The sequence below is a fragment of the Dicentrarchus labrax genome, unplaced genomic scaffold (assembly GCF_905237075.1).
Source record: "Dicentrarchus labrax unplaced genomic scaffold, dlabrax2021, whole genome shotgun sequence".
Classification (NCBI taxonomy): domain Eukaryota; kingdom Metazoa; phylum Chordata; class Actinopteri; family Moronidae; genus Dicentrarchus; species Dicentrarchus labrax.
In genome coordinates, this window is record NW_026136714.1 from 2,074,300 (window position 1) to 2,139,441 (window position 65,142).

The following is a 65,142-nucleotide window of genomic DNA, read 5'->3' on the forward strand; positions in this document are numbered from 1 at the left end:
GATCATTATTTTTGCCAATAGATTCTCCTAAATATTACACTGGACCTTTAAAGCAATAGTTTGACATTTTTGGTAGTACACTTATCCACTAGATATTTGATACCATTATCATATCTGTCCAAAATAATGCTACAGCAAGGAACTTTCTTTGCTTAGCTAAGCATCAAGACTGGAAAAGGGGCTAAACAGCTAGCCTAGCCATGTCTGAAGGTAACAAATTCCACCTAGCAGCGCCTGAAGTCTGAAAACCTCCCAGTGAGGCCAAGATTTCACAAAGTTAATGCTCTTGGCCAGGAGATAGTCCAAACATAACCTTTATGCTAAGCTAACTAGCTGCTGGTGGTAGCCTTTTATTTGCCAAACGGATTCAAGAGTCGTATCAATCTTCTCATTTAACTCCTGGCACAAGAGCAAACAAGCGTATTTGTCCAACATGTCGAACTAGTCCTCATTAAATCATACAGGGATCTCTGTCGCGTATGAATCAAACACCACTGCCTGCTCTCAAAAAGAGACTATTTAACACAAAAAGCCACAGTATCGCAATATGATGAATTTGGCAACGTAAAGTATTTCATAACAGAGTTTTACTTATTCTATTTCAAGGCCCTGCTCAGTGGTTAGCGCTCAACGCCACGGAGCTGGTCACGTCTCGCTTGTCAGCAGAGGAAGTCAACAGAGAGCTTTCATTGAGGCGGGCACAGCGAGTCTGATGACATGTGTGAAGGTGGGGGTGAGGAACATGTGAACTCAGATACTGCCATACCATCTTGGGAGTCAGCCAGTCAGTGCCCCGAGGAAGCCCGAGCACGAGGACTTAAAGTTTCAGGAGCCTATTCAGACGCGCCGCAGCGGTGAAGGTCTGACTGCACCAAGCAGGAGCTCTGAGAAACCCGAGCCCGGCTGCAGAGACGCACACGCTGATATGCACAGCAGAGAGAAGTGCACCGGCTGGGGCGAGGGCAGGGCTGAGGCTGGGATTAAGCCAGATATTGCTCCTTTCAAAAACCACCACAGTATATGGCTGTGTTCTGCTCTGGTGGCTCCACTTAGCTGACTGACTGTAGTGTAATCAATATTTACTCATAACGGCCACACTGGGAGGTCACGACCTTTGGTGTTCGTGACTGGTTATAATCTTGAGTTAGAGCCTGTAATCTATTGAAGAGGGAAATAAATTACTCTCGCTAAACAATTACAGCGTTCAGTGACGATGCCACATATAACAATATATGCTGATAAAATATGTTGTAGCTTCAGTTAAATCAGTGAAAACATTTAGGATTTTTTTTTAAATCCTAAAGCATATTTGTCTGCTCAAACCATCAGCGTGTGTTCCTACTTGTGGCAACGCCTTAAAGGTCACGCTGTCTTTATTACACCCTACATTTCATCTCTAAATCCATCTTCATTAAACACGGCGGAAGGACAATGGCCTTCCTTGCACTTTCAACACTTAACCTCACCAGGCACAACAATATTGTAAAAGTGCAAATCTCTCTCCAAAATGGCCCCACAGTTAATAATTAAACCATGACATTTGGGAGCGACACCAAAAAATCCATATGGTGAAATTTACTAACCTTTTGAAAAGCTAGCGAGAATAGGCTGTTCATCTGTGGTTTTATTTGGGCTGTTTTAGTCCTTATAATAAAACTGTCAAAAGCACACCAAAAGGCCGGGCGGCGGCGCACAAAGGATGATTGTCTGCTGTTAACTGGAGGAGAGCACGAGGCTAATCAATGCACTCCAAATCAAAGCTCTATTAGAAGAGCTCTGTGGGGAGGAGGGCTTTGGACAGAAAGACACGACTGACAAATGATATTCATATGTAACATTATGGATTATTATTGTCATGATGAACTGATAATCATGTTGGTTCTTGCTATAATGAAAAAGGTCAGATCAGGGCAGAGGAGCGCCGACCTCTGTCTTCTGAAAATACTGATTATCAACTTAGAGCGGGTCATGCAGAAGGTCAAAGGTGACCCAGTGGTCATTAGATGATCTCTGTGCAATAGCCAGCGTAGCACTCTCTGGATGCTGATTTACAGTTTTATAAAGATCTTTGGGAATCACTAAATTGGATCGAATTTATATAAACAAACAAAAGGTATATAACAGACTTCTTTTATAACTTGCTACCTGAAGGACAGAGGTCAAGTGATATTTTCAGTGAAAATGTATGTCTTATAAGTTGTTGATGGGCTCCAGAAAGCCTCTCATTGGAGTCATTAGGGTATGTAATAAATAGGGCATACATGACAGGAAGTGTGCCAAATACAGAATTCCTAACAGTTTGGTTAAGCCCTCACTGGCTGTTGACTTTCAGATTTACTGTCCACGCTCAGCTCTGAGTGTACACTGCGAGTGATTTATCAGCCTCACAGGTGAGTTCTGTCGAAACATCCAAGGCTCACATACATACATACGGCTCAGGGCTCACCTTGTCCTGCGCCGTATCGCCACTTCCAGAGGCCATGTTTGCTGTGAACAGCAGCTCTGCCCAAAGTCACGAGCGAGCCAGAAGAGACTGCCATCTCCTCTTTAAGTTCATCCAGACAGGAAAGAAAAGGAGTTACTGTGAATTCAAACTTTAACAAGCTTTCAGATTACACTGATAAAACTTCTCTTTTATATGCAAACATGTTTTGGGAAGAGGAGTAACACACGTAAAAGGGGATCTTTATTGACACGATTAAATTGCTGAGTAACCTGAACTGCACTGCGCACTCTCTTCCAACTCTTGTGGTTAATATGATTGCAGCCTTTATCTGCCTCAGTGACAGATTGATTTCTCTGCTCCGGTTTGACAAATGCACATCCATGCAACACACAGACGAACAGGAGTTTGCTTAGTCAGTGCTGGTGTTGTCTGTTCGCCAGAAGGTAACTTAAGTCAAGGAATAATTATAAACAAGCAGGTATCAGTTGCTGTGCATGCCAAACATACTGATTACCAATCACTCTTCATAGGAGTAATTTGATTGATCCGTGTTGTCTCTGAGTCCTTAAAGGAGAATAGCAAAATTACATGTGTATGGGAGCATAAACTATCCTCTGCTAGAGTTAAAGGACAGAATGATGATTCCAATCTGCTGTATTACAGCCTGGAGCTGATAAACTGATTATAAAAGCTAAATTCACTTTGTGGACAATTAAAATGTTTGCTTGAACTTTAATGACTTTGAGGGCTTTATAATACCTAATATTACTTTGCTGCTGAAGTTCTGAACCAAGGCCTGATCCGCATCACCCCGACTACTTTTTTCAGGGTTTTTCAGGCCGCTAGCATTGTTAGCATGGCTCCAGGAATGATAATGTTGTCTGTTGGTTCCCCACTCTTGAGAACTATGGGATGGATTTCCATTACATTTTGTTTGACATTCACGGCCCTTAGAGGATGTGTGATGTTTCCTGTTTTACTTATCCTGTGAAATATCTCAACATCTACTTAAGGGATTAGCAAAAAAGTTTGTAGAGACATTGACAGTTCCCGTAGGATGTGTCCCTCGGTTTCTCCCCCAGCGCCACCATGAGGTTTACATTTGTGGTTTAGAGTAAAAAGTCTAGACAACTATGGGATGGATTTACATAAAATGTGGCACACGCATTCTTGCACCCCTCACAGTCAATCGTTAATCGTTGGTCTATGACCAAATACGTGCAGTTGTTCTTTATTTTTGGTGCTAATTAGCATTTTTAGCATGCTGAGCAACATTTTACTGATGATCATTGTGTATTTTATTTTATTAACATTTAACTGTTTCACTACAATCAATTGATTTTGTGCAGTATTTCTTATTTTGTATTGCTTATAGTATCTTTTATTATCTTTACTACTGATCAGTTAACATTTGGTTGTTTTGGTGTTTTGTCTCTAAATCATGTTTAACATCCTGTGTTTAGTCATTCCCTTGTAAAGCACTTTGAATTGCATTTGATTTGTTTGAAAGCTGCTATATAAATAAAGTTTATTTGTTTTATTGATTGATTATTCTTATTGCTCTTGCTATAAAGATGTGCAGTGTCACATGGTGCTGGGGTGCAAAACTGACCTATAAAACAATAACCCTATCAAAGATAAATGTAGTTGTGCCATAAATCAGAAAACTAATGCTTTCTTTCTTTTTTCCTGGAAATACATTGAAAGAACACAAGTGTGGTATTTCTATTATTGATTTGATTGTGAAACTATAAATGTTAAGATGGAGTTTTTTAGATCATACCAGAAAATCCAATGACTATGATTGTACCGAATTGCCAGATGAAATGGCAAATTGCGAAGTCCAGGGCGTCCGAGGTAGGAGAGAGTGCAGGACTTGGATTCCAACATCAAGGGAGAGGCTCCTGGAGGTTAGGAGTGCTGGCTTGTGTTAGACCTTAAGGTCATCATTCCTCCAACTAATGCCCCTGGCATCACCTTCCTCCTTGACTTCAAACACCCTGGCTACATTCCTAGACCATGTACCAATAAGCACTAATAATGCAGAAAAATGAAAACCAAAACAGATGGGCTCCAATAGTGGTGGGGATTACTGAGCCCTATCCAGGGCTCTATCTGCACCCCTGGGCACTGAGAGGTGAATCCTACACCATCTTTTTCTCAGCGCAGGAACAGAGGTAGGAGGTCAGAAAACAGTTGCAGCAATATGTTTACATGTCCCAGAAATGTCTACGGAGAGGTTCAAATGGTCATTTCTTTCATAGACATGAAGAATGAATGTAATGGATTGCACCTGAACCTTTCTTTGATTTGTGGTTTTCTTGTATTTTTATTCAATGTAAGATTTTGTGTATCACCAATGCTCCTCTATGAGTGTCCAAATGTCTGTATAGCATCACTTCTGGTATTTCAGTAAAATAGTTTCCTACTGTTGGATCGAGTAACAATAAACCAGTGTTGCTACATCTATGTTGGACCTGCAGCACACAAACAATGCCTCATACCATTTGTGTCGCTGACTGACACCATAAAGCAACGCACCGCTGTGAGGACGTGTTTGGGTATTTGGCTGTGACCCCACTCTTTGGTCAAAACCGCAGCATAGTCTGTCATTTGATTATGCGCAACCCCTCAAGGCTCAAAGAATATGTGTCAGACGTTGGTTAAAAGTCTCCCTTAACAATTAACCACACGCCATGGAAAATGCCCAACGAAAACACCCAAAAGCTCCCCCCTGCTCCCACTGGGGACTCGCTGTGAACTCCTGTGAACTCTGTGAAATCATGAGAAGAAATCTAGACTGTACTGAACCCACAAACGTCTGAGTGTCTTTGGCACTGCAGAGTGGCAATTAATTGGGCTTGGTTTGTTAAAAAAAAAATAAAAAGTTATATTGGTGTGTTGTTAATGTGATGTTGAGAAATGACAATTGGGAATGCCAATTACAAGTACAGTAAATTCAAAACAACGGCCATAACAAAATAAAAGCGTTGCATGCTTTGAATGACTCACTCCCTGGCTGATTTAGTGTGATGAAGTGATGGTGGGTTATGCAGCCTTGTTGCTTACTCCTCAGCTACTGTCTTACTGTAGGTCATGCTGTGCTTTTATGGGGCAGCTGGTGAGAATCTTGCTTTAAATTACCCTGAATAACAAATCAAGTGGCATATGTTTTTCATAGGCCGGGCAAGAGAAGCTAACAGCTAAGAGAGAAAATGAATCACAAACCTCCAATTGTGTCTCAGGTGGAAAATTTCAGGATTTTGGTTATCTAATGAAAATATTGTCACTAGACTCATTTCCTATGTGGTGCCAGAACGGCAGAAGAGTAAATGTGTGAACAGTTGACTGAAGGCCGACTCTTAGCTCTCCGTGTGTGTGTGTGTGTGTGTGTGTGTGTGTCTTCAGCTCAGGTTTCAGCGCGACTGTTTTCATATTGAGGCCACACTTACCTCAACCTCAAAGTGTCTTCTTTGGCCGATTCAGGTCCAGAGTGCCAGCAGAGAACAAGCAGTGACATAGGTTACATTCACTCACTGCCTCTTAGTGTTTGGCAGAGTGGAGGTTTGAACTGAAGAAAGTGGGGACAGGAAAAAAGCAGGAAGCCAGGGCACAAGGACGTTGAGTGTGGCGGTATAAATGGTCAATAAAATGCATCCTGGGCAAATTGTATTTTTGTTTTTAACCCTGTCTACTCCCTCTAACACAGCGCACCCAGAGCCAGCTGGAGTAAAAGCATGGATGTTTTTGGAAAAATGGAGAAACACTACTATGAAATTTGAATTATGAAATTAAGGAACAATTCAGAATTTTGGAAATTATGCTTACTGGCTTCCTTGCTGAGAGTTAGATCACTCCAGGCCTGTGCAATAAATATGAAGCTACAGCCAGCAGCCGGTTAGCTTAGCTTAGTATAAAGATAGGAAACTACCTCTGGATGGAAGAATAAGTGAAGAAGCATATTTACCAAAATATGATAAAAACAGTGTAGTGTTGTTTCTTACAAAAGTATTAGAGTTAGAGTTCATTATCAAAGTTAAGATCACTGTTAGGGTTAGTTTTAGGGGTTGCTATAAGATGCAGTTCAGCTAATGTTATTCATATTAGAGTCAGGAGTTCCATGGACCAGAATTAGGTGGAAACTTCCTTGGCTGAAAATGAGGAAGTGCCAAAAACTGCAATTCCTCAAACAGCCACTTGAGAAAGGTTGCAAAAGTGAGTCAATCTCCATAAACTCCCATATTTAAATGCCCAAATTTACAGCAGAAATAAACATGTTTACAGCATGGTTAAAAAACGATTTTGGTCTCTATAGGAAATTTCTCACAACTGTGCAGGGTTGAGTTACTCTGAGTGACAAGTGGGTGCTGTCACTGGTGTTTCAGGCTTCCTTCGTCCCACCTCAGCTCCACCAGCGGTCCACCTTTTTGGCAGTTTTTGGATTATCCGGGTGCCAGCGGAGTCAATGGTGATGGCCACACTGAGCTTCAGAAATGTTATACACTGCTGCAGTCTCTGGAACAGTGTTGCAGGATCCTTAAAGCAATTGAGTGAGGTTTTGGTAAAGAAATGGTTAATAAATAGTCAAACATAAACCAGTTTTGTCTGTTTGTGTTGTTTTTTCATCCGTTTCAACCTGTGTATCCTGACTTGTTGATCTTATGTGAGCCATAATGGAAATCAGCTTTAAGCTTTATTGTGTCTTTATCTTCAACAGTTTCAGTATATATCCGGACTGCATGGCTGCAGGGTTGAACAGAAATAAGTGCAAAGATATTTGTCAAAAAATATGTATGATAATTTATGGTTTTTGAGGGTTTACGCTCACATTTCCTGCACATTGTCAGCGGCATGACCTTCTGTCCTCATCTACACCTAGACACCTCTCTGTCAGCTCACCTGGCCTGCTATGAAAAGGGAGAGGTTCAAACATATTGTCTATCCTGTGCAAACACAATGTGTGCGGAGCAGCCCCATCCATGTTTACTGTAAATGTGAGCCTTTGTCACGTCTGTTTACTCGTCTTTCACACTTTACTCCACATGTATACTAGAAACCCGACGCAAACCTGTTCATTGTCCTCATAAGTCCTGCTTATTGTTACACATATGCACCACCCCCCCCCCTCCACCACCACCGCCTCCACACACACAGACAGGCGTTTGTTGTGAGTGTTCAACTTGGCATAGGTTTTTAATACTCACACAAAGCAACCTCAAGTAAGCAGGAATTAGATGACGAGTCAGTTGGATTTGTTCCATTTTTCATGTTTGCATTCTGAGACATATCTCAGCCAATCAGGATCCAGACACAGATGATGTCACTGCTCAGTGCTTCGTAGTGTGACAAGTGAAGATAAATGGCAGTGTAACCTTGCCAACAAGTCCAACACCTGGCTGTCAGATTGAAGGCTTGATAGTAAAGATATATACATATACCACACTGTGCTCATGCTCTAAATCCTCACAGATTTGACAATTTCATGTGCTCCTTCTGCTCAGGAGTAGCAGCAAAGATTATTAAACCCTGTCATGAGCATGAGCAGGAATATAGTAGCGCAGAAGATCATAAATGCAATGTTTGTCTGCGTGGTCATGTGACTCCTAAGACAGTGGGTGGAAGCTTGCCTGGCCACATTGAGGAGCTGTCAGAGAGATGAAGGAGCACCCAGATGGTACTTCCAAGCAGCCGCCCGACAAGCCCCGAGGTTATAGGTGGGGTTGCTCTCTAGTCATGCAGCTGTATTGGTATGTCACCTGAACTCTTCTCCGACCTCACCCTCAGTACACGTATGTTTCTGCCTCAGTGTCCCCGTAACATAATGTGCTCAGAATGTAGTTTTGTAGTTTTATAGGATTAATGGTGTGTTCACACAGAAGGCGACGCAAATTTTTGCTTTGCTTAACTCGCTTTCATTTTTCACATATTCACCCTTAGCCTGGCTCATTACAGCTGTATGAACCCAAAATGAGCAGTTTTTGCTGTGATTAAATTGCAATAAACAGATCAAAATGATGCCGATTTGTAAATAGCCTGAATTCATACTTTGTCAGGTCAGTCTGCAAGATGACGAGCAATTAACTTTTAAAATGCTTGTTTTCTAAATGGAGTTTGGAGTGATCAGGGCTAAACGCTAATTTGGTTCATTCTAAAGTAAAACCGATAGCTGGAATCAAATAACAGACACACGGCTACAAGTGCTCACAATGCAAATGTTAACATGTTGTTGTTCAGTGGGTATGTCTAGCATGTACGCCCTCTTAGTCTCATCTGCTAATTATCCCCGTACAAGACTTGTGAAAGCAGGTTATATTTGGGACTTGAAATGTTACCAATGATCACTGAATGGCATTTATTTTAATGTTATCAGGAGAAAGACATTGTTTATTCATCAAACCAGTCAACTTTGGTCAATTAGCAACTTTAACAATTTGAGAATGCACATATGACAATGACAACAAAAAGGTTTATGGTCTGTACGAAATAAATAGCAACATTGCTCATTTACAGCTTGGCTGAAGAAAAAACAAAACAAAAGGGTTAATCTTCATATTAAAAAGGCTTACAGATGAGTTGTGATACTCATGAACTCACTAATTGCTCAACAAAAAAAAAAACTCTCTCCTTTTTAAATAAAGCTTTTCAGTTTTAATATGCACCTTCAAGAGCCTGTTATAGTTAAATAAATAGAATGCTTTCCATTTTTAACATGCACATCCAATTTGCCTGGGAAGAGTATTTACACTTCACTGATCCTACTTGTCCACCGAATTCTCCACTTTTTTCTCCTCTAAACAATTCTTTCTCACCACAAACTCTCATACATACACAAATGTACAGTCACTCTTGCAGACATGCTGCACCTATTCACTATTAACACAATATCTAAACCTATTGAAAGTGATCAAAATGCTAACGGTGAACATGGAAATCCATGTAGTGTAAAGAAGAAACAGTCCAAACACCACATCTTAACCAGGGGGGGCTTACAAAAAGTTTTAGTTTACAATTGATCATGCACTGTATAAATTCACTGTGTTATTTGGTTTGAGAGTGTGTAATAAGTGGCTTCAATATCTACTTGTTTTCTTTAAGTGAACAAAGAAAAGATCTCCTGTGACAAATAAGCAATCCTACTGAATAATCTCTAACAATATTTAAGTCTTTTTCCCCAGGAATCTTCACTGTCCTACAACAAGTGGTTTTACTATCTTTGAGTAAGCTTCAGCACATAACCAGGAGCTACTGCAAGGAGGTGTTTCTTCTGTCGTGTCCGTGTTGGTGTAGAAACTCCTGGCCATCGCGCTTTCGGTTGAGATGGGCAGTTTATTCTGTGCTGATGTTCTTTTTTTCACTCTTCTCTTTCATGATGCGAAATAAGAGTTCTGCATGGAGTAGAGGCGGTCGATGGGGTTCCCCACGCGAGCCTGCATGGAGTTGACTTCCGACGATGCCATGAAGCAGTCACTGAGGCTGGTTAAAGACGTGTCGCTGTCTATGTCATGGAATGCAGAATCATTACCTGCGGGGAGACGATACAGAGATTAGCCTTCAGTATTCAGTGGCGGAGGCGTCATTCAAAAACACGCACCCCACTCTGAAATCAATGCAATCTTGTATTTGAGATTTATGGCAGCGTTGGGAAATTATAATTACTAATAGTCACTTTGAGAAATTGCTGTTGTGTGTCATCACAATTGGGAGAACTGTTTTGTTAGCTATCATCAAAGCTCACTTTTTGCTGCCCTCGCTGGGACAATTGCGGTCTATGAGGGAGCATGTAAACAAGGGGCATCCTCCTAAAAGATCTGGTTAATAGCAACTGTTTCCGCCTTTCATAAAACCTCAACATGTTATTTCTCTGGAGGGAATAGTTAACTTTATTACACTCTGGATCTTAATGATAGTGTTGCACAAAATGGGGACAGTGATTTGAGACACATCTTTTAATGCCTTGCCAATATTGTTCTTTTCCCCAAACCAAAGGAGAGTGATGAGACTGGGGATTTGGGTTCTTACTACCGAGAAGAACTAAATGGAGGCAAATTATAAGGAAGTTATGAACTTCAGGAAATGGTCCCTCTGGGGCTTGTTGAGGACATCACTAAGAAATGTGTTATTCCAGTTACATCCTGCGGACTAACACTTGATTGACTGATTTTCTTCCCCCCCTTCCTCCTTGTTTGCATTTTAATTCTTTCCTATATCACACAGAAATCAGAGACATGTTGTTTTCTCATTCTGATTCATTAGCTCACACAGCCCTCAATCATTGTTTAGACTGCACTTTATCTCGAGCTGTCCTCACTGACCACATGTTTTTACCACCATTGAAAAACATCACTAACAGGACATCTCTCAGAACTGGAGGCGGAGAGTTAAAATCATTTGAAACTTCAAAACCCAAAAGCTTATGAGTGTGCTTGTGTTATCTCATGTGGGAGGAGAAGTCGCTTGTACGTCTCTGTGAGCGGCTTAAATCAGGGGAGCTGTGGGCTGAACACATGTCCCACACTGGGGAGCTATGAGGTTGATCAAGGGACAGGCATGTGTGTGTGTTTAGAGCAGGACTGGGTGTGTGTTTTTCTTTTTTTGGTGGAGTCGGTGGATGCTCACCATATGGGTTCATGTGGTCCCCGGGCATCTGTGGGGGGGTGAGCCCCTGTTGGAACGGGTCTGTGCTGTAACCATTCTGATCCATGGCGACCAGCTGCTGCTGTGGCGGAGCCAGCGGCGTGAAGGAGTTCATCATCCCCTCCATGCGATTGGACATCACCTCTGCAAGGCGATGAGAGCAAACGGGGGAAAAACGTTACAGAAAATACAGAAAAAACTTGGGATGAGTCGGCAGAATGTGAAAGCAGCCACACACAATGGGTGCACACAGAACCGTGGGGCTGAACAGGGGAAACCCATGATGGGTAGAGCACTAACAGTACAGACATGTTTCCCACTCACACATGGTAATTTTAGATCTGAGTTTGCACTTTTGTTTTAGACTGCCAGAGAAAAAACAACTAATACTGATAAAAGTAAAGGGAGTCTGGTGCTTGTGTTGGAGTTGAAACAACCTCCAAGTACCTGGATTTCTTGCCTGTGTCTGTTAGTATTTCCATGGTAACCTCCAGTAGTCCTTCCTGTGGCTTCTCCCACAATTCCCTTCACAAACACTGCTCTTGGCTAACTGACTTGTGAGAGGGACACAAAACTCTTGTGGCTTCATCCCTGGAGCCCCTCCCCCCCGCACTTTCCTTTGCAGTGGCTTTGCAAAATGACGTCTGCCATTCATTTTGTTTGGCTTCCAGACCATATATCTATCATACTATTGAAGTGCTCTGTTTACACAGTGAGATGTTTGCAATCTGTCATTCCGTGTAATTATTGAATTTGTGAACTGGTTTCTCAGACAAACTCTCACAGCACATCTGACTACACCGCATCATGATGTAGAGAAGAGAGCTCACAGTTTCTGATCCACTGTGTTCCACTGTGCTGTTTCGCAGTCACCAAAAAGAACTCATGTACAGCTTCTAACTAGCTTGATGTCAACATATAAAACAATATGTTGCTATGACACGAAAAACGAAAAAAAGACGCCCTCCAGACATGTTTTATGACATGTAAAAATTATCTTTTTAATTTTATTATTAGTAGTTAAGAGTTAAGTTAAGAGTTTTGAACTGGTTATGAAACAATCTTAATTTAATACTGATGCCTCTATATGACCTACAAAAACAAACAAGATCAGCAGTGAGAAGATTGGCCAGTCGGATTGTTGTCCCAGGGGCCGCCAGAATCAACACAAAATTAAACTTCCTTTAAGTAAAAGCTCATTAAATTGTGTCTCCTCCTTCTCCCTCACTGAAAACATCCAGAACCGATGAATGCTGCATGTTTCCACATCACACTTGCTTGGGTTGCCCCCTTGACCATGATTGGCTTGTAGTTGTGATGTCACAAAATCATCCACGCACATGTTTACACGTGTTAGGTTCAGATTTAAGGTGAGCACAGCAGATGAATGTACAAACAGCCTCCTAGCGTCAGACTGTGCACAGTGAAGCTCATACAACCAAATGAAGTCACAACAAGCAAAGCACATTTTTGAGTGAAAGAGGGCTTTAAAATTTTGGAATTTTGAAAATTTCAATATATCTATTGAAAAAAAATCCCAGACAAAGAGCTTTGAGACAATGAGCCTCCATTGTGTGCGCAGGGTCTGTGCTGTCTCATACCTTGGCCAAGTCTCTGAGAATTCTGTTGTTCTTGTTGTTGCTGCTGTCTTCTTGCCAACTTCTTCATCTGAAACGAAGGAGTCAAAGTTGTGAGGAGCCCCCAAAACTAACATGCGCTCTTTAATTTAAAAAGGATGCTCCTCGCTGTTCACCCTCGAATGAACCGCACAAAATCTGTATCTGAGAGCACTTCATTGTCAAGTATCAAAGGTTTTCACAAGATAATAATCAGAAAAGAGGAGGGCGTAGACATTTAATGCAAGAGTGAGCTAGATTTGCAACTCCTTTGGCTTTTTTTTTTTTTTTCTACATTTGTGAAAGGAATGCGGTGATAAGTTTAACACACATAGTTGTGCTGATTTATTAGCCGGACTCTAAGATGGAACAAGGCTGTTGTATGCGGACACAAAATCAAATTTATCCCGTGTTAGCTGCTCTCACCTTAGCTCTCTGGTTCTGAAACCACACCTGCACCACCCGGACACTGAGTCCTGTCTCCGCAGCCAGCGTCTCCCTCACCTGGAACCACGAAGACAAAAGATTTGCAGCATTTAGCACAAGGAAACAAAGCACTTCACAGCACACTGAAATACTTACTCCTTAACATATCTTCCACATTTTCCAATAGGCACACTGCCTCTTTGATTTCAGTGAACACTGAATGAATGCAGTGGTCTTTTTGGACCCCTTGGTTATTGCTTCTTCAAAGCCTTGGCCCGGGTGCAGCGCCTGTTTTAGGGCCCGGGCTACGGAGGCTGTTCTCCTACTGTATCTCAGTATGACATTTGGTGCAGGCGGACTGCGTTACACCAGCCTGCCTCAGTTAACACAGAACAGAATGCTGCTCGCCACTTCAAAGCCCAGCTCTGAGGTGGGGGAGATTTTTTTAATTTGAGAATTTTATTTGTGAAACTACTGTAGGGCTCGTGGTCGGCATCTAAATATCCATTACACCAAATGCAGACCAGGGAATATTTAAAAAATAGCAGATTATTTAAGCCTGTCTTACCTTTCTGCAGGGTTTTGAGGACACCTCAAAGGAGGCCTTGAAGGCCCGCCTTTGTTGAGTGGTCAGGATGGTTCGTGGTCTTTTGGGCCTCCTGGGATCCTTCCCGTCGTCCCCTTTCCCCTGGCCTCCAATGCCTTTCTCCGGCTTGATGTCCAACTCCTCATCGTCACTTTTCTCTGCAGAAAGAGTCATTTTTCTGTATCGTCAGCACAAGCTTGAACTGACTACACCCTTCTAGTCAGTGACAGTCTGCTGATAAATATATTTTCGTTCTTCCCCATTCCGGGAGATTCACACACCACAAGTGCATAATCAAAGGAGACACATGTGTTTTTGATACTTTGTTATCAATTTATTACAAAAGGAAAAGGCCACATGTACGATCAGACTTATAGAAGTCTACAGCTCTTACTCTTGGAGAGCACAGTGAAATATGCACATTTGTCATTGAAGTGGACACTGCGTCACTTGTAATTTATTGCACTCAGCTTTGTCTGATTTACACTAAATCAATCTCTGATAAGAATACTACATCAAGTGCAACATGAAAAAGCAAACGGGGGGAATGCATCTCCCATGACACAGCAAGAAAGTCCAATTTTTAGCTCTATTTCAGAGCTTAAAATAATGACAACTTTCATATGGATTGCTAGATTTTTACTGTCAGCAGCAGGATATTACAGTTTTGGGTAGTAAAATCGGTGTAAGTTTTATGCTTCTATCCGGCAATGTGCCATTAAAACAAAATAATAACTCGGTTTTATTAGATTTCTATTGTTAAGGAAATGTCTGTTAGTTTATTTTTTTACATTAAAGTCGCTTGCTGTTTGCAGCTTTTACACATAATAACTACATATTCAATACTCTCCCAGAAAAAATCATTACCTAAGAGTAATTCTGAAATTAAATGCAATAATCATTCATTAGCTTGTACTGAAAACAGCACAAAAACACATGAAAATTGTTATATTAAAGTGTATCCTCTATTACATGTCAATTAATATGTTCATAAAAATCTTTTCTTATAATTTTAAATGAGTTTAAACTATTCTTTGGCTGAATAATCGTGGCATGACACATAGTATTAAATATGTGACTTAATTCAAAGCATTGGAGAAATTCTGTAATGACTCATGCATTTCAGTTTCATCTGCCACAAAGACCACAAAGCTATGTAAACATAACATGAAAAATAAATGAAATAATAAAAAAACATTAATTATCCTTCTGTGTGGGGTTGACAACGTGTGTTTGCAAATCAAAACCAGCCGTGTTGTTAATGAATCCTGATGATTCTGGGGCTGTAAGGAGAGGCACACATGATGCTTCAGTGTCTCCTGTTATCTGATACGCATCTACATTTCTCCACCGAAAAACCTACATTTCATCCGCCACATGCCAAGGTTAACCTCTGTTCATGTCGGCATTTTCTCCATCTTGAAACTTGGGAGACGCGCACACAAAAGACATGCCTGCGCGATACGCTGGGACGCAACCAAACGAGGGAGACGCAGAGCAAATATTCCCACAAGTTGACAAAAGTTGACACAGGCACAGATGTATTTGACAAATTCCCTGCTTTTGTGCATGTCTAAATGTGAGCCAGATGGTAGTGAACAGTGAGGCTTGGCGAGATGCCTCATTGTGTGTGGAGGCTATAGGCGAGGAACACTAGAGCTGATAAGAGTAGTGGAGCAGGCTTTCTGCAGAAAGGCCCCAAATCCCTCTGTCACTCACCATGATACAGTGATTTAATTCTTTCCAGCACCAGACCCTGCCCACGCATAGAGAGCCATTAATACAGGGTGGCTTGGCTTCGTCCTGTTTCCACTTCCTACTGTATCATAAACCTACGCGCCCGCCCCCCCCCCGCTTGAATGCTGCAAAACCAGCCATTGAAAAGCTGCAGATGGAGATATGTTAGAAGTTTTTACTGCCTGGGCTGCATGCAAGATCTCTGAAAATCTCAGATGTTCCAGCAAATGATCTGGTAACTAGTTTAATATTGTTTTTTTCTTGTAATATTACTACCATACGAAAACCAGTTTGATTCAGTTTAGATCCATTATGGTGGATGTCTATGTTGGCTGCCACTGTGATGGAACAGAGCATACAGAATACAACACCCTGGTGCCATATGATGATAGCACCACGGTGTCGTTCTCACTCTTGTGCGAGAGGGTGCAGAGGGCTCACCTGAGTCTGAGTCATCCGGGCTAACCGAGCTGAGTAAGTCCTTCTCCCTCTCGTAGTCGATCTTGCACAGCAGCTGGCCCTCCTTCAGGACAAACTCGTCGCCCTTCCTCAGCTGCCGGTCGCACACGCAGCAGCAGAAGCAGTTCAGGTGGTAGACGCACTCCAGAGCGCGCATCACAAACTCTGTGGGGGCGATTTTCTCCATGCAGCCACTGCACTTGGTCGCAAACAACCTACAGCAACAATAAGAAAAGAAAAAGATTGTAGGTTGTTTTATATATGAAAGGTTAGATTCAGTAAATAAAGTGCACCCTTGCTCAATTAAATACACTCTTAGGCTTACTTGGTCTGCTATGACCAGCAGCTTACGGTGGCTAATGTTAAAAAATTAGTTAGATATTGAGTTCACTGACTCTTCTTTCCTTGTGCTACATCAACACTATGTTTTGCTATTTACTGTTATATTGTAATTGTGCCTCGTCAGTGGCTGCTGATCAGCAAAAGTTTCACTTTTCTTTGTGCGAGGTGTGTGGCTTTATTCTGTCCCATAGCCTTTCTTGACTTCTTCCCATCAAGGGTTTTTGATTAAGAGTCAAGTTGGCTTGCTGATCCTGTGGGCAGCCAAGGAGGTGACTCCTTTGGCAGCAGCTCATCTGTTAAAATTTCTAGGGTGGGCCCGGCCCCGCGTCATTCCAAGCGAGCTCAGTCATGGGCACCCAAACCTCCTCACGGATCTAAAAAAGAGGCTGGATCATGTTCTAGTGCAGTGATCACCAAATCCTCACGATCCCAATCAAGCCTTTACTGACAGTTTACACATTTCTTTTATACCCTCGATACTCTGTGCATCAGATACCATATCAGACCATGATTCATTGCTGACTACTGGGCTGCCCTCTAGTCTGTTCATATTTCATCTTACTGTCTAATATCACGCCTCTATGGTGCAACACTGCCTCTATCACCATTTCCTAGACAACGCCTCCATCTTCTTTTATGTCCTTTCAGGAAGATGTTTGCATTGTTTTATTGGTGACTGAGAGGCATTTAATTCGTTCTCTGTTGTTCAGAAGAAGCCACATTAAATGGAGCAAGAAGGCAGGGAGTGTGGTTGATCTTGTCCAGCCGTAAAGCTGGATTTATTAGCGGCCTCTTTGTTTGCCCTGGTCTGGAAGACAGCTGGCAACCGCCTATCTATTTGTGGTGAACATCTATTTCATTGTGCAAGGCAGGGAGGCAGCAAGAGGAGCAATTGACATCATCTGCTGGTTCGGGACAGGGATGAGCGATAGTGATGAATATAATGTGTAAATATGAGCGGAGGGAAACCAAAGGATGGTTTTGTTATGGTAATGTTGTTATAGGTGCTGATTGAGTACTGATATGGTGTGTGTGTGCCTGTGTGTTCACACTTGTATGAGCAGCTGTATGCAAGCTGGAAACAAGACGATGTGGTTTTTGTTGTTGTCAATGCAGCTTTTTACAATAATCGCTTCACTTTTGCTCATCAGATCGGCATCGGGAGAGCTAAATTTTATGCTATCTTAATTACATCACATCAATTGATAGGTAATGGTGCTAGTTTCATCCGTTGTGATCAAAATCACCACCAGTCTGGCACAGAAAACACCACTTATAGCATCTTATTTTCTTTTTAACCATCATGCAGCAGCAAAACAGCAGAGATGTCAGAAACTGGCACTCACAGGGTTCATAAAATCCTTTAATCTTCCATTTATTACAATAAGTTAAGAAGATTATTATTCAACTATGGAAAAACCTCAAGGATAATCCCTTGAAAAAGAAATGTTGGCATGTTTCTCAAACAAGCAGGGTTCTAGTTTAAGTGACCTGCCAACCTGGATCTATCTTCTAAACAAACCTCCAAGTTTGGACGCTAAAAAACAAAAAGGCAAGAACAACAACAAAAAAAAAAAGTGAAAAAAAAAATTAAAAAAGGAAATCTTACATCGACACACTCTTGTAAAGATAAACTGAATCTTCGGGGACTTGTTTCTAGTTTTTAGAGAGATTAGCGTGTTACATGCTGGGATCAGGGAAAAGAGGTGATGAATCTGTCAAGACAAGTTCCCAGCTCTAACTCTAATGTTTAGCTAATGATTGCCGGCTTAGGCTAAGAAAGAGGGCAAAAAGTTGAGGAAATGACTTGTTAGCGCGGTTTTGATACGTCCAGGACTCCGCATTCACCTACGACCGCTCTCTCAAATCTTCTCATCTAGATGAAAACATTCTCATTCAGCCCTCTTTCCTTTCTTCTTTCTCCTCGCCGAGTCTAATCTTGTAAGCCATTATTTTTCTATTTCCCCTCTCTGTCACTTTGCATTATTTTTGCTGCTGTAATTCCTATTCGTCCCTTCTGGAATCTTCCTGTCCTGCTTTGTCCTCGGGTCTAATCCGGACTTTCTGCCTGTTTTCAGTCCCCGGTCCCCATTCTCAGCGGGGTTCAGATGGAATAGCCATGCATGACGCCCCTTCTATGGCAACCACACCTCCACAGGAAGGCAACGGCGACTTTTCGGATGGGCAGAGAAGGCCTTTGAGAAGCTGGCAGCAGAAGTAAATCCTTCTCTAAGGAACAAGGAGAATTAGCAGGGAGCAGTGGACTAGGGATTTAACCCTACCCCTCTCCTTTGAAAGGCACAGTCAGTCCCACTCCTGCGGCTAGCCACAATCAAACAGAGGAGGAGTGGGGAGGTGGCAGTGGGGAGAGGAGAACACAAACTCCCTGAATGACACAAGCAGTGGATTGTGGAGGAGCCTAATCCCACTTTAATACCTTTCCAAGTTCAGCTGCTAAAGAATGCTCTTTAAAACAACACCACTGTGTGAGCAGTGAAGGTTGACCAGGGGGAGGCACGCCATTCAACCTCCCCAACATTACCTGATTAGGGGTTTGAGGACCAGACCAGTGGGCCAGCATGCCAACAGGAGACAGAGGAGAAGATGTAAATGATGATTTTATATATAGAAAAACACATCAGCGGGGGCTGTTGATAACGTTAGCGGAAAAAGGAGACTTTACAGCTCTCTGCAAAGCTCTACTGGGATATTAAAGATATCAAAGTGCTGTAGATGTGAGTGGAATCAGACTTTAAAGTGATTTAGCTGATCATTTACAACGTTCTGCCTCTACTTGATCCCAGTGACCCGTCACACTAAGACTGGTATTCACCTAAAATCCACTTTCTGGACGTTCAGCTGCTTGGGTAACATGACTCCCGGTGTCGCAGAGGCAGGCTGATCAGCACCCTTAAGCTATAGTCTGTGTTTAAAAGACACCACAAAAAAGACCACCAGCATGACAGCCCACGTCCTGGCTCTTGCTTTCCCTCCTCCCACACCTGAGCGCACAGATCAAGCGATGAGACCCTCCTGTGCGGATCAATGGCTGCATCTCAAGCAGAGAGAACTGTCAATATTTACCCAGGCCTCCCCAGAACTGGACTCATAAAGGAAAAAAAGAGCCCATCTCAGCACATAGCTCTCTCCCAGAGGAATCATTACGTCCTTCTTTTTAATCCTGTGTCCACATACCTGTAATCCCTTGTCTGTCCTTTCTTACGTTATCTATGGTTTTCTCCTCCTCTCCGTGACAGATTATCACACTGCCGAGGCTTGTACCGCTACGAGCTGTGCTTTTAGCAAATGCTAAAAAACAAAGACGAGAACAAAAAAGAGCCTTATGAAGAAGACAAAAGCCAACGGGGACCGACAGTTATTTTGTCTGATGAACACTTCAGCCGAGCCAAGTGCAGCTGAGAGACCTCGGCCTCTCTGCTGCTCTTCTTCTTCCCCCCTTTTCCAGGCACTTTGGAGAACTATGCAGTCTCCCTTTGAACAGATTATAGGCAACTTAAAGTGTGACAACATCTTAAGCTCTCACCACATGTTGCCAATGATTTCCCTTCTACAGACATTACATTTAATGCTTCTGCCGCAGTGATAAGCATCAGGAGGACTGGGCGGGATAAAAGAAACTCAGAAGAATAAGAGAGAGAAGAGGGGGAGCGGGGAGTATGGAGCTGCTTATGGCGCTTGATAATCATGCTACATTTAGCAACACGTGCAACAGTCTCACCTACTCCCCTTTTGCTATTGAACAACACTCAGAGAACCACCAAAACAATTTAGGGAAGAATAGCCCGGGCTATTATGTCACCGCATCCCTTCAAAGACAGAGGGGATGAGGATTATCCAGGCAGCAGCTGTAAGCTATTACTTTGAAGATGGGCTCTCGTGTTGGAGCAGGAAACCTGTGGCCATGCCAATCATTGCCGAGGTGACAGATGAGAACCGGGAGGCAGGTCAGACGAGGGCCTCCGGGCAGGACGAAGGGCATATGGAGCAACCGGTCAAACGTGCACGCTTGATATTTCCTGATTTGGCTGCCACATCTCGAATTAGTCTTTTCCCGGCAGACAGGCAAAGCTGACCGGAATATTTTCAGGTTTCTTTGCCTTTCACAGCAGATGTGGAGACTTCAAAGTTTGAGGAAATACGCTCATTCACATTCTTGCTGAGGAGCTAGACGATAAGATACGACGACCGCCAGCAGCCGGTTAGCTTACCATAAAGACTGAAAAAGTACGTAAAAATGTTAAAGCAATAGTTGCAACATTTTTGGAAATGTGCTTATTTGTTTTTCCTGGTGGGAGTTCGATTAGAAGATCGATACCACTCTCATAACTGTTGGTTAGCTTAGCTTAGCATAAAGACCGGAAATGTGGAAACAGTTAGCCTGGCTCTGTCCGCTAACAAAATCCACCCACCACCCCCTCTAGAACAAACTAAATAACCAGAAATAGTCTGACACATAAGCCCTTGTAAACCCGCAGCTTCATTTGGATTAAACGAACGAGATGAAACATTTCAATTAGTGAGCCTTAGAGGTGCTTTTTGTTAACTTTGTAAAGAGCCAGAATTTCCAGTCTTTATACAAAACCAAGCTACCAGGTTGCTCTTATCGAGAAATTATAAAAGTGGTGTTGATCTTCTCATGCGAGTTTAGAGTTTTCACACAAATCTAATGAACAGCTCATTTCTGGTCCAGATTTATAGGTGGAATCTTGTTCTGTTTATTGTTGGAAAGGCAACAAACATATCTGTCTCAAAGAGTCAGCAGAGGTCTCCGAACTGTTGAACAGCCATTTCTCAGGTCCTCATGAGACACGCCACAGTGTGTGAACACTGGTTCTTAGGAACAGTATCAAGAGCTTCGGCTAAAGAGGAAAACATTTGATGCCCAGATGTTGAGGGCAAAACTTTTCAACTTTGTCTCAACATCATGAAAATTACTTTGTTATGTATGGTCCTGTTTCCCTCTAGAATCAGTAGAAGTTGACCACGCTGATTTAAAAATAGCAACCTGAGTTTAGTTAATACAAGTGTTTGATTGCTTGCAGAGGGCCAGATGATAAAAGCAGATTCCAAAAGAAAGTTTTACTTGAACAACACTGGCTGTGAACATGTTAATAAAAGCAGATACAACACATCCAATTCTTTCTCCATGAAAAGGAGGTTCAAACTAACTTTCAACCTCCATGAGTAGTACAGTACAAAAAAGTGGGACCGATAACGCTGTCTCCATAAATGATCTCAGTAGCTGACCTTGTTTCATAGTATCAGCATTTCTCTTTGGAGCATAGATTCATGGAGAGTAATGAAGCCAAATAAAAAGTGCCATCCTTCTGCTCCCAAGGGCCAGCTCCAGTCAGCTCTAAAAGCTGCTTAATCACCATCCCGTGCTTACTACATTAGCATAATAATGGCCTTTAAATTGAGGCTCTTTGTTTTTTAATTAAACTCCCAGCAGGTAAAAGTAAAACACATTAACGGGAGATGTGTACACCACTAATGGCCCAAAGGTGCCTTCTTCATCACGCAGCTCTGGCCACAGGGTTTGCTTGTTCCCCGCACTGAAGCGCAGCAGCGGCTGCCTGCGAGCTCGCAGGGGAGGAATGAGACGAGCTGATTGCACTTGGCATAACGGAGATAATAGCGGAGACGTGTTCGGTGTGTTTGTGTATGCATATGCACCTGCCCCACATCTCAGAGGGAACGCACTTAGTAATAGCTGCTGAACAGAACTATGGTGAATCTGTAAAAAGACACCGGTTACAGTTAGTCTAGAGTGAAGTGTTTCCAGGATCGTCTATCCCACACGTCCCCCTATTGCGAAAATAAATATGGCCACTTTATTTCTATGGCAGCATGAGCTCCCATGCACTGGAATGTGGAACTTCTCAGACAAGTCTCCGGCCAGACAGACATCCCAGGCATATCTGTACATAACGCTATACTGCACAGCTGCACAAAGAAATCCTAACCCTGAAGTCGTTATTCAAATGATCTCATTCCAGCGGCTGTGTGTTTCACAGATTACTCAACACTTGAAATACAGTTTGGAGAGGACGAGGTGTTTGTGTGGGTGTATGTTAACTGACTGCAAGAGCCTAAAAAAACATGCAAATAGTGTGTGTATATCTTAATTTCTGACTAGTACCTTGCCGGCGATAAGGCTATGTGTTCATGCAAAGCTCCGAAAGCAATGCTGAGAATTGTCTTGCAGCATCAAGCAACCCTCATTCACATGTATCTGCTAATGAGTCAGTAGGAAAACAGCGTGGAAATAATCCCCCCCCCCCAACCCCCAGCCACACAGGTAGAACAAAGCTCATGGAGTGAAAAGGACAGTGTATTGGGCAGCAGAGGAGGCTAAGTACACATCTAAATACAAGAGTAAGCAGGCAGGCACACATGATGCTGTTTGGACAGCTGGTGTTCCTGAGTATGTAAAATGAGTGCAACATCGCATTTAGGCTCAGAACAAACAATACTCTGAGCAACAGCATCAGTGAGGAGATGATCACTGTAAGGATGTATGTTTTTTTGCATTTTGTCTTTTTTTTTTTTTACCTGTTCTCAAAACTGGAGTAGATCCTTAAGCAAATAAATGAGAAAGACTGTGAATTACAGGGCTGTTATAAAGTGCTGTGCTCTGCCTTTTGTCACTCCAGTAAGTGAGGCAGTTTGTTAAGGGCCATCGCTGCTGGAGATGTGACATGTTTACAACGCAGCCTCTTTAAAAGCAAGACGCCAAGAACCGAACAGAAATCCCTGGACAGCTCCCAGTAAAAGCACCTGTAAAGTCATCTGCAGCTATTTTATATATATATATATATATATATATATATATATATATATATATATATATTTATAATAATAGTGCTGGGTCTCTGTGTGTCCGCCCCTTCCAAGCTGATCTGCGTGAGGTGGAGCAGAGCCCACCATTAAGGGCTTGGCCCGCTCGACGAGCCACCGCGACTGATTGCTGCTTCTGAAAGAGCTGGGAGAGCAGAGAGAGTGATGGCTACAATAAGTGTAATGGCTATCACATGGTATAGAGCTATGGCTGACTATAACTGCCCACAGACACACAAGGTTTATTTTTTTTTTATATGTATTTTTTTTTAATGAGAGGTTGACTCGGGAGCTGACTACAAGTCTTGATGCTTATATCACTTTTGGAGAAATAAATGATGATCTCACGTCCAAATAACAAAAAGTTCTCAAAGACTAGATTAAATCATGAAGCGAAAAAGTCACAGAAGCCTCGGCCAACGCCAAGACACTTTACTTTCTTTATTGTAAGAAAATAAATGGACTCATCTTACAGATTCAGCGCTGGAATGGTTAAAAAACAACATTTGGATTGGAGGGCTTTATAATTACTATTGACCCAGAGGTTCTGGGTCTAAGAAATAAAACAAACAGTAATATGAGGTGTTCTAAAGCACAAGTCTGCAAATATGCAAAGACAGGGTCTGGTGGAGAGCATCACGCTTTGGCTTCTTTTCTCCGCTCCTAATCTGTGGGCCTACACAATATTAAGACGGCTTTGGAGCCACTTGTGACCCAGCTGTGCACTAATGAAAAATTCCACAGCTCTGTGCAGAGGCCAGTGGAGCTTGACCCCTTTCCACCCTGAACCAAGCAATGTCCATCTTGAGGAGTTTACCAGGGCTGAAAGATACTGGATTAATAGGTAGCAAAGGAGAAAGAGAGACAATCTGGGAAAGGACAGAAAAAAGCCCTTGTGTGTTTCCCCTTCTTCTCATCCTCCAATCTTTAGTATATTGGTGTGAAGTAAAGTGTTTGCCCAGGTTTTAATGGGCAGAGATGATCTGGAGATCATTGTGATGGCGGCTGGTAGTATGAGGGGGCTCTGTTTACTTAACAGAGATTCAGTCTAAGCCCAAAATTAGTTTGTGGGGGGACAGAATGTGAGGCAACCAGGAATTAGACGTTGTTCACAAGATCCGGATTCATGTGTGTGATCCTGCTGCCCTTGATGATTCTCTGTCTCTGTGTCTTAGCCAAGACAAAAGTCAGCGCTATAGAGGCTGATGTCAAAAGAACGGCATGCACGGTAGAGTCTGCTGACTGGATGAGGATATACAGTCAGCAATTATAGACTAACGTACACCATGTTAACTACTCACATAAGTCAATAAGCAGCTGCAGTTTTTATAAGGATGTATATGTTTTGGTCTGGTCGGTCTTTCATTATCTTCTCCTTTTTTTTGTTGGCATTTATTTATCCGAATTAAAACATAATTTAAAGGACATTCAGACCAGCCACCCGCCTATCTCCTCTAGCTGCTAACGTTCAGCCTCACAGATACAGTCATGCTGATAACATCTAGGAAAATATCTCAACAAAATTGAGAGGAAAATAGACAAGAACTCTAATAAAAATGGCCCAAGAAAATAGAATATATGGGAATGGAATTGCATCTTTCTGAAGAATTTTAAGTAAGAAAAAGTTTTAAAATTAGACTGAGATTAAATCTAGGAAAATCAGAAGGTGGTGGAAGATGCTGAAAGGTACATCAGTCCACCAGGATCGATACCAAGTATTACAGCCAGGCCGACCTAAATTCTCATCAAAACAAATGATTATTATCCATGTGTATAGGAGCATCCAAATCACAGACGCTCTTAAATTGCAACATACTTTAAAGGATGAGTCCACCTTTAATATCCTCGAGGGAGTAGACTGCGGGGCTAAATAAGGGGAGGGCGGGGGTGAGAGAAAATGAAAAAGGCAAAGCAAATGAAAAATAAACATTGTTATTGAAAGACAGGATGCTTTAAGACCCAGGGGCCGGGGATTAACATTCAGATTAGCATTCAAATAATATATTTGAATTTCTGATCAGCAATCCTCTTCAAAGAGCTAAATCCCAAGATTAGCAGGTGTTATGCTAAAAAGCTGTGTTTTTTTGTCGGGAACGTAGCTACACTAGCCAAACAAATATGTCTTTGAGTGTGAAGGGCTGGCATGGATGTATGGCTGTAACCATGGCGACTGACTGGTAGTTAGGAGCCTTGGAGAGGGGTGCAGTGTTGGAATGTGTCAAACAGACAGAGGGGCGCACATACACCGCAGAGCAAACCAAAAACCTGCTGTTTCACTAAAGACCATCAGCTACATTATTGAGACCACCTACAAATTCCAGGGATCTTTAGGTCGAGAGGGAAAGAAAAGGTCATTTTGCATCATCATTATTTATTTATTTTTTTTAATACATTCTTTCCCAATTTTGTTTGATTTAAGAGCGCCTGTTCGAGGGAGTCAAACATAAAAGTGATGAATTTATATTAGAAGAATGAAAGAAATGATGTAAAGCTCTATAAAGAATCAGGTTTGGTTGCCAAGCACTCCTCATTTTATCTACTATAGATCACCCAGTTACTCCTAAACCAATTAAATGAAGCTAGAGAGGTTTTAAAATATAGATCAGCCAGTACACAGAGGCAGACGTGTTGTTAAAAGTAATCCAATTATATTTACTGCAGTTGACTTGATATTCTCTTTAAGTTAACAACACAGTAATATTTATTTCTGATTAAAAAAGACAGATTTCTGCTACTTGGAGTTTATGTTATTCATAAACTCCTGCACAAATAATTGTTAGATCTGAAATATATATTAAAACAATGGTGTTGTTTTATCCTTGGTGTAAGCTAAAAATTACCATTTGTGGATTGTAACTAAATACATTTACTACAGTAAATAATTGAGTTTATACTGATACTCCACTACAGAATTTTACTTTTTACTCCACTGAAACTTACTTTCTTAAGATTTCTAACAGTATAAAAAATAACTCCATCTTGACCAAATACAGTAAAATGCTACTAATAATCCAATATATAATGCTTAAACACTCAGATGGGCCATATTTTTTAATTATGAGTACTTTTATTTTGGCTACCTTAATAGCATTTTCAAAGCAGGACTTAACTTGTAATAGAGTATTTTTACATTGCAGTATTGGTAATTGATCTAAATACTTCTCCCATCCCAAGGCACACACACACTCACACACACACACACACACACACACACACACACACACACACACACACACACACACACACACACACACACACACACACATTTACTGCAAAATCTACTGTCTATATATATATTTCTAATGTTATTGTCATTTATCTATTTCTTTCTTTCATTGTACGGTTAAAATTATGTTGTTTTACTCTTATTGTTAGCTCTTAAAATAACACCTGCAGCACATAACATTTCTGTTGATTATTTCATCGTTATCTGTGATATGAATTCCAGACGAGGTACAAATAACCCTAAAAGAACAATAAATGAATTGTCTGGACTTGCTGCAACCTGCATTGTGTATGTGCGTGTTTGTGTGTTTAAAAGGGAAATTCTCTCTCCATTGCAGCAGCTAATGTTACTGTGAAACTATTTTGTTCATGTCTTCAAGTATTCAAGCATGCATTTTGCCCCAGGAGCTCTGGCAGAAGAGTTGTCTGATGCCCTTTCTGCTCTTTCTCTCGGCTTTCCTCTGTCTTTCCCACACACCCACACATACGCACACTGAGCCTTTATCTGTCATGTGGTTGGCGGAGTGTAAAATCTCATCTCTCCAGCTGGAAGAGAACAGGTTCGACAAAATTCCCTTTTCTCCACGTGGAGCCTTTAAGGCACAGAATGGAATGGAGAAGCATGGCACGGCACGCCTGGTCTCCCCACGAACCCAACTGTATCTGCATGGCCCTGCGGCGCTTACCTCAAGTCAACTCAGTGGACCAACATTGGCCCTTTAGTGACTGCATTATGACCCCTAACAGAGCACTGACAGGGTTTGTGTTCCCTCTGCTTTAGCTCAGGACTCAATAAATGGACATTGTATTGTAGTGGAGCTCACAGAGATACAGGTGCCCCGACTCGGATGAGTCATACATATAAGGCCTGCTTAAACCGCCTGATATCAATTCCCCAGAGAGTGTGATGGGGCAGCAGCTGTAGCATATTTTGGCTGTGAACAAGGCCCATCTCACTGGTGCCCCTGCCACTCATTGTACACATGATTGGGCCGATATGGATGCTTATTTGTCTTCAGATGCGATGACAATGTCTCCCGCCGCAGTGACACCCGTGGTCAGCCCTCTCAGCAAGGAAAAAGGTTTGTATTCACACTCCAATTTTACACTCTCTTTAGGTCCAGGAGTGTCTTTGTGTGCTGGGGAGCAGCCCATTCTCTGAGGCTGTCTGAAAAAAGCAGCTGTTTCTATAATGCTGTGGCAGCACTTTATGTTGCAGAATGATAAATGAAGGGAAGGAGGCAGAGCTGAGGTGCAGCTGAAGCACACACACGCAGAAACAATGGCATAGGAGGGTCTGCGCACTACATGGATATGCTCTCTACACCTCTCTCTTTCAGCCTCTGCCTCTCTGTTGCTTACACACACACACACACACACACACACACACACACACTCCCTCCTCTGGTTAGACTCCTGGAGCTCACCCATAGCCAGAGGTTATGAGAGCGTGTTGAAGCAAGGAGGGGGGGCTAACAGACTGACACGTCCCACCAGTCCCAGTGCAGACCCAGGGGAATGAGAGGTTGTGGCCGCTGTCCCACCGGGACCTGTCGCTCCTCTGTCCTCGGGGCAGTCATCTTCCTTTCCACCACCAACGTAATGACAGAGCCCCGAGGCCTCATCACTCCACCCCCACCAACCTCCACCCCTCCCCTCCCAGCCCCAGCTCCTCTCTCTCCCCGTTGTCCTACCCAGGTGCCTGTCAGAGGGGTGTCTGCTCTGCGACTGGTGTAGCCGTCCACATAAAGGCCCCCCCCACTCCCACCGTGCCTCCTCCCCATGGCCCCGGGCTCTGCCTTTCATTTTGAAGTGGCGCAGGCCAGCTCCGCACCAGCCTGGGCCCTCGGCCTGCAGCCTGCTCCATTGTTTAGCCTCAGAGAAAGACTATTATTTCAACTCAATTTACTGTGAGTAAACACTGAGTGATAAGGCCCCCTGTCCTATCCCTCACACACACACACGCTTCTCTGATCCCTCCCTCCCTGACCGTGGGCTGTAATATACACTGCCAACAAATCACTGCTCTCAGCCCATTGCTATCACTGGCTTTAGAATGGAGCTTACTAATTCACTTTCCAACACAGATCAGAGGACAGGCCTCATGTGTTTCAGAATATGGCCCCACCACCGCACGGCATTTAAAGGGCTTGTGGCCCTATGGTGGACTGTTATAAATTTTAAGCAACAGCATTCTCCCATCTTTACCACACTATTCACATGCTAAACCTGCGCTAATCAGATGTAAATATGCAAAGAGAAACCGTGAAACAGTGCTGCGACCGGCACTTTATTAAAATACAGAATTTTAATCATTTCTGGCATCGAAGACGAGCCATATGATGAATGGCTCGTCTGCTCAGATAGATCAGTTGAGCTCCGGGTAATCATGATGGTAGCTTTTTGTGTCTCCAAGACAATGGACGCGGAGTGACTCGTGACTCACAGCTGCAGGAATGAGACATTGTGGCCAAGTGTACAGTTAACGGTATTAGATGCAGCCAAAGCAGAGAGTCAAATTCTTCGCAGCTACATGTGATGTTTTTCAGTCTATAGCACCTATTTTACTTTTTAAAAAAAGCCTGAATACAGAGCTGTTTGTTGTGTTTTTCATTGTCTCACCACAGAAAAGCCCTCGATCCCTCTTCCGTGTGAGGAACTGTACTATGTCTTAATTATATGGAATTATCAGCCAGCTTTAAATAGCAGTCGTTTGCACTGTCTCCGCCTTATGTGGCTAATATAATTATTTGGAGCCTACTTTATCTTAGGCAGAAAGAGGCTGACACAGTAGCACAAACTAATGTGATAAAAGCTTAGCATATCACGGCTTGATTCGAGGATTTTAAAGGTAAGTGTTTATGACAAGGTAATAATGCCTCATGCAAAAGGCTGGCCTGTAAATTGGTTAGTTAGGGCATGATGGATGAGGGGGAGCCTAACCTTATTTCCAATAGAGCCTCTTGATTTCTAGAGCTGAGGATAATGAATTTGATTTAATTAGGCTATCCCTCATCTAATTAAGAGTGGGAGAAATCTGACCCTGTGTGCAGTCTTAAAACAGGCACTACTTTGAACCATATGGACATATCTGAACAAAGATGGCAAATTAAGCATTTTGCCAGAAAGGAGCGCTTTGTTAAAGAGTCGTCACATTAGCTACTAGCCTTATTTATCTAACCCATCCTTCATGAAATAAGTAAAAACTTAATCAATTAGAGAAATTATTATTGTGTGAAATAAAAACAAACTACCAGCCCATTAAGAATAGAGTTGAGAAGATGGGAACAGCTATAAAGGTCCAATTAAAGTGATTCATCATCAGATTATTAATGAAGCTTGTGAGGGTCCTCTGCAGTATTGGTAATGGGCTACTTGGCCTATCTCCCCCTAAACCCTCTGGGTAGACCTGCTCCTTACACTGCCAAGGTAATCTCTTTAAAGGCCAAGGAGATCCAGCCCACCAGGCCCCCAAAGGCACCCTTGCGTTGCTCCCACCGCCTGCTATACTCTGCGCTTCACCTCACAGGCTTGACAACTCTCATTATGGCTCCAACTTTTCTCGGCTTCACCTTGGAGAAAAAAACTCTCTCAACTTGATCATTCTGACAGCCCCGGGTGTTGTATTTGTCATCCTCCGACTAACTGGACGTGCTCGCGAGAGCCGGGGATCTGAGGAGAAATGATGTAAAGTCTGCCTCGTCCACAGCCGGCTCTCCGAAGCCAGTTGTGATTTGCTTCGGGCTCCGATGATGTCCGTAGGTGTGGGCGGATAAAATATCTCAGACTGGCCATTATAACTGCACACGCTTACAATACTTATCATTGACAGTCCATCTTCTAGTGCCCCTTGTAAGCTGAAGAACCAGCTCACAATACACAACCCCATATATGCTTAGGTAGCCAACACACTGCAGATCCAATTACCTGTAATACACACTTCAGTTTATCTCACTCCCAGTCATTATCTAAATTGCCGACATATTATTAGGGTACCTGCTTGAGAAGTGTGTGTGTTTCTCTTTGTCTCCTAATAGGGCCCAAAGGGAGTGTTGTTTTGTTCGTAACCCTCTGCAGGCCGTAAAGGAATGGGCTTTATAACCGTTCTCCAAAACAGAGGCATGCGGGAAGCGCAGAACACTTCACCATTATGCACCAAACACAAACGTATCTGTCATGACATAGTGAGGGGTAGAATCAGGAGATTAATTATGTGATTGTAGAGAAAGGAGCCCGGCCCTCAGTCAGAGTGGTCCCTCATTACATTACCTCGGCCTCCAGAGGAACCCAATTGACTTCAGAGGCACGCGGCTCCACCACAGAAGACCTACGCTGATTGAGAAGTGTGACAACTATTAAGACCTCAGTAGTAGTGCTACTCTAGTGTAATTCCAGCAGGTAAAACCCAAACCACAGAGGTTAAAAGCGTCTTTTTGTGGCGATGCACAGACACACACACACACAAATTCTGAGGGTTGATGAAATTCTAATGCAGATTTCGGATTTAACTGACACTTGCATCCTAAATCTCATCATTATAACCACTCAGCATTTAAAGTTATCTCTCTTGACTCAGAGATCTTTAGTTTTCCAGTGCAATCCAGACTCTAAGTGAGCTCAGGAGAGAGCAAATTCCTTAAAAACCATGGATAATCCTGGTGCATTTTATTTCAAATGAAACTGCTTTTAAGAGAAGGAGAGTGCATTGCTTTTGACCGCCAACATTCCTCTTAAGATCATAGATATTAGGAAAAAATAATACTCTAAGAGGAGAGAACCTAAAACTGCAATCATGCAAGCGCATTAGACTGTTTGGCCATTGGATCTACACTTTGTAGAAAAACTCTCTTTCTATCTTTGCTTTGCAGTCACTATGTTTTATTTGATGCTGGCACTTATTTAATGAGCAGACCAGCATTGAGACTGTCACAAGGCCACAGAGGGAGAACTGAAGGCCAATCGCACCTCCCATCATTCAAATCATGTCCATGCAAGTGAGATGTACTCTTGACACTGGCCGCTCCTCGGAGAGCCATATTTGCAATTGCAGAATAGCTCCGGCTGAAAATGTCTCATCCATAGGGACGCTCACAAGCAATAACACACCATATGAGAGACAGACAGCTAGATTGAATAGAGAGACAGCTAGACAGGCAGAGATCAAGTCCAATCCCGCTCCCGTCATCTGGCTGTACGTTCACAGGTCAGGCTTAGCTAATCTAATTCCTGGGCTTTCCCACAAAAAGCCAAGTGCCACTCAGGAGAAGTGGCAGGGAGAGAGGGAGAGAGGGGTTGGGAAGTGGATGTGGAGAGGGCCGGTGGTGGTGGTGGTGGTGGGCTTGAATAATTATGAATCAGGGAGCTTAACCTTCTGGGGAGTTAATTTGAAGAGCACTGGGGATAGGGGAGTGGGACTCTTTATTTCCCTGGGGTGCCCCTAATGCCATTGTGAGGGAATGGAGAGATCAGGACACGCAGCAATATCGTGTCTGTTAGCCACCATATGACGAGCTGACCCCAGAGCTGTGCTCACAATCACACCTGCCGTCATCAGGGCTAATTTGTTAAACATATCAATAGCGCTCTGCTGGCCTTTTCTCTGCCACGCCGGACCATTGATTCAGCCGCCGCGCTGAGTGACAACACCCGACCCTCTCGACTCTACCCCCTCATCCTCTCTACCAACAGACACATCAAACCACCAGAGATCTATGGGGCTGCTGAAGAAAAGTTGGATGATAATTAAAGAACAAATAAATAAATCACTTTAACATCTGTTGGCACTCTTGCAGCATTTTCATGCCAATCCACAAATATATTACACCTGCTGAAAGCCTATTTACATCCATAACATTTCTTTGCCAACCCGCATACACAGTAAGCAGAAAGAGCCACAAACTAAAGGCAGAGGGAAGACAAAGAGGGGATAGAGACACAAACTGAAGGTTAGATAAATCACAGCACGCAAAGAAATGATACTTCGCAGCCCTTGGCTCTGTGAGGGCCGCGAGCTGGAATTCTTTTATTTGAAGCGGGGGGCCTCTGTCCCAGGCTCTCACCGGGAGAGTCTCCTGTCATGTTTGCAAGCATGGAGGTTTAGAGATTGGCTGGCTGGCTGGCTGGCTGGCTGAGTGGCCGGCTGGCTGGCAGAAAGACCCTGTTGTGCGGCTGTGGCAGCAGCAGCAGCAACACAGACCCCGACATCTGGATCCAGTTTGCTGGGAGCACACTCAGACAGGCCTGACTCTGCCAAGGGGAATCTCAGCCCTTTGATTCCTACTCCCATGGCCCGCTCTAATTGTCATCCCTCATTATTTAGTCAAAGGTGGAGAGATGAATCATAAACTATTACAGAGAAATGACATTTCCCGCTCGGAGAGAAATCCTCCTCGGCCTCGCTCCCCCTCTAATCTCAGCTGATAAGGACAATGAATTTTATACACGGCCCGGAGAACAAACATCTCTCGTCTCAGCTCATACCACTGAGATTTGGCCGAGAGCGCTTGTGTTCTTCTGAAACCACAAGTGATGCAAGAGGGTGAGGGCAAAAAAGTTGCTGCTGATTTGATGACAGTCCTCAATTAGAGAGGGGATCTTTGCTGTCTGGAAAATGTTTTACAAAATAAAGGTTTGTGTTCCAACTGGGCCTTCGCAGTAACAACTGCAGGGGTTACTGCAAATACAAGCAATATGTTTGCTGCTGTAAAGTGCAAATGGTTACACTGCAGAGAGCTTCATAGAGATCTTTTCTGAGTGAATCATCAGAAAAATTAATAGTGTGAATTAAGATTCCCATAATTTATAGCTGGTAGAGAGCAGAGTTGAATGTGTACGGAAGGCTTCTACTGTAAATAAAATCTTTTATCTTATAGAGGTTATCCAAAAACTTTCAAATACTCAACAAATAAATCCTCGTGTTTCTCATCATATAAATTCCAAGAACTTATTTGTACATCATTTGGAAAAGCACCAAAGTAATTAGTTAATTGATTGAAGAGTAATAAAGAAAAAACTTGAATGAAAAATACATAAATAACCAATTCAATAATCTTGAACAAATTTCTAAACAGATTACTTCTTAAGACGTCAATATACCGTTACATCAAGGCAGAGCGAATGTGACACACAACAATGTAATTTGTGGTTTGCACTCATCGCAGCAACAGCCGAGTCTAGCCGATAATCTGGCCAGTAATGACAGCTATGTGTCTGTGCATAGCGCCGGGGCAGACGGGAACAGGTTTTGTTGTAGATCACTGAGGCCACAGTACCTGAGCCTTTGAAATTTCCTCTGTTTGTTTAGAAAACTCGATGATGCGTGAATATGTTATATATGCTCTCTGCCTGAGTCTGGGACATGCCCTGTTCATTACCCCTGAAGTGGAATGTGTATTCTGCTTTCTGTGACACATGACAGCGCCTGTCTGTCATTCAACGCCAAAAGAAGTGCAGTGATGACAGCCCATTCAATCCTTTCAAAGAACTTTTAAGGGTAATTTAATTTTAATCTGAAATAGAGAGGAAGTCGTGTTGTGGGATAAAGTTCTTAGAAATAAAGCTCCTCTCTATGAATGCTTTCTCAACCAAGACCAAGCCCCAGCATCATGTACTACTTACTGTACATTTGCTGGAACACTGAATGAGAGAGATGTGTATCAGCCCCTTCTCTCTTACACCGCTTTGACTCTTCTTTTTACAGCGGCCATCATTCACTCACCACCGGCTAGATGAGCCATTTTTCCTACTGAATGTTAAGCCTACCATCAGATTAAGCAGTCTCTGATTTCGGCACTAATTGTGCACGTCCACTTAAGAAGCTGACAGCCTGGCGAATGAGGAGGCTTGCAGGCCTCTGCGGCACGACACTCATCCATCACAGCCTAACCGATTGCATCCCTCTGAAGGCTCAACACGCTAACACCATTAGCTCTACTGCTGGGCATCTAACTAGCACATCACTCACACGGCTACATGCTAACAGCATTACAGCTAATGCTGCCCCTCTAACTAACACATCCGTCATAGGGCTAGAAATCCTACGGCTCTGCAGAAACACGTGGAACCACGCTGTCTCTCTCGGAGACAATCACCCACATTATTTTGCCTCTGTTACTTTTGTTGCTCTGCTACTAATACCCTCATTTGTCTCCGAAGCCGCTGAATGCCACTGAAAGAAAGTTGTTTTGATTCTGTTTCGCTCTGCCCACAACAGATCTGAGTGTATGGCTGAATACGCATGCCTCTGTGAAGGGAGCCATTCAAATCCGATTATGATTTCATATTTCACAAAGACAGTACACCACTAGGATGATTTTTAATTAGAACCAGAATCAGTAAAAAGAATGGGGCATGGAGACAATAAAATGAGGAATGCATTCATCCATGCAATGATTCTCTAGCTTTATTTAAGATCTGTGCCAATGTGCTAACAGCATTAATGAAGTTATAAAGAATTATGAGGGGAAATCAAATTTGCCTCGCCACTTGAGCGCCACTAAAATGCCAAACAATAAACTACCAGATTGCAAATTAGATCAGTAAAAATATCAAACACATTGCGGTGCAGGAAAATCCATAATTGCATTTAGTGCCTGGCCTCTCCTGGGGGAAGAGACACTAAAGATCATCAGCAGGCTACACGGGAGCCGCTATTGACAGAGCGGTAAAAATCGACAGGCTAACTAAATAAACACTCCAGGCTCCATTAAATATTCAACGGCTGAGATTTGACAGTCTAGCGTGCCTGCCTCTCCCCATCGCCTCCATTGGCTTCTCTCTGCAGCACATCTTCTCTCTGTCTCCCCCTCCTACTGCACTCCCCCCCCTCACACTTCTCTTCCCCCCCTCGCTCCCCCTCCTCTCCCCTGTGACTCCTGACAGCAATAAATGATGCGGTGCCTGAGGGCGCTGCTCCAGTGGGAGACCTGGAAGGATAGAGCAGGAGAGCAAAAGAAATAAAGGGTAGACAGCCTATGACCAATGGCCATTAACCAAGGACTGAGACAGGGCCCTATGACATCCACTGACACCCCACCCCCTCAACACACTCTCATTCTCTCAGGCACATGCACACACACTGTTACAAACCTGATACACCACAGCCTCCTCTCTCCATTTTGTTGTTTATGTTCTAATACCACAAAGACAGCTGAGCCAGAGAGCTGTGTGTATCTAGAACAGTTGAAAGGTGGTTTCCTCTTTCATTCTGCTAACTTAATCATAATCAAACAGTTTATCCCGTGTGTTTGAAACAAAACTGGCACCTAGAAGGAGGTGAAAAACCCTTCCACTCATATGCCATCGAAACTCCTGCAGCCTCTTGACAAGATCATATGCATTCATCTGCTGTGGCGAGCCGAGCGAGGTTATGCAAATGAGAGATGACAGTGTTATTGTGTGAGGAATATCAATGGAGTAATTACTGTTCCATGTCGGGCTATTGGCCCTCCGCTGCCGCGCCCAGCTAGTGCGCTTCATTTCTCAGCCGCCCTCTCAGGGGAGAGATGAGCGGTGTGCTCTGGAGAGCAGAGCTAATAATGGCAGCACGGATACAGGCAGGGCTTAGACGAGCCCCGGGGTCCTGAGCCGCAGACTGCTAAACGTTGCAGGGGTCTCAGGAGAGCCCCCCAGCAAAGATGAAATGATTAAAAAACCACCCAACCTGACTGACAAGCTGACCGGCCACCTATAACTCTTTGTGCGGTGGGTCAAACCACCAGTGCTCGCTTCAATCATAACAGCGGGTGACCTTCTTGGACATTAGCTGGCTGCCTGACAATGATTCTTAGTAGAGAGCTTTAGAGGAGAAGAAGAAGAAGAAGAAAAAAAAAAAAAGCAGTTCTGGCAGATGAGAGGAAATGTTCCAGGTAGCTAACCAGCAGAAATGTGCAGCACAGTGAAACACAGCAAGTTTTAAAAATGAATCAATGCACACACACTGTTACAAACCGAGAGAGTGATACAGGCAAATCTAAAATGATCCTGTTGGTACTTTGCTTTACTGACACTATAAGATCATAATGATCTGGTCTGGCCTCTTTTTTAGTGTTTTGGCAGCCCTCCAATGAGCAAACTCCTTTGGCATGTGTCATCAAATGTACAGCTCAAATTTGTTGGGGTGTTTAACAAAGCGTTCTCCTCAATGTGTGAAAGCGTCAACTGCCTGTAACGTGTCAACTTTATCATCTTTTACATGTGAGGGATTGTCTAATAAATATAAATGCTCAGAGGCCACAAGTTCACTTGATGGGGAGAAGGCAACGCAAGAAGGTACTTCAAAGAACGACGGCTGGTACAGGCCCCGGAGCTGTGAATTAACATACCAAGCAGGAGGAATGTTTCTCCCACACACCTTAGTGAAGCAGCAAACTAATCAGTTTCCTTTTCTAGAAACAAAAACATGTACAGTTCCTTCCTTGTGTATTTGTCTACCTGCACGGGCTGGGTTAAAAATGTACCCAGTGTGCGATCGATATAGCACAGATGCAATACTGGGTTAACTTGACCCAGTACCAGTGGGGTGTCTTGACCCAGTGTTGGTGTTATGTTTATATTACTGCTGGATTACTGGATCAAAACAAGCCCTCTGTTGGTTGCTTTTCTACCCTTTGGTGCTGGGTAAAATTAACCCAGAACTGCATCAGGGTTACATATATGTTATCTTTAGTTAGTTAGTTCTCTTTTTCTCTTTTAATATTTAATTTGATATTTTATGTTCTCTTGCAGATTGATTATTAAGAAAATGAATACATTGAGGTTAAATGTTAAGGTTATGGCACACCAGCTTAATTTTTTTTTTATTATTAATGTTGAATCGTGTTGTACCAATGCTGTTACATTATTTTGATATATTACAGGGAGAGGGCTGCAGTTTTTTCTGAGTCAAGGGGAGGGTCCAGATAATGTATTTGTACGCCTATGAGAGCGAAAGTGAAACTTAAGGTTCAACTAATTTTCGTACAGTCCCTCGGAGCTTGAGTGCTACAATGCACAAAGTACTGATGTTTTAACCTGTACCGCATAATCCCCCCAAACTACAACTGTCTTCACCTTGTCATATCTGTGTGATGATCTGGGCCGATACTTGAAATGAAAAAGGAGGTTCATGTGCTGCACTTGTACCTTCGCACCATTCATTTCCAGGTCAGGTGCACCTCTCCCAGTGTCCAGACACCTCATATATCTTGCAGGAAAGGACCGCCTTATCTCCATACTTATCTCCCAAGTAATAATTCCCACTTAAAGCTGTAGCCTCAAGCAAATGACTGGAGAGGACGGGAATGGCAGGCTCGGGTGGTACACCACTCCCACTCCTGCAGGACTCCTACAGGCTACACAGAGAGAACATGTCTGACCACTGTGGAAATGCTCATAAAGCTGCCAAAGTCCTAAAATCTGATTTAAAAAGCTTAAGAAAACAAAAACAGATAAATGATTGAACTCCCCTAAGGTCTAAAACGTGAAATGTATTTATTAACGTTGCCCTCTGTGTAATCTGGCTCTGCAGTGTGGGTCGGGGTGGGGGATTCTGGGGGCATTTGCGAACATACCCAGCTAAAACAGTCAACTCAATCAGCCGTTCCCGGTTCGACGAGCGCCAGAGAGAACCCAAGCTGAGCCATACACAAGGCTCTTGTCTGATGCTAAAATACTTTTCCTTGTGAGACAGACACGGGGCCGCTGAGCATTTTCCCCACAAACCCAGAAATTCAGAGAGAATGGAAAAGTCAAACACGATTTTCGTCCAATCAGCGTCTTATTTCAATCCTCCACGAGAAAGAGAAAATAACACAAGAGCAATATAAAGTGCCAGAAAAAGATCCACTGTATATTTGTGGTGTTAAATCTCAAATGCTTCCCACCCTTCCTCCCTGCTATTGTTCTTTTTACTTACTTGGCCTGTTTTTTGGGGATTTGGAGGCTGTTTTTTTTTTTTTACAGCAATAAAGAACATCGTGACAGAAATCTGCCTCTCCCTGACATGGTTTCTAGATGTCATAAATCTGATTGTATGACTAACTGGCTGTTTTGTTTATTATTCCTGGTTCTTTGCTTAATGTCCTTTCAACAGAGCTTTGATCCTGCTAACCTTATGGATCCTCACCATAAACACTTACCTCCTGAAGACGTTTTTATCACCTTGAGGCTCGATGCCAGGCATCTGCGCGGAAGTGCAGCAACAGATAAACTCGCCAGTTACCAGCAAGGGCAAAGAGGACAACAGACTCTGTGAGCGAAATGTTCTGAAACTCCTCCATCACCCTCTGGTTATGATTTTGGACTGTTGTGGGCTATAGATTTGGCATCATGCATGTCTTTATTTAATCTACTCTGCTATTTAAACATGTGACTATCTTACTATAGTTAATAAAATCACCACAAACCCTCCTGTTTTGGATTGCAAATTACAACTCTGATGTAGACCATAAGAACATCACATTATTCCGTTTCAAGCTTGTACAAATATAACCATATCCGACCAGATAAATCAGAATTCATGCTATTTTTGTTAAAATACTGATCATTTAGATTGTATTTTTGGAAATATTCTCACACACACAAAAAGCACACACTCACACACTCAAACCCTGCATGTCTGAGCATACATACAAACACACAAACCACCCGCAAACACTCATCCGTTGCCAGTGATGTTTCTGTGAGCAGGAGACCACAGGAATTGTTTATCACTGTGGATCAGAGTGACTAATCAGAAGCAGGCTGTTTCTTCTTGAACCTGTACGAGGTCGAGATGTTTCCTCATCCCACACTGAGACGTGTACGTGCCACGACATGACCTACCCCTCTCCTCCTCCTCCCCCTCCTCCTCCTGAGTGCCTCGCCAACCCTGGTCCCAGCTCCACATCCAAGGGGACACTCTGTGATGTTCTGCTATCCCAGCGAGACAAACATCCATGCTGTGGGGTAGCAGAACGCGGGGAACCGTGCCTTACTCAAGACAAATGTTCCCTTTCGTTCTGGTTTATCTATCCCACCCTTAATCTTAATAATTAGCAGATAATGCATATTCTTTCCACTCTTCTGTCTCAGCCATGGGTTCATACTTAAGTATATCAAAGAGGCAAATGAATAATTATGGTAAATAAAAAAAGAGCAACCAGAGAGAAGGGAATGAAACGTGATTGCTAGCAAAGTAAGAGTTTCCATTAGCATTTGCCAAAGTACCATTAAATGTTATGGGCACATCAAGGCCCACAGAGCATGTTGGTCAGCACAGTGGGAGTATGACATCTTACACTGTGCAGGGCCTCATTCTGGACCATGCAGACAGCTTCAAAAGAACTTAACCGTCAGGAAAAACAGTCTGTAAACCGCACGGCAAACTCGCAACGAGATAAATGTTGAACCGGTTTACCCTTGGGGAGAACGTAGGGCTTGATGCATTATGGTTAGTTATGCAACATTTCTTTGATATAAACAACAACAAGCTGGTCATAATATCCAGGTGAGGCCAAATAATCTTCTACAGAAATAATGCTCCAGAGCCAAAGCACTGTGATAGAAGTGATTGAGCTCTGGTGCCCATGAGGGATGTTTCAAAGCCACTCGAGCGCTTGTCACTGCAGTTTATTACTTCCTTGAAATATCTGTAAAAGAGGAACCATTGAGCAAAAGAAAACTGTTTAAGAGCTGGGGGTGTAAATCTCTTTTAATGCTGCTGATCCCTGTGTTAGTGAAGCTTCCACAAACCGCTCGCTGTTTCTCCTTCCCTACGGTTCCCTCATTACGCATCGTCTGGGAGAAATGGCTACCTTTTCACTTCGCCTTCTCAAATATTGCAAACTATAAGCGCTTTTCTAAGTTATACTGTAACTGCAGGGGCTGTGTCTGCCAAGAGTCTGTCGCTTGCACTTAGCCCCCCTCCCCACCTCCTTTATTTCTGTGGCTGTTGGTTAGGAGAAGCCATGTCACAAAGCCAAAGTTGTGACATACAGAGGCATGCTGTTGTAGTATTAACTTGATATGGATATTTGTGATACCGCAAGAACATCTTACAGTGGATTCTGATGGCTACTGGATGGATAACATTCCTAGAAACAATGTCTTTTTCTGTGTATTTTCTTCCTGTAAGGATAGGTTTTGACATGAGTCTTGAAGCCCTCCACATCTCCCCCAGGTTAGGTTAGTTCCTGGTGGGATGTTTTTGTGCGAAGAGGCCACTTCTCTTTCTTATCTTCCTGTCATCTCTGTGGGACGGCAGGGCACGACTCCTTCTCTGGCTCCAGAACCACAGGCTTCCCCTGGACACCAAACCGCCGCTCCACACTAGATGTACTCTTTGAGAGGTTGGTTGTTTAGGGTGTGTCAGAGCTTATTAGCGGCAGAATGTGTGAAAAAACCAGAGCTGGGTGAAACAGCATTTGCAAAATACGTTTTTATGGGTTGTTTCGCTCATTTTAAGTGCCAGCAGTGCGGGGTTTACCACATGAGGCAGAGCAGGCGGACAGAATATTTGGACAATCACAAGGAAGTATGTTTATGTAAGGTTAATTTGGTCTTTTTTTGGGATCGACAGCTTACCTAACACTATCAGAATTTTTCTGATTTGGTAAACCACATCCCACTGCTATTTGGAAATTTGGAGATGGATAGAAATAAACGACACTAAACAAAATTCATACAACCATTCTCCGACCATTACTTTTTGGGAGGAAGTTGGTGTATAAATATCATATTTCTACCCCTTAAACCAGTGGTTCCCAAAGACGCACTCGCACAGCCCTGTAAGACAAACTAGAGTGCCCTTTCATTGACATCAGGTTCTAAATGGGCTCATTTGGATTGTTTTTAACCTGGATATTATTCAACTATTAATAATTGTGGATGTTACAATATAACATTTTTGTTTGTACTACAACTTGGAGTAGCAGACACTGGACGTTTCAGCCATTTATCAATTACAGTAACACTTTATATTAATTTATAGATCATAGGTAATAACGACCTTATAAGATGCTTATTGACATAATATATATTAATAAGTGTTAATTACAGCATAATAAATATGTTTATTGTTAGTGTAAGACATTTATAATCGCTTATAGAAAGTTGTTAATGCAAAAAGCATAGTTAACTTTTGATAAGTGTATAAGAATGGATTTATTAACCTTAATAAGCAGTGTTCTCACTTTAGACCCGGTGCCTCCAAAAAGCATAGCTAACTGTTAATAAGTGCATGATTAAATATGTAGAAATCTTAAGATTCAATAAACGTGTTTATAATGATATTACAAACATTTTTTTATTTTATTAATGTTACATTAAACAAGCTTATGATACTATTAGTAACACTACTATAGTCTTATTAACATTTATTCATGTTAATAAGCCCCTTATAAAGCCTATTTATTACCTATTAGCTAACAATTATTACAAACACATTTACATACATTTTTATCTTTTCTGCAGCTAGTTTTTATATATTATTTTCCTTTGTACATCAATGCCCTAAAGTACAAACTTTACCTTTCCAAAAATGTACAACGTTCTTGAATGAAAATGAAAATGAAAAAAAATCTGTGGACGGCAGAGGAAATAAAACTGCTTTTGTCCCGGCGTATGTGTTGAAAAAATAAACTGCTGCCCCAAAAGAAAGAATTTCAAGCTGATCAATATACGGATATTTGTCTCTATTCTATTTCTGTTATCAAATTACTTGAGCTACTCCACAATTCTTTTCACGACCCCCCCAGGGTACAAGTAGCCCTGGCTGTAAATCACAGATGCACCATGACGTGGCCCTTAACACTGTTTACTGCCACTAATGAAGACTCTTCAGCTGCCCTAAACACATAGTAATTACCAAAATACATGCAAACAGAAGTTGCTGTAGTTATTATGACAATTTGAAAAGGAGAAAAGAAAGACAGGCAGCATTACTCATTCCTATGTATAAGTTGTGGTGAGGCTAAAACCTATAATAAAATCATGAATGGCAGCATGTGTGTAGATAGTCTCTCACATAGACATACTTGTGGGCAATAAGAAAAACATACGCTGCGTACTGAGGCACTGAACCTGCATGAAGTTTAGAGAATCTTAATAAGGATTATGGTTAATGTACTTATAATATTCATCGCAAAGGCCAAGCGTGTTTTGCCGCTGTCTTTGAAGAGGCCGAGGCTTCTGCCAAGCAACACCAACTTTCATGTTTATGTTGTGGGCAGAAAAAAGTGTCTCTGTGGCAAATTGAACTAAAAGAAAGTGCAGCTTAAATAAGCCGGAACTCTCAAGAGGAGCAGATAGAAATTCCTTCTCTGTCAGACAGAACGAGGCTGTAATAATTTTTCAAACATGTAAGCCATAAAGAGATGCTGATGCCAGAGAGCATGCTGTGACCCTGCCGACCTTGCGCCTGCTGCCTGGCCTCTGGTTAGTGTTAGCAGCATCCAGCTGAAAGCTACCAGAGGCCTTCATGTGTATATGTGATGTTTCCAAGGAGAGATGGACCAATTAATCTGATTATAGTCGCAAATCCTCCGACATGTGTAGGCCTGTCTGCGACCATGTGCGGTACAGATGTGTGTCCATGTGTGTGTAAGCATGTATGTACCTGCATCCACAGACAGAGTGGAGGTATGGCTTCATGTAAAAGCTCAAAATCAGAATCCCGGCAGAAAATATACGACCCATAAGTTATAAAATAAAATATCTTGAGTGACATTTTGCAAACGTTTATCACCCTAATAAATAGGAAGGGGTCTGTCCAAAGAAAAGGGGTTGCAAGGGAGCCGTAACTGTATGCAAATACACGCTGCGGGTGAGTGGTTGTTGCTCGGAAGTCAGAAAGTGACAGTTAAAAGTACCTGAAATGAAATACTGGGTGAAATAGTAAACCATCTGTCAAAGCTTTCGCGGTCTGTTTAAAAACACAACACCCGAGCACTTAAGGGTTTTTAACAGCCCCTTTTCATTGGCATGGCTATGAATATGCCTATTCTGAGGGTGATCCTTTCATTTTCAAGTCAGAGATCTGAGTCAGTCACAGCTCGCCGTATGTTTGTGCCACTGACTACAGCCTGCGCTGAGGGGCGGGAGGAAGTGGAACGAGGAGCTGACAGACAGGGCCTGATACTGCACTTCCACCACAGGCCAATCCCCAGCTAACCCCTGTGCTGACAGCCAGGATGTAGCACTCATCCACAGGCCACAGCCCAGGCTCTGGGGCCCAGGAAAAGGAGAGCACGGAGAGCAGGGAGAGGGCCGGTCGGCTGATGATGGAGGGGGGAGGGGGGGTGGCTGGTGGTTTGGGTGGCACGCACCGCTTTCTGCCTCCCGAGCAGCACGACCGAGAGGAGAATCCACAGACTGTGTCGCCTGCCAACAGCATGTCCAACGCTTGGCCGGGCGACAGACCCCACTACACACACGCAAGCGGGCACGCTACATACACACACACACACACACACACATGGCTAGGCACACGCAAGCACATTCACACAGGAATGCAAAAAAAAAAAAACACAATTAAATGCAAAGCAAAGCTGGAACCTATAAGATACCATGAGATAAACATGCTGTATGGAGAAACTACAAAAGCGCAGACATGAAGACACATTCACACCACAAACACTCAAAGTGGCATTTTTCCTAAAACCAGATTTTCTGGTTACGTTACAGATTAAAGTGTAAAAGTGAGACCGTCAAACATAGACATAACAGATGACGCTCTCAGTGCTATGAGTGCTATTACTGACAGTACAAGTCATGTGAAACATTCGTCTAGAAAATTGCTTAGGCAGAACCAACATTTTGTGTAGTTTAACCTCCCAAGCCAGATGTAATTGATAACATGACCTCATCAAAACTTCAGTTCTCTGATATTTGTTGCGAGTCTTAGAAGAACCCAAGACTGCTGGTCAATAAATAATGCAGTTCTAGTCGGTGCTGCGCAGAAGCACGGCGGAGTGATGAAGGCTGAGAGGCCACTGGTGACCCCGGCTGCACGCTGCGAGAGGGCTCCGCTCAGAGCCAGAGCTGTCTCTCCAGCTGGGATCACAACACAACTTTGGAGCTCTGGTTTCAGAGCCCAACTCTGGCCTGGGGCTGGCGCTCCCCTGTGAGGCTGGGCCTGCAGGGCCAGCGTTAAGGCAGACAGACACCCTGGGGGTCAGTCAACCCACCCACTCTCAGGAGGAGGCAGCGACAAGCGTAGGGGCCAAAGAATGATTGGGGTAGCCTCAGACCGCAGCTTTGCTTCTTTAAATGCTGAGTTTGGGTTTGCATCAAGCCTCAGCCTACTACAGCTATTTCTGTTCGGTGGGGTTTCCATTGAACTAGCCCCAGAGGCAGATTCTGTGCATAAATAATGTGCTATGAGGCCATGAGGTTGAATCAAACGATACTATCAGCAAGAGAAGAAAATTTAGATGAATAGAGCAAACAACTCAGCCTTCACCTGCAGCAACACATTTTTCTTATCAAAGCAACCGAATAGAAATCTCCATCCAGAGAGCACTATGAAATCACATTTGCACAAAAAACACTTTGAAAAATCTTTATGTTTCATCCCCTTATCCATCCCTTTCATAGACACCAGATCATTTTGCAGCGTTCAGGAGTCGTGGAATTTCCCGAGAAGACGTATTGTAGCAGCTTTCTGGGAAATATTAATATCCAGCCAGCAGAGGAAAGGTAAAGGGAGAGGAGAAGGGATCGGGGGTGTACAGCAGGGGGGTGAGGTACAGACGATCAGTATCATGGCATGGTACCTGATGATAAAATGCCTCTTCTATTGCAACTCTTTGCAACCCCCCCAGTGCACAGTTTCTTCTACTGTTTGCTACCTTTTTATGCAGAACATGACGTCTGTGTTACAGCTGTCCTTAGGGACACCGGGGGTAAGTGTCCAAGACGGGCAGTCATCTTCTCTGCACACACTCCCCTGTCATCGTGGCTGCACTGCAGATTCTCCACATCTGCATTGCCTTACACCGCTCAGCCCCGCTCTTACCAAAGCCCCCATCATCTCTGCCTCCCTCCCACGTCTCCACTCCCCCATCAGGATCATCCAAATATTTCCCCTCGCTGCTTTTTGAAGCTTCCATGGGTCACGGGACCTCATGCACAAATCATGCTGGCTTGCCGTGGGGGGGCCGGTCAGAGAGGACGGGAGTGAGTCAGACGCGTAGAAACCCAATCTGCACTGTTTTCATACGGGGGTTATTTTTCTTGCCAAGACAGCCATCACCAATCAGCGGCTGGTTCTAAACAGCGAGTTAAGGGAGCTCTCGCTGTGGATGCTGGTCCTGGCAGCTGATTTCAACCATACTCCCCAGCCGCACCAGGGGAAGAGACGGAGAGTAAATTCAGAGAGCCTGACAGCCTGCAACGGTTTAACACGGGGGTTAGCCCCAAATACATAGCTCTGGGTTTATGTTGATGGATGGATAACCAAATCCATCTCATTGTTTGCAATAAAACATAGATGTTTTTACACTGCGACACCACACTTGCTATGGTTCTGAGTTATGATCTACTGAGAAAGAGGCCTGACAAGTGCCAGCCACCAGTTTTGGAACTTGTATTTTTGAGATGCAAGGGAGAAAATAAACTCAAATACACAAGGATAATAAAAGAATCAAGCCAGCTCTACAGTGTGTGGGCGCAGGAGGTTCAATACCTAATGCAGAATTTTCATAACAGAGAATATTGGAAAGGCCCTCGCACCAGGCTGGTAAACAGGGCAGACAGAGAGGGATGAGTCAGTGTGGACCTTCCCTCCCACCTGCAGAGCACACCAGCTCAGGGTGAGAGGAGATGCTGGGCAGGAATCTGGAAGTGCTGGTTAAAGTAATCACATTGGTTTCACTGCATCTGATCTGCAGTCTAACAGACTTCCAAACAGTTGAATGAGTAAATAAAGTGCCCCAGGGGACTCCCGCTGGAGATGGATTACCACAAGGGTGCACACACAAAAGGAGCTGAAGCCCCACAACCCGATGTGAGCCCCAGACAAAAGCCTAGCGTTGGACCTCGACCAGGGAACCGGCAAACTTTATTAATCTCATCCTAGACTGAACCTCCTGCTACTGCAGTCCATGCACTCATAGACAGACGCATGCTCTGCTGCGAGCAGGTACACGCTCTACAGTGACTGTGCATGTCTGTGTGAATCTGTGACTGGGTGCAGGAGTGGGTGAACATATGCACGTGTACATGAGCCGGCCGTATTTGTGATTGTGTGCATGTGCTTGAGCAAACATTTTAACATACTGTAGATGCACAAATGTTCGCCTGTGTGCGCATGAGTGTGTATGCGTCCGCTTGAGTGCATAGACCACATAAGATGAGTCTCATGCTCACTTGGCTGTGGAGGCCGGGTCTGGAGGGGACTAAGGGCCGTGGCATTCTGCAGCCCCATCCCACCCCGGCCCCATTCTTCCCCCTTTCTGGGCCTGACACAAATAAAAGGATTAGGAGCCCCCGTTTCCGTCAGACCCTCCATTCAAGACAAAGCTCCGACCAGCTTAGTGTCACACTTAATGATAAAAGTGCAAATCTCTGTCAGTCACTTTGGGCAGGAATACCGGTATTTGGGGGCTAATCTCATTTGATGAAGATTAAAAGGGCTAAAAAAAAAAAAAAAAAAACACAAAGAAACGTGTTTTGCCGTATCTGTACACAAATCTACTCCGGTGAAATTCAGACATGCAGCAACTGAGATGAAGTCCTGAAATGTATCTTTAAAATACAGAGAGGAGGAATCTGACGCAGTGGAAGGAGCTCAGATTAGAGACAAAGAAAGAAAGGAGCAGAGAGAGGAAGCAAGTGTACACACACACACACACACGCACACATGCGCCCACACCCTCTCAAAAACCTGGGGTGTATGTAGACAAACACACTGCTCTGCCCATTCCCATGTAGAGCTCGAATGTGTGACGTGAGTGTGAGAGTAAGCCTTGGGCACACAACAGTCTGAATGCAGCACTTGCCACTATGATGCCAGTCCTCTCTAGTGTATCTGTGAAAAGCCTACGTGTTGGAAAAACATTCCAGAGTGGGATCACATATACACAGTTGGGGCCAGCAGCGATACTGCGAGCCAGCAGCAGAGGCCATGTCTCAATTTCTCATGCACGTTCGACCAGGCTGCCTGGAGAAACAAGTGTGAGCTATTTGCAAACTACAGAAGCAAAATGAGACAAACAGACCTGAAACGTAATTAAAAATGTGGGAGAATAATCTTGTAAATGTTACACTTCCACCGACACACCGTAAACTATTTTTGAAATGAATCATTTCTGCCCAGCAAAAATCCAGCCACTAAAAATTTTTCATTCTTCTGATTTAAACATGTAATCTGGCAAATTGAAATAGAAAACATTCGCTGAGTGTGTGTATTTCTCGGCTGGCTACTTCAAGAAGCCTATTACAGTATTTCACAGATTTAGCCAAAATCTAATTTGTAAATTGCATTTAATGGTTTGTGGTAGCCTTCCTTTTTGTTATGAAGACTTGTCATGCTGTGAAAATAAACCTGAAGGCCCGAGGACTTGGAGCCAGTAATGAAAATCAGTACGTTGCCGAGCCGAGAGCTTTCTCTCCACCGTCACTGATTAGCATTCCCGATTGACTGACATGTCCCACTGGCTGCCTAACAGCCGGCTTTAGGAGATGAGGTTAAATTGTGGCTACCAACAAATTGCATGCTTGAGTTCCTCTGCACCCCTCTGCTATCATCCAGTGTAATGTGAGCACACCAGGCAGATCCCTCTGCAGATCCTTCTCCTCCCCTGCGCTACGGCTCCCCCACACAAAGCCACAGAGACCTCTTTCCACATCCCTCGCCACCATTCTGGCCTCTAAAGTGGTGATGGGCATTACCGTGGCTGAGCCTCTGTGGCTTCCCATAGCGTCCTGCAAAGTGCTTTGTGTTCCAACTGCTGCTACATACACATACACACAAGTATGCTTATAGCTCCCACACAAACACACACTCTGCACCCACTCAAACGCAAGCCGGAAGTGCCTTTACTATATAAACCTTCATGAAATCACCTGATTTCATAAAATAATGCTTGTACTTAAGATTTACTGACAGCATCGCAAAAAACCTTCAGCGAATAAAAACAGCAGACTATGGAAGCTTTTATGGATGTAGATGGTGTACAATTTATAACAGCACTATTCATATATACAAGAGTTCATGTAAAACGATATGTTTAAATCAAATATTTATCACTCGAGGAGCTATTTGTGGGAACCGGAAAGAACAAAAAACAGAGAGTCCAAGATGTAGCTAGTGATGCAAATAAATACCACTCCAACAGGTCCTTTAATGGGTCTAAATATGTTGGGAGGGGGTTGTGGGGGGGGGCAGCTAGCAAACCATGAGATGACAGATGATGCATCCTAGTATGCTGCAGGGACAGGCCGAGCCATGTTGACATAAAACCCAATACTTCCTTACAGAGGAACGGGGCCAGCTTCAGCTAGCTCCTTGCCGAGCACTAAAAATCCCAGCAAGCTGAAGCAATATTATCCGGCTTAGTGTTTCTAACATTAGATTTGTCTCTCTGTAGAGGTCCTCTTTTATTTACCCAAGAGCAGTGGCTAAAGACACATTTTTATCCTTTTTAGGGAGAATTAAAAAAAAAAAGAAAAAAAGAAAGTATAGCTGATAGTTAGAAAGTCTTGCACAAAGGAACGCACACCCACAGATCAGAGCTGCTTTAACTGGACTGAGGACGCTCTTTAATTAACTGCAAAAGTACCCGACTGGGTTGACAACACAAAGTACATCTTAGTTTGTTTTTTTTTCTGTTTTTTTTTTGTGTGCATATGAGTGTTCACAAAGTGCCAGGCCACGCGGGAGTGTCCTAGAGCGAGTAAAACACACACTCTGTGAGCTAACACAGAAACCCAGCCGTCAGCATCTATCCGGCACACACTGCTGCAGCGTCCCAAGCACAGCTAATTAAAAAACAACAATTTCACAGGAGGGCACTCCAAACAGTTCTAAAAAGCACCTCTCAGCACACCGGGGGATCGTCCAGCATACATGGGAGGTGAGACAGGTTCTGGGAGCTCTGTTTTTATGGCTTCATCACTGCTGTGTTTTTCTACTACTCATACTACCGTGACCTAAATTTCCTTTTGGCACGTGAATTTCAAAAATTTGGAAAAAATTCTGCATGCTGCATGTATTTGGATGAGTTACAAATGAAACGTTCAAAAATAACATTTTGCTAGACAGTAAAACTTAATAGAGTGTGGGAAAAAAAAAATCCACTCTGGAATGCGATGTTTTTATGCATCAGCAGGACCCAAAAGCAGGCAGCATGGTGTATAATAGAGTTAGTTAATGTTATGTTTTGTAGATGGAGCCCATGGCAGTTTCTAACAAGGCAGTCCATTACAGGGGTGTAGTCCAACACTTGGGTCAGCGATAGGCCTTATTACATGGCTCCCTTCAAAGCATCTGCTCGGTTAGGGGAAAGGTCTCCCTGGGGAAAAGATCTCCCTCTTTCTAATGATGTATAATTGACCCCCAAACACCAGGGCACAACAAACTCTCCCGGGGTGGTGTAATTCCACTCTACCTTTTACATACCGCCCGTCTCGTTCAAGCTTGTTCCTCCTCTACGGCTATGGCCCCCGTCCAACTGACAGCTCGGCCTATTTGCCTTCAATTTTATCAAACGTGCTACATATTTTTGCAAAAGGCAGCTTTATATTGTCCTATTTCGCCTCCTCTAGAATATATTCCATTTTATTTTCCCCTCTGGAAAATATGCCTGACATCTGTACATTAGATTTTTATTTTTTTTTTACCTTAAATCTTAAGCCATCAAAAATATTCCACATGCACACAATTTCATATCGAGACGGGGACGATCAACTCTGGTCAGCAGCATGGCACAAACAGAGGCAAACATATGGGATAAAGGCTAATAAAATTCATTCTTGTAATTGCACTATATGGATGTGTTGAACTGTGTTGGTGGGAGTTTTAATAACACAGTACACAATTGTTTTCCCCCGTCTGCACTTAAACCTGTTCCAAAGGTGCCAAAAAAGACTGCTTGCCAATTCCTTGATTTATTATAGCTAGTGAGAGCTGATTACGGGGCATGAATCAGTTGCTGTAGGAATGTAATTAGGCACGAAGACCTCTGTAAGGCGAGGAGCTCTCCTCACAGCCCAAAGCAGTTTGTGGGCTGACAAATGCATCTTAAATGGGTGTCATAAAAGTCAAAAAGGTGCCAATTACATCTTTAAGTATCCCATCAATGCAAATGGAATAAACAAGGAAAAAAATGACATGCTATGTGTCCATGTGATGGAGGGACCCACCAACTAGCTTTTAACCTGAGAAAAAAAGGTGGGAGAAGGAGGGTGAAGAATTAAAAGATGTGATGAATAACAGCGTGCGAGAGCAGGACGTCGCCCAGCAGGTTGTTGTGTTTGGCTGGGGTGATCGGACTTGCCCAAAGTAGCAGAGAAAAAGGGGGAAATGGTGAGTGGTATACCAAATACGGTACTTCAAAAGCATAGCAGTGACAAAATGCCAGGAAAGAGTATTATTTGGAAGCAAAATAGTAATAATCTTGTCTATCTCTGTGTGTTTATCTCTGTCGTCCTCTCCTCACACACACACCAAACAAATAGGAGACTACAAGTGGCCGCTGCTAAAGCAGGCATGAGAAAGAGATCCGTCCCTCTGCCGGACTGTCTCAGCTTCCAGCCACCTCTGAGCCGTGACGCCGTGACTCTGGTATCCCATAGTTACTGCTATGAATTTTCCATTGTTATCAGCCGACTACACTCCTGTCACAAAGCTGGATGAATGGCACGCATGGCAATAGATGTAACTCTTTGTCGCTGGCGAGGTATCTAGCAGAGAGCCATAATGTCCCGGTAATCGAAGTAGAATTGTTAAAAAGGCTGTGCACAAAAAGCTGGAAATTTAGTGACAAGCATGAAAAGCGCTCATGCGATGAGAAACACAGGGCACCCCGGGGTCCTCACAGGCCAAACAGCAACCCTCAGCATTGTTGTTAACTTCTGTTGCTCAGCCTCAGTATTTGCCTCACTATATCTGCCATCTCTGCTGCTTTTATGTGATAATTTACTAATTCAATTTACTAATTTATCTTACTCCACAGCTAATGGCTGTCATGCTACTTCCTGCCATAGGCCTAATTTAGACTGTACAACTTTATTGTAATTCACTTTATCAACAATAAGCACAAGGGGGCAATTCCTATTATTATCTTTATATATAATTGATACAGTTATTATTTTTAGTAGCTGTAATATTAATAATGTTGTTTTTATTTCTTGTGTTGCTGTGAATTTGTCAGAGATCATTTTTAAATGTACTATCTGTATTTAATCACATTAGTGTGCTGCTGTAATCACACATTTTACTTATAAATAACTACATATTTTTAAAATAATAAAAATACCAATATATTCTTTTACATATTTTCAAACTGTGAAACTTGGAATTCAATATTAAATTATTAATGCTTTTTAAATTGCGTGCGTGTGTGAGTCGCGCCTGCGCAAATGCATTAACTCCTTATTATTTTCTATTATTATCCAAATCCACGTATTTAGCTTGCAAGAATGTGTAACTCATATGGAATAAAAAGCGCGCATAGTAATTTAATTAAACCGTTAAATGGTTAAACACTATATCTAAAATAAAATAGCCTGAAATGAAATAGAACAATTAAAAATAACCTAAAATAAAATAGTAATAATAATTTAAAAACGCGATATAATTGTACCGGTCAAATACAAAAAGTAGATTTTAAGAAAACAATAATATTGACGCAGATCGAGGATTTTCAAAATAAATGTATAAGTTGTGATCGGAAAAATAAATGTAAGCTGCGCTGTGGGCTCAGAGTCTATCAGGAAACCTACTGAAATGATTTGTTTCCATTTGTTTAATGCATCTGAAGCGGCTGATGGGGAAAAGGCCACATGATGTAAGCAGAAAACACACGAACAGAGAGCGGAATAAAAACCCGAGACTGCACGCCTGCGTGTTTCTCGGGCCTGAGCTGAGTGGGGTCACATCCGTTTTGCTTGAAACGCAATCGTCCCCGCACAGACAAAATGTGGAAATATCGTGGGCCACTGTGACAATAATAAAGCCGAGCATATGACAATAATATATGGCCGCTTAATGCGAGCGTCCTCCAGCCAGTGTGAGCTCTCTGCTGCAGACATTTCCATCCGATCCACTGTGACACATTGTTTTAAACAAGTAAAAAAAAAAAAAAACGCTCAGATTTAATTCCACTTGTTCCTGCTGCTCTTTACTTTCCATTTTAAAATAATTTTGCAGGAAGAAAATGAATCTTAAACTTCAGCAAAACAAAACAAACACCAACAGGTTAATTTATAGCAAAGCTCCAAGCTGGCAGATATTTTTTCTATGAATTAAATATTGTAAAATTCACTTCACACTATCTGAGTGACTTTTCACACTGCATTTTAGACACACACACACACACACACACACACACACACACACACACACACACACACACACACACACACACACACACACACACACACACACACACACACACAAGGCCTCCAGGACAACCAAAGCCACCACAATGTCTCTCTCTCTCTCTCTCTCTCTTTTTTTTTTAAATCACTGCACACCAACCAAAGCAAAGAAATGCAAGAAGAGAAAGAGAGAACAGAGATTCCCTCCTCCCCGAAAAGAGTGCTTACTGTTGGTAGTCGTGTTTGCAGTAAAGTTTCCTTTCTCTGAAGTAACAGCTGGTGGTGAGAGGCTGTTGACACACGGTGCACTGCAAACACTCCTCGTGCCATGAGGAATCGTTGACCCTCATCAAGAAGCGGTCGGAGATGGGACGCTGGCATCCTTCACACACGGATGGATGATGACAGTCGGTCCCTGGAAAACGGCAGAGGAGAGCCGGGGCCCCGTCAGGAAAGAGAGAAGGCCCTGAATCAAAGACTGTAAACTCTAAAGCGTTAAAGGCCTACACACTGGCTGCTTAAAGAAAACCAATTAATGCCTTTAATTCAGTTTTAAAAAAATGCAGCTTTTAGTGGATGAATGTGATATTTTCTCTCCAGTCAGGCCTAAAGATTACATCACTCATAGATCCTTTATATGTCTGCATGGCTCAGGATGACTTTCAATCACAGAATAAAACTACACCATCTCTGTTTTCTCTTTTATCCATTTGCATGCGTAAATATGAAGTTTTTTTTTGCCGGTTTTTAATGACAATAGGTGTCAGGAAACAAAGCAGCAGTTGACATGCAGGCACAGTAATGGCATCCAGACAGGAATAACAGTCCAGCCGAAGTTTACGCATTAAAAAAAGAAGACTCACCGAGCATGACTCCGAGCGTGGCCTGTCCCGATCGCAGGGGGTGATCTTCAATTTTTATGCCGTCCAGCATGATGCACGTCTCGGACTGTTCTCCCGCGGAGAGGCGCTCCAGCGACACCAGACCTGTTGCAATATCCATAAGAATACGGTCAGACTTGGCAAGAGAAAAATCCCGCGGCACACACACTCAGCTTTCTGTGGAGGAAGAGCCGGAGAGGACGAGGGCTGAAACCTGTTGAAAGCGCACTGGAGTTCCGCGCTGTTGTGACACACAGCCTGCAGCCCGGAGGAGGAAAACTACAAAATGAGCTCAAGTAGAAGAAAAGCTAAAAAAAAAAAAAAAAAAAAAAAAAAATATAGTGGAGTGTGATGCTCGCAGTGGTTACAAGGTAAAGGCAGTCTAAAGCCGGCTACACAGATCCCCGACGTGTCAGAGGAGCGTGGAGAGACAGAAAGCAAACAATAAAGGTGGAAAAAGTCACCTGTTAGGATCAGAGGACCGAGGAAGCTTTATCTTCTAGTCCTCAAGCCGACGGGAGAGAGCGGGGAGAGGGATCTCTTCACGGGATAACACTTTAGTCAAGGGCGAGAAAAAAAAAATAGAAGTCAAACTTGACAACAAATGTCTCCCCCCCAAAAAAATATTAGGAGAGTGTATGTAGATGTCCCGGCAGTAACTCTTTGGAAGTCACAGAGACGGTTGGCTGGTTGTGCTCCTGTCGCTGCAAAAGTCTGAGATCGAGATTGAGGCGAGTGGATCCTCCCACTCCTGCATGCATGGCTACACTTTTTTTCATTCCCCCCATTCACTGCCATTGGGATGCTATTGGAGCAGAGTACAGTGCGCTGCACACCAGTCCAATAACAACACACACACACACACACACACACACACACACAGAGGCAAAGAGACTAAAAGAAAAGATGAGATTTTACACATCTGGCTTCACACTGAAGCAACAATGCAATTACATAATCCAGATAATAATAATAATAACAACAACAACAACAATAATAGTAATAATAATAATAATAATACACTATCACTTCATTTTAGCCGTATTTATAACTCTCACTCTAACAAATAAAAGAATGTGGAGATTTTTAGTGTTTTTGTAAATGTTGATGCGAGAGAAGAATGAAAGCTTTATATATTGTGTATGAATTGTTATATTTCCCTCAGTGGTGAGACATCAAGAGCACGATCACATGCTTTCTTTTGCTCTTTTGTGTATTGTGTCCAGTGGAAGCTGCTGTCCCCCCCTTTTCAGCTGATGCACCTGGCGATCAGCGGCGATAAGAGCGGCCTGGAGGCCACTGCGAGCCCGGCCATGCGCCTTCCGGTCGGGAATAATCATAACAATAATAATAATATCAATAATAACACCATAACTCTTACAGGCCTCTGTCCTGTATGGGTTATTATCTGCTCATCAGCTTATTGGTGCACAAAATCTACCAATCTGAACCCTCAAAAATATCAAAAGTTACAATTACCACAATTTAAATATATAAACAGAGATATACAGATATATATAGTTACATGTAGGCTAGATATAGATATACAGAGATATATAAAGATATATACAGATATATAGATATAGATATATATATAGCGATAGATATAGATATATAGATATATAGATATAGATATAGAGATGTATAGAGATATATACCGCCTGTGGGTGTTAGAGTTTGTGTGGGAACGCGTTTCAGGGATGATCTGCACATTTCTTAGCCAAGATGCGATCAAGACGTCTGGAAGGTGCGCAGGGCTGTGGCACTGAGGCCTGTCTGAAATTACAGGGCTGCTAATGGGATTGCGCGCTGCTTCTTCTCATGTCGCGCTGCATGAGAGGATCATTGTTGTCAACCTCTTTAAAAGACGCTCCAGCTGCAGGCCCCGGCCAGGAAGAACCCGAGGAACACTGGACACGAGGGGAGAAACGTATTGTACAGCAGCAGTATTTCTATATGATCACAGCAGCTCGTGCTATTAGCCCGCGGGGGCTTTATTTTAATTACAGTAATACTAGTAATAATAAACTGCATGCTCAATAAAAGATAATGGAGGCATGACATCACAATACCAAAATAATAATAGTAGTAGTACTGATGATAATAATAATAATAATAATAATAATAATAATAATAATAATAATAATAATAATAATAGAAATTACACAGGCCTAAAAAGAAAAAAACAGTCCTATATTTCACATTATTCCACTTATTGCAATATAGTCTGTTATAATGTAGAAACTAATAAAAACACACATATCCGAATGTTTCTGAGGGATGATGTGCAGTGTCTGCGCACTGTTTACCTTCCATCCAAAGGCCTGTCTGCGTGTTCCTTCTGATCTCCTTTGTGAAGCATCAAGGCGCTGACCTGTAGCCCAGTTTGGGGAAACAGAGAGCAGATTGTTGGCGTTGCCCTCTGCCGTTCACTGAGAGAACAGCTGCACTGATCTGTCAGACAGAGGGAGCCACATAACAGTCTCACAGCTCTGGAAGGATGCAGCCACCCCAGAGAACACAGAAATGATAGTATAAATCACGAAAGGCTTTAAATATGTCACGAAAAGACACATATTTACACTCTCTCTGTTGAAATCAGCCCCGTACCTGCGGGTCATGAAGCCATCCACCTTCAGGCTCAGCTCTTCTCTTTCCAGCACTTCTATCAGCATGGGGTCAATTACCTCCTCCTCGCACTATATTGGATTATCTGACCACTAAGCAGCATTATGAGCTGAGCGCCATCAATACAATATAATCAATACATTTTTTTTTAAAACATATAAAGCCTGTGTTAGCCCCCCCTCCCTCCCCTACCTCCCCCCGCCATTCATTCAGCAGTTATCGGCCAGGTCACTTGTGCGAATGAGGACATCAAACATTCATTCAATAAATCAATCCGCCAACTTTTAGCCGGCGGTGTTTTAATGAGCCCCTGCGTGACAAGCCCTCCCTGCGCCTCCTGTAAGGAGAAAAAAAAAAAAAAAAAAAACAAGCAAAAAAAAAAAAAGAGAGAGGCTGCAGCAGGTGTGCAGCAACAGAAAAGCGGCTCCGAAAGTTTGAGCAATTTAAAGTGAGCAGAAGTGTTGCATCCATCGGAAAGGTAAGAGAGCGTTATAATGCGCAGTTAGTGCACATTCCTGCAGACTCTCCTGGAGCACGGTTACACAGCCAGAGTCGATAATAAGAGGGAATATTGTGTGGATTATAGAGGGGCTGAATGCAGAGGAAGATCGAATGATTTAGGTTTAAAAAAAAAAAGAAAAAATGTGGCCTTACATTTAAATGTTTGAGCGGGCGAAAAGTTAGAAATTGCGAAGATTTTTGCGCATTTTTGGAACCACAATCCGCAGATTGGGCACAAAGTTTGGAGGAAAGTATTAAGAAAACGAAGAAATCTCCTACAGCGATAATCAATGCTAATTCTATCCTATTTATATGAATGTGTCACTGTGACTTAGTGCATCTGTTCCGAAAATATTTTTCTTTTTAAAAAAAAATCCCCAGAAATAACTGAGCTTAAATCAATTCATCTAATAACTGAATCTAATTATTTCACCACTTCGTTACATTTCAATCTCACCCGAACAAACGCATCCATCAAATTATAATATAGGTCTAAACATATCGACAATTTATCCGCTTTAATTACATTTACATCCCGCTGTTTATAAGCCACGCAGGATCCATTCATTCATCCAACCAACCCGGAGAATAACGCACACCGGTCCAACAGCGGCAGGCCCGAACCCGGAGGCGCTAATCGATGCGTGCACAATACAATAATATCACCGTGTATTAGACTGAATGCGCGGGCTGGAACAAACGTTGCATTTACCTCATAATCTTATTCTAATTTCTATAACAACACAACAGGTTAGATTGAGCTGAAATGTGAACAATTTCACAATTTCAATTAAAACAAAGCGATGAGAGTTTCAAAATAAAATAGCTCACAGTGAAAATGGGAAGAAACACTTGAGCTCCACAAAGGAGAAACTGAGCAAACCAAAGACATAATGGCTCCCCAACTGCATGGCTGGAGGACTTTGATAGTTAACTCACTTTGATCTTTTAATGAGTGTTTCTATGCTCTCCATGAGGCTTTTTTAAAAGCTCGAATGAAAGAATGAAAGAAAGAAAGAAAGAAAGAAAGAAAGAAAGAAAGAAAAATACAGGATCTCTTAATTTGTTTGCCGCCGAGTTGCACTTGAGAATCTTTAAAAAAACAGACTGTTTCTGACGATAAATACATTGAACGAATTGTGGGAAATGTCGTTTTCCTCCTGGAGCCCGCACATGGGTCTCTTATACGGTGGTTCTGTATGAAAGCGTCGGTGTGGCTGCAGCGGCTTGGGGGGGGGGACAGCTCCTTCTCCCAGCCAACGGAACCGCTTCTGGACCAGCACAGGAGCTCACTGCAGGTTCTGCTACATCACAATCAGCTGGGATTTAATTTCTCTCTCTGCTCGGTCTCAGTGTGTTCTGCAGGGTTTTTTTTTTTTTTTTTTAACGCTTTCTTGCCTTAAAAAGGGAATTTTGTGACACTGTGAAGCAAACAGGCAGCGCCCTGCTGTAATAACAAATAGTGTGAGAGACACAGGGCCCCACAGGCCTGAGGGCCCCTGAATACTAAAGTAGCCAATATAACAACTCGTTTTGATTTCACATTTTGAATTTAAGTAAAAGAAATTGGGTTTATCTGATTTTGCAGATTTTCTTTAGGATTCCTATAAACTGTTATTTGCATGTTTAAATTCACAGAAGCGCAACAGGATAAAGAGTTATTTACATCACACCTCCTTCTTCTTCCTCACTCACTCACATTTTTCTGCTTTTATTCGCCTGAGCGACATGGCCCATCTTACTGAGACAGCCAAAAAAAATGATACTGCAGGATAATCCCAACTCCCCGGGGATTAAGCCAAAGTATAATACAGCACTGTCAACCCATGGCTAGATTTGTTTATGTTATGATTTATTGGATTCAGCTTTTTTTTCTTTTCTTTTTTTTTTCCACTGACAAATTTATTGAGTTCTTGACAGATGGCCTGACAGAGCCTCGTGACAGCCAGCTGACAAATGTGAGCCTGAAAACTGTTTACCTGCATTTGGGTAGTTTGTTAAGATATGGAGCAAAACTGAGCTGTAATTTAATTAACATAAGATCCAATAATATTGTTCTATATTCCCAGTCTGTGACTGACTATATAATACAACATAAATACAGAAACATGATACAAATGCTCGTGCTCCTGATCTAATCACTAATGTAATTTACCTGTGTATCACCTAACTGTCATTTTAAATTGAAAACCATAATGCAGTTGTTTAAACTCACTGAAAGAAGTAAAATGGAGTCCCCAGAACACAGACGAATATAGATACATGGTTTTGGAAATGAATAACTATTAAATTATTTTGAAGGTTTTAGTTGCTACATTTTATGTTAATGATTAATCAAACTGCTATAATTTAGATGTAGCTGAATTACAGCAAAATACCTAAATAATACCTAAATAAATAAACCACAGCCACAGATGTAAACATAGGTGTATTAAATCCTCTATTTCCTGTTTGTTAACTCTATTTATATTATTATTATTATTATTATTATTATTATTATTATTATTATTATTATTATTATTATTAAGTGTGATGTTTATGACTCTCAAAAAAGTAATATGGCACTTAAAATATAGAACAGAATAATGAGCACAACCATTTAGTCAAAATCTTAGTAAGTAAGTAAAGTGACAAACAGGATATTTTTTGTTAAATGCACTTAAATCTGCTGCATGTTAGTCATAGAGTCCCACTCTGTATGATCACTGGAGCTCAGACTCTGTGCTGTAGTTTGAATGAAGGACCAGCTCATCTGGTGACAGTGATCCGGGATGCAGTCAGATTTATGCACCTGGTCCCCTGACTCAGTCTAAACACCTATCACTTCACAGTCCTATGCTGATATAACCCCAAACCCCTAAAACCCACTATCTGAATTACAACATCGCCCCCTGCTGGACAAACGCAGGCAGTACAACTGACTCCGCTCCTCCAGAGTTCCTTCTATTAAAACTTAAAAGAAATGCTAATATAAAATATTGTGAAACATGTAGACAAAGGAGTATTACACACTGTAAATATATTAAATTATAAATATATGAAACAAGATGAATATTACTCTTTAGAGCTACATAAACAGCATGTTTATATTGTTTGTCTTAAACTTTGTTTAAGTAAAGTACACAAACTGGATTTCTTTATGTAGGTGTAAAGGTCTGTTTCATGATTCATAATTCAGTTTTTATCTTTATTAGTATAATACACAATTTAGTATGTTTTATGATTTCTTTGCTGTATTTTAAATACTTAGTAAACATTTACAAAAAGTAATACATGAAATACAAATTAGCCAAAAGTTTCTTAGCTAATTTGTTAAGTGTTAAACTAATTTCTAAGTTTCCTGTTTAATTACGCTGTAATTTCTTAATGAGAATAATAATAGAACATTAATATAAACACCATGTCTGGCATTTCTACTACTGAACTGGATATGCTGTCAAAGTGAATAATTTGAATTACATATAGTCATCCAATGTTGTCTTATAAAAAATATAAAATCTGTCAGAAATGAAGAATTCAAGGATTTTTTCCTCACACCCATTAATTGCAATTTTATGACACTGAAATGCCCAAACATGGTACTTTATCACAAAGTGTAATATTATGTATATTACTGGATATGGTATGTTATCCTCATAATAGCATTTGTATTTGTAAGTATTGTCCTTTGTCTTGTTTTATACTGCTGACGTGAGATAATGTTGTTTATGTGTCACTTCGGTCCTGGTAGTATTCTTCTGATGTGTTGCACTCAACTTTTTGGTTCAGTAATAAAAAAATTATTAAAGTATAAATTACAAAAATAGCAAAACATATACAGTCATTTTTCTCAGAGAAGTTCTCAGTTGAAAATATGTTTGTATGCACTTTCATTATAATTTTGCAGCCATAACTTATACTAACTTTTTACTGTTGGTTCAGTGTTTTAAATCTCTAGAGAATAATATAGGCCTACTTAAAGTTACAATGAAATTATTATTGGATGAAGAAATAAAACAATATCTATTTTTCATTTAATTAATTCATTCAAATTGCCAGAAAATGCACTACACATATTATATTTTTAAAAATATGATTATAATTTTGTTATATATTTGGAATAATGAGTAATGCTTTTAATGTTAATGTACAAAAATAACATGTTTCTTATCTTATTGCAATTCATTTGCTATGATTTGCAGTGTATTATATTAATGTTTTAGTATTTTACTGTAAAGTCATAAAAAGTAAAATGTAATCTGAACCAGATATTTTCTGCCTTGTGTCATACAATAATAAAAAAACAAACATCAAATGTTTTGTTAAAACCCAATGAATACTTTTCTTTTTCTAAAGGATTATCTTCAAAACATTTTTAAAAACGTCTTCAAAGTTGGATCGCAGATGGTAACAGATGATACATTATGAAACCCAGCAATAACAAAATCTTTTTATTCTGTGATGTGGGGATCTCCGCTTCCCTTCTGTTTTCCTTCACACACAGGCGATGGCCAAACAAGTCTTCATGTGAGCCTAAGCTGCTCAGACACATGAGGAACAACTTACTGCATAAACTAAATTAAACCACGGTCTCCAAATGTCTCCAAGAGACACACACCCACATGTATTTGTGACTTTCTAACTGTTGATGAGCGCCTCAAGAATCTTAAATCTTTCTCCAACAAGGACCATCCAATATCCCACACAGAGGTGCTGAGTGGAGGAGCGGCAGAAACAAAACAATGGTTTGCCCTTTGAGGAAAGACTTTCACGAAACGTGAAAAACTTTGGCTCGTGTGCATTTAAGCAACTGATATTATATCGCCATGTCACAGCGGGATACATTTGTTTTTACGTGACTGTTTTCATCATTAGCAAAAAAGTGTCTCAGCTCAGGCAAGATTTGCAGCGCCTTTCATCAGATGATCATGTTATTCAGTGGATTTGTCTCCACAAAAATAATGTTTCCTCTGACACAAGAAAGGGGAGGCTGCAGGAGGCCAGGAGCATGATTTTAGGACGTGTGCCATTAACAACAAACGTAGGCCTTTGCTACCCGCTCCTCATGTGGAATGCATAAATTCTGTGCCTGCTGAATAAATTGCATGCGCTCGCAGACTTTGTGGCTGAAGTAGTGAAAGATATTCTAAATACATCTACATATATACTGGCTGTGATACAGAGCTGGAATTGAAAGGCTCTGTTTCACATATCTGGAGAATCAGTAGTACCAGCATCAATCCATGGATTATATGTACTGCATTAACAATGATAGGGACAAAAAAAGAAAAAAAGAAGACATATAAGAAATGAATAATCGCAATGGAAACAAAATATGCAGAAGATTTGTCTACCTAGGCCAGCAGCAATAAACCATACTTATAATCAGACATCTGTATATGTGTGATTCTTTTTCTCTGTCTCAATAAAACACGCTGGATGTGTTTGTGTGCACTCAATGTGCACATGTATGATTGTGGGTGTGTCATTAATAGGCTGCACTTCAGAGAAAAAGGTAGAAATCCACCAGATGTTTTGCAGCTGGGTGGATCTGGTAGTGAAGATCTAGACAGCATCTGTCACAGGCGAACATTTCTAATCTGTCCTGAACATTAGGCAGAGAGCACTAAAAACCCATCGCTGGCCGCATGTGCCGCTCGGTTCACAATGTGCTAACCACAGGCTCCGCAGCTTGGCCCCGAGAAAGTTCAAAATTAAACAAGAAGAAAAGTAATATTTATCAAGCTGAGGAGTGAAGAGGCAATTTTAACTATAATATTCCTCTATGATTTCTTCTGAACTCTTCAGCAGAGTGTGGCTGCTAAACTTTTAGAAAGCAAAACAAAGGCTAACGGGCTAACTGAAGTTATTAGGGCAGAGTGCCTCAGGCTAGAGACCAGCGCTTTGAACTAGAGGTCCAGCAGAGCTTAGTGAGGTCAAGATCTGTCAAACAGCGAGCAGAACTAAAATCACAATGTTCTGGACGGACGTTTTCTTCAAAGAACTTCAGTTGTGCATTAAAAAGAAACCATGCATTGTCAATCAATGGACTTTTTTCTGTGTTTTTGTTCATGTTGTTGCTGCTTCCACAAGATATTTCCTATAAATTTAGACAATTACATTTCTACAGCGGCTACACAACTGCATTTCAGAGCTCGCTATGACGTGTTTAGCTGACATTCTCAGTTTGGGAACTGTGGGAATAGCTCCAAGCTGACCTTGATGGTCTCAAGATATTTCCCTTCCTGGGTTCATGTGCCTAGTTACCAGTTGGTCAACCTCGTGCCCTGTGAACTGACCCTGTCCTCCCTCCGAGGTCTGAAAGGAAAAGAAACCCAATCCTCCGGGGAGCGCTCCGACTAACAAGAAAACTGCTGGCCTGAATCTCTCAGAAGTGCTGTGTTTTCCCACTGGACCACTTTCAGCTTAATAAACATCTTAACTAGCCAGAGGTCCCGCGGGAGCTGCTGGGAAATCCTCTGGGCAGCCAGAGCTCAGGAGCTGGCCCTTTATTGCATCCAGGTGGCTGTTAAAAAATGCTGGCCGGCCCTAAATGTCCAATAAAATGCAAGTGGCACCTTCAGGGGTGGACAGGGTCAGTGCACCTGTCTGTGGACGAAAGCTGCACTCGCTCCCCCTTGTCCAATCAGTTTGATGTCACACTCCTATGTTGTGCCACCACCACACCCAGGGAAGCATTACTGCAGGGGCCTACTGGACACAGCCCCCCTGACCTCCTGGCCCCCATGAGTTAAAATGACAACACAGAGATACAAAAAGAGTTTAAAAAAACACAAAATGACGACAAACTAGGGCTGAACCATATGCAAAAAATCATATTGCCATTATTTTGACAGATATTGTGACTGCAATGAGTCATGATTTTAGTGGGAATTGTGAATTTTCATTTTCACTGAAAAAAATATGAAAATGATGATGTGACTGTTTGCTAGGTTCTGTTCCAAACAAGCATGTTCGATTACGTCTGTAGAATATGATTCATAGGCCGGGACATGCACCACAACGCCTCACTTGTAATGGTGAAGTACAATTTGAATATTGCACTTACACAGATGTAGAACAACCACACAGATATGCAACACCACCACAACAAGACTCAAAACAACGAGAGAGAGAGAGAGAGAGAGAGAGAGAGAGAGAGAGAGAGAGAGAGAGAGAGACAAACTGACAGCAATTAGACAAAAAAAAAACATCTGCAGGGATACAAAACCACCGCAAAGAGATGCAAATGACTACAAAAAAAAGACTAAATGTTTGCAAAGAAACACACAACTACTGACGATGGACAAAAAATGATCACAGAGATGCAAACTGACAACAAAAAGACGCAAACGACTACAAAAAAAGACTAAATGATTACACAGACTAAACACAACCACAAAGAGTGACAAAGTAACTGTAAAGAGAAAGCACGACATGAAAGATACAAAATGACCACGAACAGACGAAGAACAAAACTACAAAAATGCAAACAGCAAAGAAACACACAAAAAAAAAGCCACAAATGATGCAGCCAAGTTGTTTGTAGTCTTGGGTCTCTTTCAGTCTTGCTCCTATGTATGTGGGGGGGCTGTTACATATCTGTGCCCAGAGGCAATCCATCCATTACTGTGCGAGCTACACGGCGGCACAAACATCCTCTAAAATACATGCAGAAGTCAAAGTCTATTCCCTTTTGTCATGAAACCTATCATCCTGTTGTATGAATGCACTAAGTGGTAAATTAGGGGGATGCTGGTTGGAATCATGTCCAGTCACTTCCCGTTTGTTTACGACTACTTCACACGAATGTGAACAGTGGCAGCAGCCTCCCTTCATCTGTCCAGCCTGGTCGCTGTCCAAGGGGAGACTTAATTGTCCCACAGGTTTAGGGAAAGACCTGGACGGTGTATTGGGCCTTTGATCTGACTTGAAAGGAGTTAATTGATTTCTGTGTTACGGGCAGCGTCAGAGGGAAGAAAAAAAAAAAGAGATGCTTGCTGGTCATTTCACAACATGTGCAGGAATATCTGAGAGAGAAAGCGAGAGAGAGGGAGGGAGGGAGGGAGGGGATGAAGAGAGAGATCACCTCACACCCGACTCCATCCTTGCTCAATTACAATAATTTGACTCACATGGCCGGGCCGCCGTGGCAGAGGGAGGGAGAGAGAGAGAGAGAGAGAGAGAGAGAGAGAGAGGAGGAGAGCCGCTGTGTGGGGGAGGAGAGGGGATCCCTGCTCTGGGAGATCACTCATCCTACCTCTAGTTGAGGTATGAAAAGACAGATTTGATGTGCGGCTCCCCTCGGAGCGCAGCCTGGGG

At 42.4% G+C, this 65,142-nt stretch overlaps 1 protein-coding gene across 2 annotated transcripts; it reads right to left on the bottom strand.

Annotated features, from left to right (window-relative positions):
- Positions 1 to 8,781: 8,781 nt before the first annotated feature.
- On the bottom strand, positions 8,782 to 54,495 carry lmx1bb (LIM homeobox transcription factor 1, beta b). Of its 2 annotated transcripts, XM_051422044.1 has the most exons (9): positions 54,177 to 54,495; positions 53,695 to 53,817; positions 53,060 to 53,309; positions 15,887 to 16,119; positions 13,691 to 13,866; positions 13,123 to 13,200; positions 12,682 to 12,748; positions 11,063 to 11,224; positions 8,782 to 9,968 (listed from the first exon to the last, which is right to left on the bottom strand). In XM_051422044.1, exons 2-9 carry the CDS (start codon positions 53,762 to 53,764, stop codon positions 9,811 to 9,813), a joined length of 1,194 nt encoding a protein of 397 aa, XP_051278004.1. In that variant the 5' UTR covers positions 53,765 to 53,817; positions 54,177 to 54,495; the 3' UTR covers positions 8,782 to 9,810. The 2 variants fall into 2 exon arrangements, with proteins under 2 accessions (XP_051278004.1, XP_051278003.1); XM_051422043.1 differs by lacking the exon at positions 54,177 to 54,495 and having other exon boundaries at positions 53,060 to 53,246; positions 53,695 to 54,170.
- Positions 54,496 to 65,142: the final 10,647 nt, after the last annotated feature.

What these genes read in the sequence shown, in the direction of transcription:
- lmx1bb (XM_051422043.1), bottom strand. Translation starts at nt 53,833, where the DNA reads ATGGATATTGCAACAGGTCTGGTGTCGCTGGAGCGCCTCTCCGCGGGA. An exon ending in TGCAAACACGACTACCAACA is followed by an intron (nt 16,120 to 53,059) that starts GTAAGCACTCTT and finishes TTGTTGCTGTAG; the next exon opens with GTTGTTTGCGACCAAGTGCA. An exon ending in CCTCAAAACCCTGCAGAAAG is followed by an intron (nt 13,201 to 13,690) that starts GTAAGACAGGCT and finishes TCGTGGTTCCAG; the next exon opens with GTGAGGGAGACGCTGGCTGC.